Source organism: Bidens hawaiensis, unplaced genomic scaffold, assembly GCF_021521415.1.
Source record: "Bidens hawaiensis isolate Kalapana, Puna unplaced genomic scaffold, B.hawaiensis_p1.1 tig00015244_1, whole genome shotgun sequence".
In the NCBI taxonomy this organism is placed as follows: domain Eukaryota; kingdom Viridiplantae; phylum Streptophyta; class Magnoliopsida; order Asterales; family Asteraceae; genus Bidens; species Bidens hawaiensis.
In genome coordinates, this window is record NW_027492356.1 from 190,241 (window position 1) to 251,188 (window position 60,948).

A 60,948-nucleotide genomic window follows, 5' to 3' on the forward strand; every position below is an offset into this window, starting at 1 on the left:
ATCTGGACCCCATAAAATCTGATTCACTAATTAATTAATTTTACATTAGTTTTAAATATAGTTAATTGTACTTTAAGATTTTATTTCATGAAATATATCTTAGGTTTGATTATTTCTGCCCATCATGTATCTCAGTTATTTATGTTGTAGATACACCACGTGTGTTATAAGCTGATGTGGAATTCTTAAGAAATAGTGTAATGCATTTATATTTAGACCAAGTGTTACGGAGAAAAAATGAGCGTCAAATGAGGGTTATGTATATCATATCAGTTTCAAAATAGGACGAGCTTATTGATCAGTTATTCATGTAAGTAATAAAAACATGAATAAAAATAAACATATGAACCTGTTACAGTGAAGAGTAGTAATCACAACAGGGTATGGATGTAGACGACATAGTTGTCGGCTTGATCGAGTTCCCCTTTAGAATGTATAGTTAAGGATGGTTAGAGTTCTTAAGAGAAACGCGATTTAGGAGAGAGGAGGCACACGAAATTGTTACGTGTGTGTGATTAAGTTATGATGTTAACATTTATCTCACTTTATATACACCCAAAGGGAAACCCTTTATTAGTTAATTATAGGTAATATAGCTCATCAACAATTACCAAACTAAATATATAACAAGGTATAATAAAAATATTTTAATCTATTATAATATAAATGATTATAATGGCCATATATATATATATTATTATATATTATTCTTATAGAGCTTCTTTGTGCGCCACCATAGAAACAAAGGAGGGGGGCGTCGTTGCCTGCAACCAATCCAATGCATCCATGTGAAGAACAAGGGCGTCATCTTCTTCTCTTACATTTTTTTTAATAAAAAGTCATATATTGATTCGGTTACTACTTCATACTCTACATCTCATTTGTTTCGGCCTTCATATGTTGTTAACTGTACCATTTCACATCAAAAATATTTTGTTATAAGTTATTAGTGACATTTTTTGGTTTATCAAACCAGTCAGGCAACAACCGGCCTAATAGGAAATCGCTGAATTTAAGGTCATCTGTAACGAGACTTTTAAGAGCAATAAAGCCTTGCACCACCTCCGGGTATTATAGGGGTGTGAAGAGCCGATTTATTAACGGTCATATGTATCTTGAAGTGGAAATGACTGAAGAGCATTAAGTGGCATTATCCATTTCATGTGTTTTTAACTAAAAGCAATGATGATGATGTAGCGGAAATGTCTTTTAAATAACATTAACCATTACTCATTACCTAATTATAATAAAATAGTATTTTATAATTTATAACAAAACCTTATTTATATTCTTAAGTTGGTTATTTAAGATATGTTATGCATAATGTCAAATGTAAATGTAAATAAATATTTTATTAAATAGGAAAATAAAAAAATTGACTTTAATTGTCAACGTATCTGAAAATAGCAAAACCTCAAATGTTACTCAAATTTGGTCTACACTCCAAGCGTATGTAAGTACATTTGTGTTTCCTGCCAGTTCAATTCAATAAGTAAAATGCTAATTCAGTCACAAGTCCACAACATGAGTCAAACACTCAACCATTTCAAAGTACATTTGGTGTATGTACGTATTAAGCAACATTTTATAACATTTATATATTTTTCGAAAGAGATACGTCAACTTTACAAGTTTAATTGTTTTTATAATTATTTTTTTATTACTGTAAAAAAGTTTAATGTTATTACTATTTTATGTATAATTTATAACCATTAAGCATATGGCATAACATAAATTATTACGATACATCACACAAGTTGTTACATTATGTTGCATTTTTTAGTTTTTTAAAAGAGAAAATCAATAGTTTCTTGACTTTATGGTCTTGCGTCAACTCATCATCTCGTACGCCAACCCAATTACCACATGCGCTATTATTTTTCTTCTCATGCGCATATGCGCAACACATCATCTCTTAAGTTACGTCAATACAAGTCAGCGATGAGAATCACTTGCGCCAACATTAATCTTATAAGTCATCCTCTTTTGCACCACTATTGCACTGTTTTTTTTTCCACTATTTTTCGACCCCGTGTGTCAAAAAGATTATGTGATAATCTAACAAATTTCATGGCTATTTTGGTGATTATTATTTATTTAGAGATAGAAGGCAAGTAGGCAATAAGTCGCGTCACTGTCCATTTTTTAATAGCAAAACTACGTCGTTTAAAAAATATATTCATAGATACCCGGTCATAACATTGTATTCATGGCCCATCACGCCCGTTGGACACGACTAAATAGTTACGGCCTCATGTGCAAGGAAACCAAAAATATCAAACGCAAAACGTATAAACACACATATTTTCTCGTATTTAGCTACTTTACATGAAACAGCTTTTAGCACAGGCTGACATGCCACGAAAACACTACTCCTCCACGTCTATTTTATGATAATAGGTCTATTTTTTAATTAAAGCATGTACAAGTTAACGTGTGAATGTAAAAAGAAAGAAAGGTATTCTTTGTTGTGTTTAAAAAATAGAAAGATTTTGCATAATTACACACGTACATTTATAAAGTTATAATTAATTACTAATTTTATAAAATCCTAGTTGCAAGTTGCAAAAGGTGGTAAGGACACGTCAGTGTCACGTGGCTAGACGCACGTGGCGGTCACGAGGTGGTTGACCGGCGTCGGTAACGGATTGGCACACAGAAATCAGGTTAAAGTTAAAAATGATTTTTTTTTTTATTTTTTTTTAATATGAAGTTGTTAATTAACTTAATTCACCCTTATGTTTTATATAATTATAAACTTCTTAATAGTTCAAATAGCTTGTCTCAAAAGCTCAATTGGAAATAGTTTGATAGAAAATTCAAAATCAGCTCGGTTTGTAAGCGAGCCAAGCTTGAGCTAGCACTAGCTCGGCTTGTTACTCGTTAGCTTGTATAATTTGTTTATTTGTGGTACTTAATTAGTGTATCCTGTAATATAAGTTATATAACACAAACCTTCCCCTAGAATAATATTCATACTAAAACCGTATCTATTTTCATTATTATGGTTTTCGGTAAGAGTTAGAATCTGTATTTTTCACATACAGTTTTGAACAGGTCCCATTGCACCATGCATAATTTGTTCTGTATTCAATTTTGTTTTTATTAATATCGATTTTGGTATTTTTGATACCGGTATCGTATTCGATCTATATAATCTAAAAAACATTAGCACCGGCCACTGATATACAATTTGGTTTTCGGTCCTTTTCACTACCAGTTCCGAAACGGTATCTTACCATCATAATCAGTAAGACATTCGGTTAGTACTGTTTTTACTCATATTTCGGTTTATTGATCTCATCTCTATTTCAATGGTTGATATTCAATGATAAATCTGTGTGTGAATTTCAGTCATCTAAAACTTTTTACTATTTACATAATCCTTTATAAATTATCTTTCTGGCATGTAATGTTATATCTTTATAGTCAATTATCCGAATTATTTTTGCTTATTATATTAGACCTTGCATGACACATGAATGAAAAAATAATGTTTATGCTTTATGACTAAAAGGTAAAATATGATGCGGTGAGTAAACAAATTATGTACAAGAGTCAATGACACTTATTCCAATTAGTAGGAATTGTGTAGCATATTTATACTATTTTAAGATAAGTGAATTGCATACATTGACTATTGGTTATGAAGATAATCAACAAGGATTTGTTTGTCTTTTTTTTTTTTGTTTTAACAACGTTTAGAAGTACCAACAATACCCAAATGAATATTCCTGAGACGGAATGCTAATTGTTTATACTGATTTTGACATTTCTAGCCTAACTCATCCAAGAACATAATCAAAGAGGAAACTTATCATTGTGAAACAACTTTATTAAGTCTGGTTTCAAACATTAAACCTCAACTATCTTAAGTTTCAAAAACCCATATCTGATCATAAGTTTAAAATCATTAGACCAAATGAAAGTTATAAATAAAAAACAAAATCTAGAAATTCTCAAAGCCTTGATGGAAGCTATCTTATGAATCACCAAACTCCAAAAACAATGAATAGAACAAATTTTACTTATATTAAATAAATGATTAATTTTCTTCAAATTTAGTGGCTCAAAGACTCTAAGTAAAGCCAGCTTGGGGTTGATGAATAATTTGACTTCTACATCACAAAGTTATGCAAATTGCAAATTTTATTATATTTTGTAGAAGTTAAATAAATTTAATATATGTTGGGAAAAGACAAAGCAAAGATCAACACAACTACGTTAAACAAATAAAACTAAGGTACAAAGAGAACCTCCTTGGCATTTGTCGAATCTAGTGTACTTGTCTACTTGTCGATTGTTTTTGTTTTGTTTAACATTGATTGTTTCATGATTATGTTTTGTTCAACTTATTTAGTAACATTAATGCTTGTATGTATTTTATAAAAAAAAACATAGTTTTTAAAAAATAGTATAAATTATCATCCGTAATGTATTTGTTAGAATTATCATATAGCTCGCTAGGTTGGATACCCGCGTGCAACATAAATTAAAATAAATAGATTTTGTCATTCAGGAGGGGGGGGGCGTAACTTGTTACCCGCTTACATGTCTCTCTTCGTAATTAGATTCTTTTGTTAAGTATTAATAAAGAGAATATATTAATAAAAAAACACACACAATGTGTTGGAAGTTTATACAATCTACATAAGACACCAACATATATTCGCTTGCTACAACCAAATCACCATAATTGTTAACGGGGTCAAAATATTGCAGGATGTTTGAATCACAACTAGACTAATACTATTGGAAGGTATAATTAGACTAGGGCTCACGAACTTAGTAGATTAATTAGGGTCTCCTTGTAACATATGGAACAATACTGAATAATGATAATCAATTGAGTCGTTTACCATCTCATATACTTTACGATAAATACATCTTGTTAGGATTATTCTTCTAGCTCGTGATTGTGACGTTGCGAAATTAATCGTTTAGTAATAGTTTCATATATTTGATATTTTGTTACAAGATTCTTTAAGTATATCTTTCTTTTTATGTTTCTGTACAGATTGTGATTTTATGTAAACTGTTTCTGAACAGTTTAAGCCAGGTTGTATGTTTTATTAATAGCCGGTAAAAACTATAATGAAAGCACAATAACTATGTGCTTAAAACCATAATAACTGATTTGTCATACGTGAATAACAGCTATCAAACTATGATTTGTTGCCTATTATTGTCCTTCGAGATTAAAAACGACTTTATAACCTACTCGGCTTCATTGTCCAGCGACCATTATTCCCCTGTGGGCTGGGAAGGTGTTCTAAGAAGTAAGAGACAAAATCGAGCCTGTGTATAAAATGACATTAATTCGTCTAAATAGAAAATGATATGATATAATCCAAATTCATTAGGATACAAAACGGCTTGTGGTTGGACATTGTGAAAAATATTAACAAAAATAATAATTTTTCTGTTAGCATTAAAAAATACATTAAAATTCTTTTTTATACATGGATTCAAATTTCAATCTTTATTTTTCTTTTTCGTATTTTGATTTTCAAAACTATTTTGTCACATAATGTAAACAAACAACATAATAAGTAGATACATTTATTAGAATGTGAAGCTAGAAATACAATAACACACATAGGCAACTAATCAAAAGATATTCTCAACTCACCCTTGGGTTTTAGATATATAGCTTAAAATGAGTTAAGTTCGAGCTTAGACAAGCTCAAAGTAGTCAAGCCATTGCAATTAAGATAGTCGCAATTAATAAAAAAATCGAGTAAAAAATCTTGAATGATCACACCTAAAGAAAATATTTTCTAATAATACCACTATACGATAAACATGATCAGGCTATGTGTTATCGGCTAATTATCTAGTTAAAACGTTGCGTCACCGCCATGTGGGCAGTGGAGTTTTAAATAACTCGCCCTTTAACTTGAACGTTATGGATTAACTAGCTTTAGGTGTCATTAACTTTAAACTAAATATATTTTTTATTTAAAAAGTAATAAGTTTAAACAAAACAATGAGAAGATAGCTCACATCTCAAAAAAGAAAATGAGAGCAACCAGGCCTTAATGGGGTACCGCTCTTGCCCTTGGCGCACCCCACAATACGTACAACATGGTGTTTGATACGTTAGAAGGCTGGTGTAGCTAAATTTTAATGCCGACGCTCGGTCTTAGAATTACACTAGAAAAGTGGTCCAATACATATTGAAACGTGATTTAAATGGTGAAGTTGTGTATTATTAATAAGATAATAGAAGCTGGAAACACCAAATTAAATTGCATTAAATTTAACAAAATAATTAAAAAGGTTAAATAATTATGGTATTTTATGTTTGGGTTTTATGTTTATGGTCCATAAGCTTTAACTAGTTGCTGAAATTATTGAGGTTGCCCATTTAGTAGTTTAAACACTGTTATATATATATATATATAGGCAACATGATGTACAAAAGCGAAACATTCACATGTGAAGTGTACGAATTATTATATATATTTTTAGTTTGATAGCATATGTATTCTTTAAAATACAGGTTGCTTTAATCGCATCGTTATAAGTTTATAACTAGTTTACACCTTACAAACACCTCCGTTATAATCACATGAATCAACACTTTTTTTCACTCGTATTTTTACTTTTTATAAGTTTTGATATTATATTAACTTTAAATATTTAACTGATGTGATCAAATGTCTATTTGACGCCTATATATAGTCTCCACATTATAACAATCTATATAATATCAAAATAAGGGGTATGGGAAAACTACTAATTATATCTTTTATGAAAGCAATTTTAGTTAAAAGTTATTATTTTTAAAACAAAAAATAATAATAAATAAACATGGGAAGAGGGCATATGCAATGCATAGAAGAGTGCAAGTACCATTATAAAAGGCTCTAAAACCAATGTTGCCTCTCACAAGTCACCACGTTAAACGGGTTGAAGAAACACTAACCGGCCCCCGGGCAGATTACTGGTAACCTGGGGGTTGGATAGCTGTTTCCCACGAGGGGTTAGACCCTTGGAAGATGGTTCTTCTGATAACCTGCAAAACAGACACCGTGAGCTCGTCACTGAGAAGGGGGGGTTCCTCCTTGTGACCACCCTCCGGCGTGAGAATCAGACTAGATTGCTCTTTAAATATAAAAATATATTAAGAAATTGCTAGAGCAGATATCAGGTATAATATGATGATAATGTAAGATATGTTGTGTTTAGATGATCATACCATTTGGGGTATTTATAGCCGAAGGTAGGTTTCCAAGGAGGTATGGCCGGCTGCAACAGTGTTCCTGTTCATCAACAGTAGCCTACGCACGTGCCCTGCTGGTAGTTGGTGGGTAGGCAGCGGCTGATAGCGACCAGGCCTACTGTATACTATTCCCTTTCCACCAACTGCCGGCTACGCACGTGGTATGACAGTAGTTGGTGAGTAGGCAGCGGCTTAATAGTGATATAGTACAGGAGCATGCTGCTCGCCATACTGTATCAGCGAGCTGTCGTATCCTTGATCAGATCTTTCGCCCATACCTCGTCAGGTACAGTAAAAGGTCCTTCAGTATACAGACTGGCTTATTTGGGCGGGAGTATTCCCCCTCCCGCCTCTGTGCGGGATTGCTCCCGGCTTTGCTCATTCCTTCAGGTGACACTGAATGATCGAGAGCTAAGTACCTAGTGCGTGTAGCCATGCTGCGCGGGTGGCCTTCCCTCATGGCTTGTATCCGAGGCTGCGGGAACAGGCGGAGTCCACCATGGGAGGCATTTCCTGCGGGACCAGCTTGCATACTGCGCGTAAGGACGTCACGTCTCTGAGCATGGTTGGTCCTGCGGATCCAGTTGGTCTCTGCGCAGACGTCCCTGTTTAAGGTGAGTCTTGCGGGTCCAACTGGGCTCTGCTGGGACCTACCTCTTCAAGTCCCCCCAGTCCAATGTTCTTCTCATGCGTGTTTAATAAAGTGAGGTGAACTTTTGGACTTAAGCAAAGGGTTTTGAAAAGGGTTTTGTAAGGTTTTCCATGGGAAGTCCTTGTCACTTGCAGAAATGCCCGAGTTTCCTGCTTGGTCTTTGGGTATGATGCGGGTAGGTCTGTAACCTCCTCGCAAGTCAGGAGCATTGAGTCCCAGTTGTGTGGATTCTCCGTGAGGTTTTGGTAGTTTTGAACATAGTGATCAATTATGTTAAAACCACCAATTCCATCCTGGAGCTTCAAACAACGTAGTTCTCAACGTTCCCGCTATGCGGGGATGTTATTTCCGTTTCCGCAAGCATTGCCCAGAAGATCCTTCCTGGTTTCAATTCCCAGCGGAGCGCTAGGTATGTGAAGGGTTTTGCCTTAACACTGTACCAGCGCTCGTCTTACGGTTACTTTACTTCCAAGGTATTCCTAGCGTCAATTCCCTGCAGGTGCTAGGTACGTGAAGGGTTTTGCCTTTACACTGTACCCGCGCCTGTCTTATAGTTACTTGGTTGCCGAGGAATATTTGGCTTCAATTCCCTGCGGGTGCTAGGTATGTGAAGGGTTTTGCCTTTACACTGTACCCGCATCCGTCTAACGGTTACTTGTTCGCCAAGGTTTACTTGGCTTCAATTCCCTGCGGGTGCTAGGTATGTGAAGGGTTTTGCCTTTACACTGTACCCGCATCCGTCTAACGGTTACTTGTTCGCCAAGGTTTACTTGGCTTCAATTCCCTGCGGGTGCTAGGTATGTGAAGGGTTTTGCCTTTACACTGTACCCGCATCCGTCTAACGGTTACTTGTTCGCCAAGGTTTACTTGGCTTCAATTCCCTGCGGGTGCTAGGTATGTGAAGGGTTTTGCCTTTACACTGTACCCGCATCCGTCTGACGGTTACTTGTTTGCCAAGGGGTAAGGGGTATTTTCCCGCTTACTTTTTAATATTTTTGAATTTTAAATTTTGAAATTCGAAGAGTTGGTGGAAAGATAAGAACAGTCCAAACCTCTGAAACGTCGTGCGACGGTTTCTTCTGACTGTGTCAGGACGTGCAGGAAGTTATGGTGACGTGACAGAACATGGTCATTCCAGACGCTTTTCGTGGCGCGTGGGCACGATTTTTCGGGCGCGTGGCCGCGAAATTACTGGCACGCGTCCTGTCAACAGCTGTTGCCAGCCTGCTTTTTGCCACGTGTCATAGTTTCATTGCACCTTCGATTTCTCTCTCCTCCGCATTAAATTCACCGCATTAATTGCGATTAGTATATAAAGGGGGAGAGGCCCCTTTGTAATCCACACTTTCACCTCTTCTTCTTCTTCTTAGTGATTTCCGGCAAATACTCCCCTTTTTCAGGCAAGCATTTTCCCGAAATCACTCTTCTTTCTGCAAAAATGTCTTCTCATGATGCTGAAGCTGTAGCCGACGATAGGAGTACTGCTGGCGAGTGCCAGTGTGCTCTACCTCTCGATCAGTACCAGTACATAGTCAGGAAGTTCATGCTCGAGTCTCTCGAGCCTGAGTTTCCTGAATCCCACCAGACTGTGTACGATGCCCCCAGTGGCAAGATCGGGGTATATGCTGCATTCTTTGTTTATGGGAACCTTAGGTTTCCATTGACAAAGTTTATGTATCGTGTCCTGGAGAGGCACGGTGTGCACCTGACCGAGGTGCATCCGATGGCGATTGCCAAGGTCCGGCACTTCGAGTGGGTGTGCCGGATTCTGGGTATTGAGCCCTACGTGGACCGCCTGATGACCTTCTATACTTGGAGGTGCGTCCAAGGGTGGTACACCCTGACAACCCGTATAAAGGGTTTAAAGATCTGCGTGACCGAGCGCAGTCTCCGATCGTGGAAGCGGGAGTTCTTCTACATCTCTGGCCGCGCCATCCCCATTGCTATGAAGTTCAAGAAGGGTCAAGCGCTTCCGAGCCTTCACGCTTCCAGCTACCAGGAGGCGGAATGGTTCGCGAAGATATCCCGGGTCCAATCTCCGGTTTACCGGTTTGCGGAGTCCGGGATGGTGCTGCTGGGGATGAGCCGGGTATGGAAGGATGCGTCCCGGTTTCCCATCCTTCTTGAATATGGTTTGAACTCTATTCCTTATGGTATGTCTTGTCTTTCTTGCTGATATTTGTTAATTTTCTAACTGTTTCTTTTTCTTTCAGAGGGGAATAATTTGGAGTCGCTCCTGTTCCCGCGGGAAGCTGACAGTCCTGTGCGGGTGGGCACTCGTGCTCTGGATGACAATGAGTTGCCCATCCTGGAGCAAACGGCGGATAGGTTTGTGGAGGTCTATCCGCCGGGCCAAGAGATCCTGAGCCACCGGCGGCCAGGTAAGGAGATATTCTATCCTGAACCCCTCAATGCTGTACCCGTTGCTGAAAATCCTTACATCCTGTCTTCTGAGGAATCCGCAGATGGTCCTCCCCTTGTGCGGAAGAAGAAGACTGCTGCCGGCTTGAAGGGGAAGGAGAAGGCCACAGCTGATCCAGTGGTTCTATCTGACACGGAGTCAGATAGTGAATAGGTGGCGGGGAAGCCCGGTGGTGAGAAGACCACTGCTCCGGAGGCTACGACCGTTACCTCCGGAGAACCAACGAAGACGACGGTGACCGGTACCAAGAGGCCGGCTCCATCGGGTTCCTCCCCGCCCGTCCGTACGTTCAGGGTCAAGAAAACCCGTAAGTATAATCATAATGCCTTTGTAGATTTGTCACTTCATAATTTTCTTTTAACACTTTCTTCTTTGTGCAGGCGTGGATGTTGACGCAATCCTGGGTGAAACGCAGGGGAGTACCTCCTCGCCAATGACGGTAGGCTCGGTCAGCCTTCCTGAGGCGTCGACCCAGTCGCCTGCGCCTGCATCCGCTGGTCCAGTTGCTCGTTCCGTCGAGCCAACTGTTCCGGCCGAGATGACGTCACCGCCGGCCGTGAGTGCGATTTTTACAGCATCCTTCACGGAACCGGCGGTTACTGCTGCTTTTAAGGAGGCGGCGACCGCGGCGGAGACCACGACGGCGACCACGGCGGCTGCCACCATGCCCGCGCCACCGGCACCGATGGCCGGACCATCAGGTACGCGCAGGGCTTCACGCCGATCTTTGCCACCTTCCCGTCTGCCTGACCTGTTGGATGGATTTCCTTTAGGTTCAGGTGATGGGTTTGGCGGCTATCGGCCTGTCATTGACCCTACAGGTGCGTAGGGTTCCTTTCTTTTTCCCTTATGTTTTTCATCATCTTTTCCTTACTGCTTTTGTTTCTTTTGCAGTGTCGGATTCCAATGAAGTGTATGTTCCTCGATGGAACATACGCCGAGGAACAACCCTTCGCACACCCGTGGAGTGCGTGGACTGGGCTCGCCACGCTGCTCCTCCGGGCGCGTTGGGGGAAGCCATGGTTAGCTACCAGGAGGGTAGGCTAACTAATGAGCTTCGGGTTCTCCAGGCCCGGATGCAGCCGCGCGTCGAGCTGCTTTGTCGTGAAAACGACAAGTTGAAAGCAGCTCACGCCAAGGACATATCTGAGGCGCGTGCTCTTCGGGAGGAGAACCAACAGCTGGCGGCAGCTGCCGCCGACAAGGAGAAGGCCTTCAAGGCCCTCGAGGTTGAAGTTCAGGCGCGACTCGAGGCCCGCTCCAAGGCTGCCCAAGCTGTGAATGAACAGCTTCGGCTGGCCAGGGAGACTGCGCGAAACGCAACCGAGAGGGCTGCCAAGGCTGAAGCCGTTGCTGAGCCTTTGCGTGTGGAGAATGAGGAGCTCAAGGCCAAATTAGAGGCTCTCCAACGCGCTCATGATGCCTTGGCAATGGAAGATGCCAAGAAACTCCAGGAAATCCTGGACCAAAGGGGGGTGCTTGACCAGACCCAGCGGAAGCTTAAGGGCGTCGAAGAGGCTGCCGCTAAGGAAGTTTTACTTGCCAACCTTAACAAGAGCGAAGCCGAACGCGCCCATACCGAAGCTCAAGCTGCCCTCCGATGGCTTCTTCGAGAAGCGTTGCCTCAGGTATGTTTAGATTTATCTTCACGCATTTCTTTTGTAAGAAAAGGTTCTAATACTTGTGTTTTCTTTGTAGGTTGTGCGTCGGGTCTTTTCAGAGACCTCTTACGATGATGCTATGACCGCAGCCCTCAACGCTTCTCATGATGATGGGGAAAAGGCCGGCTTCATGCTTGGTCTAGGGTTTGTTGAGAAAGGCGTCCCGCCTTCCAACTTCCCTTTGTTCAATGTGGATACTGAAGCCATTTATGACCAAGCATTGAACCAATACGCCGCCTTCCCGCATCTAGTGGTGGAGAAGGTGAAGTAGCTGCTGCTGATGATGGGTTAGCTGTCCTCAAAGCGTTCCTCGAACCACCCCGTTCTTCTGACGGAGCGGGTCCAAGTGGAAGCGGCCCTGAGGCTTGATCCTGAAGATCCCTTCCCATTGCTAAGACTTGTATAGTTTTTTATTTTTTCTTTTAGGCGGGTAGTTACCCGGCCATTCTTGTAATATATTCTTGAAATATTAATCTTTTTGCGTATAAGATTGTTATTTCCTTCTTTGGGTTCCTTGCTTTATAAACTTATGACTTGCATACTTAGTTTAAATTAGCAATTTTCCAAGTGTTTAGAATAAGAACCTTTGAACGTGGTTGATAATAGGTGTGAAGTTTTGCTTCCTCTTTCGTGATTGTGCGGGTAGAACCGTCACTTGCACTTAGTAGGATGGCAAAACTTTACCCATACCTGACCTGCGTGTAGGTTTTTCTTACCTTTTGAGGATAAGTTAACCTTTGAACGTGGTTGATAATAGGTGTGAAGTTTTGCTTCCTCTTTCGTGATTGTGCGGGTAGAACCGTCACTTGCACTTAGTAGGATGGCAAAACTTTACCCATACCTGACCTGCGTGTAGGTTTTTCTTACCTTTTGAGGATAAGTTAACCTTTGAACGTGGTTGATAATAGGTGTGAAGTTTTGCTTCCTCTTTCGTGATTGTGCGGGTAGAACCGTCACTTGCACTTAGTAGGATGGCAAAACTTTACCCATACCTGACCTGCGTGTAGGTTTTTCTTACCTTTTGAGGATAAGTTAACCTTTGAACGTGGTTGATAATAGGTGTGAAGTTTTGCTTCCTCTTTCGTGATTGTGCGGGTAGAACCGTCACTTGCACTTAGTAGGATGGCAAAACTTTACCCATACCTGACCTGCGTGTAGGCTGCGTGTAGGTTTTTCTTACCTTTTGAGGATAAGTTAACCTTTGAACGTGGTTGATAATAGGTGTGAAGTTTTGCTTCCTCTTTCGTGATTGTGCGGGTAGAACCGTCACTTGCACTTAGTAGGATGGCAAAACTTTACCCATACCTGACCTGCGTGTAGGTTTTTCTTACCTTTTGAGGATAAGTTAACCTTTGAACGTGGTTGATAATAGGTGTGAAGTTTTGCTTCCTCTTTCGTGATTGTGCGGGTAGAACCGTCACTTGCACTTAGTAGGATGGCAAAACTTTACCCATACCTGACCTGCGTGTAGGTTTTTCTTACCTTTTTAAGAATTTTGTTTTGAACCGTTCGACGCGCGGTTGTCGATAGGTTAGTGTTCATTTTCCTTTCATGATTCATGCGGATAGACCGGCACTTTCATTTAATGGAATAATTGAACTCCTTCAACTGACCTGCGTGAAGGTTTGCCACGTTATTGGGTTCGTGCGGGTAAGACCGCCTTCCTACGCAACGACTTCACGTAATGTGAATGCCGTCACCATTGTTGGATAGTTTTAACCGTTCGACGCGCGGTTGTTGATAGGTTATTATTCAGTTTCGTTAATGATTCATGCGGATAGACCGGCACTTTCATTTTTGGGTGCTGAACTTTTTCCCCTTCAACTGACCTGCGTGAAGGTTTGTCACGTTATTGGGTTCGTGCGGGTAGGACCGCTTTCCCATGCAATGACTTCACGTAATTATGCGGTGAAAACCGGCATATTAGTGTCCAAAAAAGTATTAAATGTAAAATCATCAGCTTCGATATTCTTAAAAGAGAATCATTTCCATTAGAAGTGGCTCTTGGCCTTTTCTTTACAAATTGGAATTGATTTACATGCAAACTGTGTAAATGAGCTCCCTTCCTTGTTGGGATGGGAGTGCCATCGAGCCGATACGCACCTGGTTCGGGATCTCGTTCTTTACGCAGCATGTAGTCTCGATTTTGAAGCTGGAATTGATTCGTGTTTTCCCCAGCTGGGGTTCTATACGCACCCGCCTGCTCAGCCTTTATTACGCCACGAGGTGCGCGAGCGTCCCATCTCTGACAAATGCTTCGACCATATCTTTTACATCTATGCATTCTTCAGTGTTGTGGCCCTTTGTCTTGTGAAAGTCGCAGTATTTGCTCCGATCTGCATCATGACGATGTCGGATTATTGGCGGTTTTGGCCATGGGAGCCCTTCAGTGGCGAATATCTCAGTGACGCTTTTGGTGAGTGGCGTCCATCTGGAGTTCCGGTGCGACTGTACATTATCCCTTCCGCCCAACCGATTTTGCAAGCCGGATGAGGTGTCAAAGTTTACCCTTGACTGCCAGATGCCTAGCTTTCGTTTTTTATTTAATCGGGCGGTGAGGACGTTGTCTTCTCTCGTCCTCTGGGTGTAGAGGTTTGTGCTCTGTGGGAGATCTCTACCCAGTTGTTTCTCTGTTTCCGCATAGCGTTTTGCTGCTGTCATGATGCCATCCCATGTGGATGGCATGCCATCTTTACCCGTTAGGGTGCGGATGAGCTCTGGGTCATGTGCGCCCTGGATGAAGGCAGCGCGAACAAGATCTTCACTGATATTGCCCAAACTTAGCTTCTTTGAGTTGAAGCGAGTGATGAAGTTTGGCAGAGATTCGTCTTCCTCTCGTATGCATTTGAGGATTGTCCATTGCTCCTCGGTATACTTCCGTTGCTGGCTGAAGTGTTGGCTAAACTTTTGTTGGAAGTCTGCCCAGTCGTAGATGTGGTTGACCGGTAGACGATCGAACCATGCTCTAGCAGCCCCAACCAGCGTCATTTGGAACATGTAACACCACGTGGGTTCCGTCCAATTGCTGACGGTTGCCCCTGCTATGAACCTGTTCAAATGATCGTCTGGATCAGATATACCGTCATATGTGCCTATGTTGGGCATTTGTTTGGCACTCTTTGGGGCGATTGCTTCAGCAATGTCCCTTGCAAATTTGGACGTTCCTGCATTTGCAACGTTTGGTCTGAACGTTTTAGAGAAGTCTCGTGGACTTCCACCTGTGCTTTTTGGTTTGAAGGCTTGTCCAAAATGCCTTTTCGGTTGGGATTCCGTTTCCTTATGCTTCCCTTTTGCCCTATGGCGAGGGTTCGCGTCGGAGTCGGATTCCTCCGAGTCATCCTCCCAGTATTCGAATTCGTCGGCCTGTTGCACGGAACGCAAGCGTTCGTCCAACTCAGCCTGGAATTCCTTTTGTCGTGCCTCCGCCCATGCCTTAACTTCATCGAGAGTTTGGCGGGGGAGTCTTCGTTTCTCAACCTGGGTATCAGTGGATCCCAGTAGGCGATCATTTACTGCACTTGCCCCAGCTTTGGTAAGTGGGGTAGTGTTCGTAAAATTTACTTCACTTGCCCCGGCTTCGGTAGCCGGGGTAGTGTTCGTAAAAACTGTGTTGCCGGTATTCCCCCTAGTAGCAGGGGTTATGGTTACCGGAATTTCTCTAACCATCTTTGTAGAAGTTTGAAAAAACTGGAGAAAAATAAAGTTCTAGCTTTATGCACGGATGGCGCCAATGAAGAAACACTAACCGGCCCCCGGGCAGATTACTGGTAACCTGGGGGTTGGATAGCTGTTTCCCACGAGGGGTTAGACCCTTGGAAGATGGTTCTTCTGATAACCTGCAAAACAGACACCGTGAGCTCGTCACTGAGAAGGGGGGGGGGGTTCCTCCTTGTGACCACCCTCCGGCGTGAGAATCAGACTAGATTGCTCTTTAAATATAAAAATATATTAAGAGATTGCTAGAGCAGATATCAGGTATAATATGATGATAATGTAAGATATGTTGTGTTTAGATGATCATACCATTTGGGGTATTTATAGCCGAAGGTAGGTTTCCAAGGAGGTATGGCCGGCTGCAACAGTGTTCCTGTTCATCAACAGTAGCCTACGCACGTGCCCTGCTGGTAGTTGGTGGGTAGGCAGCGGCTGATAGCGACCAGGCCTGCTGTATACTATTCCCTTTCCACCAACTGCCGGCTACGCACGTGGTATGACAGTAGTTGGTGAGTAGGCAGCGGCTTAATAGTGATATAGTACAGGAGCATGCTGCTCGCCATACTGTATCAGCGAGCTGTCGTATCCTTGATCAGATCTTTCGCCCATACCTCGTCAGGTACAGTAAAAGGTCCTTCAGTATACAGACTGGCTTATTTGGGCGGGAGTATTCCCCCTCCCGCCTCTGTGCGGGATTGCTCCCGGCTTTGCTCATTCCTTCAGGTGACACTGAATGATCGAGAGCTAAGTACCTAGTGCGTGTAGCCATGCTGCGCGGGTGGCCTTCCCTCATGGCTTGTATCCGAGGCTGCGGGAACAGGCGGAGTCCACCATGGGAGGCATTTCCTGCGGGACCAGCTTGCATACTGCGCGTAAGGACGTCACGTCTCTGAGCATGGTTGGTCCTGCGGATCCAGTTGGTCTCTGCGCAGACGTCCCTGTTTAAGGTGAGTCTTGCGGGTCCAACTGGGCTCTGCTGGGACCTACCTCTTCACGGGTTAAAAGTTAAAACTTAAAACTTATAAAGTTAATAATTTCAAAGTTAGATTCATCTTACGCACAAAGACCTCTTGTTTAGTATAGTTTATTTAAAATAATAAGGAGCCCATGATTTAAAACCAGACCGGTTGAATCAACAAGCACCCAACATAACCGGACCGGAGACGTAATCCAATCTTTCAAATCAGTAACGGTAAATTAATCGATCCAACAATTGGTTCAATTATAGAACATTGCCTTGAGATGTTTATAAAAACAAAAATATTTCAAGATAAAGAGATGAAAGTACTAAGACATATTTGATTTTTGTTTTTGTGTTTAAATAATCTCTGATTGTTGCTAGCCAATCCAAAATCAAATTTGGCACGTGTGCACGAGTAATATATCTTATATGAAAGGCTAGCTACTGTTGTTGACCAACCTAAGGCTGAGGGGTGTGGAGCGCGAGAAAGGGCGCAAGAGGCCAGCCGCTCGCGCCCCGGGGCGCGAGCACCACACCACCGAGGCGCGAGAGGGGCGCGAGAGGGGCGCGAGCGCGGAAAAAGAGGCAGGCGCGGATGGGCTAGCGGCTGGGAATGGCGTGAAGGAGGCTTGGGATGCGTGAATAGAGCCGTTGGGCTCGTTTTTTATTAAAAAAAAAAATTTATTCTTTAGAAGAAGAAATTAATTCTTTAGAAGAAGAAAGTAATTAACATAAAACCTAACCTCAAAGTGGATATATTCAGAATCTTGGTGTTTGGAAGCCATTGTAAACCTGTTAACTATAAAACAAAACAGGAGTAGTTAATTAAATAAGTAAAATTACAATAACAAAACATACAAAAAAAATAAAAAAATTGTTTTGAGATCAGATTACATACCTAAAGAAGGGTTTTTGAGGAGACAAATGGAAGTGAAGAACAAAACCAAGAACAGTAGTGTTGATAGAGTTTTTTTGAGAGTAGACATGAGTTTAAAACTTTGAATATCAAACCCCACTTGTGTTTTTGTTGTCTTTATAAAGAGAGAATATCTGTAAAGAAGCTTATGATCAGAGAATAATGGGTATAGAATTTTAGAGAGAGAAGATAAGATGAATGTTAATGTGTTTTTGTATCCAATGTCAATTTTTTAGATATGTGTTTTTGTATCCAATGTCAATTTTTTAGACATGTGTTTTTGTATCCAATGTCAATTTTTTTTTTAGATATTAATGTGTTTTTTAATTAATGTGTGTTTTTTTAAATAATTTATGAGTTTTTTTAATAATACGTTTTTTTAATACATTTATAAAAAAATAAAAAAAAAACCGCTCGCGCCCCCTCTCGCGCCCCTCCACACCATGTCCCGGGGCGCGAGCACCACTACCAACACCCATCTTATCAAGTTTCTCTCTCTGCCACACGTCACAATATTATTGGCTGGCGCCCCCACTCGCGCCCCCTCTCGCGCCCCCCACACCCCTCAGCCTAATAACAAACTTTGCTAGGCAGGAAAGTCTAATCAATTATATGTTTTTTTTAAGTTTTCACTAAACATCTTGAGCTTGTTACGAAAGGGGAGTAGGGGTCTTCTCATAACCACCCTCCGACGTGAGAATCGGTACGATAAGTAATGAATATATTGAGAATTGAGAGAATATGGAATCATTTTTACCGTAAAACCTGGTTCTGTATTTATAGTCGAAGGGAGGGAGAAGGGTTTGGCCAGCTATCCCATTCAATTTCACTAAATACCGTGAGCTCGTTACGAAAGGGGAATAGGGGGTCTTCTCGTAACCACCCATCCGGCGTGAGAATCAGTACGATAAGTAATGAATATATTGAGAATTGAGAGAATATGGAATCTTTTTTACCGTTAGATCTGGTTCTGTATTTATAGTTGAAGGGAGGGAGAAGGGTTTGGCCATCTATCCCATTCAATGGAACATTTTACTCTCATGGCTGAGCATGATACCCATTCATGATTGATTGGACAGTCTGGCGTACTGGGTTCTTTCTTTCTGTGCAAGTACTGCGTTGGCTCATTCTTATTGTCCATCGTGCACTTGTACTATTTCCAGGGTTATTGAGCAGTGGCTCGCTGCCACGTAGGTGTCCGTGATGAAACTTCCGATGTGCTTTATTTCACATTATTACGAGTGTTTCCTCCACGGTGGATTTGTGTTGTCTTGCGGAGGATACTCTTTCTGCGGGTTTATCTTTTTGCCTTTTATATGATTTCTTATTTGTATGGTATGTCTGGTATCTACCTTCACAGATTTGAAGATGCATTAATTAATGGGACATATATATATATATATATATATATATATATATATATATATATATATTATTTTAATTCCAATTCTCACTTGATAATCGAATTTGAAAATTTTCAATTATCAAGCTTAAAAACTTATGTTCACACATTACAAGTTGACTTCAGTTCTCTTTATAGTCTATTATTTTCATTAAACACAATCATGAAACAATCATTAGTAAATGAACAAACTTTATACGAAACTCATACGAACAAAGCCAAGCTATACACCCGATCAAATATCCACAACGATAACATTATAGACTCATCTAAATCATACAAATGTTAAACATGATTAAATGCTATAAGCTTTTATCGTTGTAATTTGGCACCCATAGGCCATAACGATAGGTATAGATGACAATTATGACCATTGGTCAACGATTGGCTTGGTTTAGACAAAAATACAGGGAAATTTTCAAAATAGACGAATGGATCCAAAATAAGCATCTGGTGTGTAGACAACAATAGTATATGTTTGGGCCGGCTCCAAAGAAGCCTATTTCTTGCGTTTAGGCAGTAAATCGGTCTTTCCTCACAACATGTAGGCACTATATTGACCATATCATTCTATTTAAGCTTCTTAGGAGCCTATGCGTGACACATTTAAATGAACGATTATTCATTAGATTCAATGTTAGGCTTAACCAATACATAATGAAGCCTTAAGAGGGGTACGCGTCACTTTCCCATTGGACGTGTCTAGTTTTGAAATCTAATATTTAGATGCATGTTTTAGAGTTTTCACTAGTCAACTTGCCTTTGTTGGTAATTTTCTAACGATAAGTTGTATGCGGTTTATTTGGGTCACATCCAAATTAAGATTCCGTTTAGAAATACTCAAATCAGTCACCATAACTATTAGTCCATTGTACTTGTGTGCTAGTTGTGTTAGCATTGTAATATGATTTGTACACACATTATTAGTTGTGCCTCAATACCATATGAAGTGAGTACAACAATCTGAAAGTTATTTCAGAATTGTGCTATGCACGTTTTCGTAGTGCATGAAAAATTAGGAAAAAGCGTAGTGGGCGACAAGTTGGAGGGTTTTTGAGTGACAAGGGCTACAACACCCCTACCTCTTGGACGACATTCGAAGTGATATAGAGGGGGGGGGGGGGTAGGTATAGATTAGTCGCCGGTTAAGGTTAAAAAATATTATTTTATTCAATGGGGATGACTTTTAGCTTGAACACCACTAAAATTAAAATAGTTTCTCTACTGGCGTGACCTCATGTGTGTTAAAAATACCTCCTATAATATAACATGGGATGTGTTATTCATACACTATTTATAGGGTGTATATAGAGATAATATGTGTGTTAAGAGAGTGTGTGAATATCCAAAAATGGTGTGTGAATAACCATTGCCTATAACATTTCACTAGACATTGGACATAGCCTTATAGTTGAAGCAAACTAGATACACTATGCTTAGTTATAGGCTATAGTACGTCTAAGGCCAGACTTTTTAGATCTTGTACATTGATCCAGATACTTTTTTGTTGTACAAGGCACGTGGTTCAAAGTATGCCTACTCTAGTCATATTATAACAGGTATTTAAGGCTATCATCTTGATAACTATATTGAAGGTTAAATTAAAATTGAAGACCACAGGGTAGAGGTACAAAAACCGGTTATTTACCTTAAAACTGGTTTGGGTTAAAACTGAATTGGTTCTATGTCAAAACTGGTTTCTGACAAACTAGTTAGAGGTAGTGAAAAATTGGACCCGATGAAACTGACTATGGTCGGTTTGAAACCAGTTTCAGCAAACGCGGTTCCATAACGGAACCCACCCCAACTAATCTAAAAAGTAAGACTAAGACGAAGACGACAAACTGTCCCAACTAATCAAAGATAACTAGTTTGAAGGTTAAAATTAGAATTAAAGAATGAAAAGTAATATTGACAAGTGAACCGATTAGTTACACAAGTTTTCCTGGAATCAAGTAAAAGTTCAAAACCCAATCACCATCGGTACGAAAATATCACAAAAAGCCATCGGTACAAATGTACAATTAAGTCATTAACATGTTTAATAACTTAGTAACACATTGTGTTTACAAAAACAATGAGTGTACATGTAAATTGTAGGGGTTTAAACGAGCCTGAGCTTACCTCGTGATTTGCTTTTTCAATATTACTTTTATAATTTATACACGTTTTAAATATTATTTTTATACTTGTATGTTTTAAGGAAGGCCTTAAACGATCCTAATGTCACTATCCAAATATTTAATGGGTGGATTGCTTATTTGTGCTTGAACGCTTGGTTTGATGGCTAGTTTGTCTAGACTTCATTAGACACGGCATCGACATGATAAAGACACATACATGCCTAGTTGTCTTTCCACAATGAATGCATCGTTGGTTGTAAGTTGTTGTTGCTCGCCTGATAAGTCCAAGGCATGACGAACCCAATAGACCTTGATCATAAGTGGGAGAGAAAATAACTTTGTGACATTAAGCTCGACTCGAGCTTGTGTAGCACCTTAAACAAGCCAAAGCTCGACTCTACAACATAAAGTTTCACATAAATGTTCAAAGGAGATAACATTTAAAAATATTTAAGACTCGACAAGCCTAAAGTCTAAAGTCTAAACAATGTTCTCATACAAGACTCGATCTCAGTCTCAATAACTAAACAAGCTTCCTTCCCAAACTAAAAAAACTCGACTCGTTCCAAATTTCTAGCTCGAGTAACTCGTGAACAACTCAACTCCACTCATCAATACCTAGAACTTTTTTTTTTAAACGACCAACTAAGTAAAGCCGGGTATTCCGTACGCGGCCCCATTAGCTAAAGGTAGCCCGAGGCATCAACGAGTCCGGACGGACCGAGCTCCTAGCGGTCCACCTATTGAAAGATTCCCCGGATAAAACCCGACCCCCACGCCCGTCAAAAGGCACGAAAGCTAGAAGCCAGTAAAACCGGGTGAGATCGAAACCTTTGCAATGCTTTATATGGTACAACAAACTAAACAAAAAGTAAATTCAGAATTTCAAAAAATACCTCTCAAAAATATCTATCTCAACATATTCACAAACTAAAAAAATATTTAAAAAACTTTGGATATGTAACAGTAACACAGTATCAGTCTCCTATAAAAAACCAACACCAGTATCCCATTTCACTCTTCAATTTCCATCATCATCATCTTCATCTTCCCCATAAACTCTCTCTAAAACCATCTGCTACTCTACTGTAGTACCATCTTTACTCACAGTCAAACATCAAACAACCACAATCTCTCTTTCGCTATAGCTATATTTTTATTATTATTATTATTATTATTATTATTATTATTATTATTATTATTATTATTCCTTGATACCTTCAAAAAGAAGTTTCAGCTTCCTTTATCTATCTCTCTTCTTTTTCTGCAACTTTAACATTTTACCATACACCCACCTTTAATCTTCTCTCTCGCACGAGCATTCTATACACTCTTTTTATTATTATTATTATTATTATTATTATTATTATTATTATTATTATTATTATTATCGAATCTACACTTTTATTACAATATATATACATATATATACACATAAGTTATAACCTTACCCAACAACCTTCTACTCTATCTATACACTCTCAGTTTCTTTCAAACAGTATCTGTTGTTACAATATAACAGCAAAGGGCATTCTCGTCATTTTACCTTTCAGTTCTTCTGTTGCAATGCTAGTTTAAACAGAAAAGGGCATTTTCGTCAATTAAGTTTGTTTTCAGTTCTTAACAGAATCTGTTAACACGAAGGGCATTTTCGTCAATCAGTTTCTGTTGCAATGCTAGTTTAAACAACCAACAGAATCCGTTACAAATACAAGAAAATGAAAAACAAAAGGGCAGTTTCGTCAATTAAGTTTACAGAGCACAAAACGCATGTTACAATATCCGCCAGAGATAAGTTTTCCGGTGCCGGAAAAGTTGTTAGGATAACGGTTACCGACGCGTACGCGACGGATAGCTCCGGCGACGAGTCGGAAGCGTTTTCCAGCCGTCGGAGAGTGAAGAAGTTTGTTAGTGAGGTTAGAATAAACCCTAGCTCCGGCAACGATGACGTCACCGGTGGTAATGTTAATCGGAGGAAGAAAGGTGACGTGGCGGTGAAGAAACGGTTGAAGGTTAGCTCAGGGAAGAAGTTTCGCGGCGTCCGGCAACGGCCGTGGGGGAAATGGGCAGCGGAGATAAGAGATCCGCGGCGGCGCGTGAGGTTATGGCTTGGGACTTATGATACTGCTGAAGAGGCTGCCATGGTGTATGACCACGCAGCTATTCAGTTGCGTGGACCTCACGCTCAAACTAATTTTACCATTCCGTTACCGGAGGATAACGGTTACAACTCCGGCGAGAACTCGGGCGTAGTTTCGCCAAAGTCGGTTTTACTATACTCGTCAGCTGAGTCGACTCAAAACAGCCCGGTTAGTAAACCGTGTGAGTCGACTCAGCATTTAGAGTTGACTAAGTCTGAATCGACTCAGACTCTAGACCTGACAGAGGCTCAGTCGACTCAGCAAAGTCTTTTCTCGGTTTTTCGTCCGTTCAGAGACGATTTTTCAACCTCGGGCTTATTTGACTTTCTGGATTTTGTTCCGGATATTTATGACCCCACGGGTATTGTTTTCCAAGGATCCGACCCGTCTGAGATGTTCCTGGGATATGGGAACGACTTCGGGTTCGGATCCTCGTGTTGGCCCGTTGACGATATGTTAGACTTCGGTGATATATTCGGGTCGGATCCACTCGTCGCGTTATAAAAGATTAAAAATTTACAAAATGAGTCGGTTCGGATCAGGTCGGGTAATCGGGTATAAGTTATTTCAAGTGGAGATGTTAAAAAGTATTTGGAAATTTTTGTACGGAAATAGTATTTAATTTAATTATAGTTTAAATTTGTTTGTATAAATAGAGTTAATAGCCATTTTCGTCCCTGTGGTTTGCTACTTTCGCCACTTCAGTCCAAAATTTGTATTTTTGTCAATTTAGTCCTCATAGTTTTAAATATTAGCCAATTACGTCCTATCCGTCTAACGGCATCCAGCTATGCCGTTAGTTCAAGGGTATTTTTGTCTTTCTCCTTTTTATTTTGAGTTATTGGTCATTTTCGTCCATATGGTTTGATACTTTTGCCAATTCAGTCCAAACTTTGAAATTTTGTCAATTTAAGTCAGTTTTTTTTCTATAACCCTAGAGAGCATTATCCAAGCCCAAAACAAGTCTGCATTTACTCTGTCGACAACAGTAATCATACCCCCTCCTTTCGTATTTAGTTTCTAGACGGTTCCTAAACTCTCCCCCATGGTGGAATTCAATGGTAAAGTGGTCAAAGCAATTCTGTGAAACCGAATTGTACGGAAAAAACTAAAAATCGTTTCTTTGATGAATGCATAATATTTAGGGTTTAGAGATTAACATATCATAACGAAAATCTGGGTCGTAATCAACTATTATACATTAATCAACAAAACAATTTTTAGTTTTTTCTGTATAATTCGGTTTCAGGGAATTACCTTGACCACTTTACCATTGAATTCCACTATTGAGAAGATTTTAGGAAATGTCTAGAAACTAAATATAAGGGGGGGGTATGATTACTGTTGTTAACAAAGTAAATGCATACCATTATTTGAGGTTGCTTGATGGTTTTGGGCTTGAATTATGCTCTTCAGGGTTATAAACAAAAAACATAAAAAATAAAAAAAACTGAATTAAACTGAACATTAAATTGACAAATTTTTAAACTTTGGACTGAATTGGCAAAGATATCAAACCACATGGACTAAAATGACCATTAACTCAAAATTAAAAGGAGAAAGACAAAAATACCCTTAAACTAACGGCATAGCTGGATGCCGTTAGACGGATGGGACGTAATTTGCTAATATTTAAAACTATGAGGACTAAATTGACAAAATTAAAAATTTTGGACTGAATAGTAAACCACAGGGACGAAAATGGTCATTAACTCGTATAAATATTTTAGGTGTGTATTACTCCGTTATGTTTAACGGTAACGGACGAGTGAAGAGTGTGATGTAAAATATTAATATGTAATGCATGGCACGTGTTAGAACACGTGACCGGCAAATGTTAACTACTATGAATCAAATTAGGTGAAGAAATGAGTCGGAATGAATGCTACATGTTTTATCATGCATCCTTTTTGCTACATCTATTTAATGCTTAGAATTTTGTAACACATTTATTGCATGTTGACATGTTGTACCTTTCTTTTAATGACATTTTAATTACTCTTTAATTTCGAGACCAATAATATTATGCCACTCGTCAATGTTTAACATGTACGGCTAAACGTATTTCTTTGTATGAAGCAGATGTAAGTAGATTTCAACTTTCTATATAATCTACACTGTGTGTAGACTGTGACGGAGCTTGCGTCTACTTAAGTCTCGTGTACATATATACGAGCTTAGTTTGGAAGAAATCTTCGTCTACTAGATTGGAATGATTGGTGTACGGTAATATGTGATTTTAGCTTTTAACTTTAGTATTTGGTTCTAACTTTTAGCTAGTTTTTATACGATATCGATTTGTTGTTCAAAATATCTACATATCACATACGAAACTGTTTTTTTATATAATTAGTAATTTTTTAAGGGTGTATTGTGGATAACAATTTCTCATATTTTGTGACATAGAAAATGTTAATAATGTCAAGGAAATCACTAGACAAACGTGCAACGAAATACGTTGGTGACATGAAGAGTGAGGGTATCTTGCCCCTTAACTTTTAATCTTACGTGTATAGTTATCAGTGTCTAAATCTTAGCTACTAGTTTACTTAGATCAACACTTCAAAACTATTTACACACTTCTCATGATATATCCATATACTTTGTATTTGATTTGAACTCTAAATATTCAATACACGACCACGTGTATTTTATGACGAGTACATATGTGTATGTTTAATTATAAGTGGTTTTATACACACTGTTATAGTCGAGTAACTAATATACACTCGTGAAAGTAAATTTAGAGGCGTCGTTAATTAATACTCAAATTAAATATACTGAAAAACTTAATTTTATGTTATGTCTTTTATATAAGTTCAAAACATTTGTAAAATGTCTAGAAAACACTTGATAAGTTTGTCACACAAACCTCACCACTATTTTCCAAATTACATATATTACATATGTGTGTGTTTATAGTTATAAGTTTGTTTTATTTTGAATTTTTTTTTTTTTTTTTGAATGTTTAAGCTTGCCTCCTACTATTTACAATAAACCGCCATTGCCAGGGATCGAACCCTGGACCTCTCACCCAAAGGCCTAAGCCTTTACCATCCCACCAAAGTGGAGATGGCTGTTTTATTTTGAATTGACCAAGGTACATAATACATGGCGTGCCCATATTTCGAGAGAATTCACAAGACAAGAGTGGTCCTGTCTGTGGCATTGTTTGTTTGGTTGATTTCATAAGCACAGCAGCAGCAACACCAGACAAACATATATCTCTATCTACTTTCATTTATCAAAATATACCCCTACACTATTCATTGCTTACATGTTTTGTATCTATGTTAAAAACTTAAAATCTACTTTTGTCTTCACCAATTTCCTTCAAGTAAGTAACCACCAACCAAAATAAATAAAACATAAAAAGTTTATTGCTCTAGATGAAACCAATTCGGTTGGCTTTAAATTTGTTAGCTATTGCATTTCAAGTTTATTAATATTCCTTAATACTTAGTCAGTTATATTCACTACAAAAAAATTGGTCTAAGCCAACCTTTATTTCACAAAAAAAAACTGCATTAGGTGAAGTTGCATTAGACCTAATGCAACCTTTTTGTTAGATAACGCAACTGTTCCGTTCAAATGCAACGCTTTAAAAGCGTTGCATTTGAAAGAAACAGTTGTCTTATCTAACAAAAATGTTGCACTAGATCTAATGCAGCTTCACCTAACGCAGTTTTTTTTTTTTGAAATAAAGGTTGCCTTAGGCCAAATTCTTTGTAGTGATTGTCGACGTAAAACATTTATACTTTAGTAAAACTTCGATCTTCTTTAACAAATAAACAAAAAAACTTGGACGCAATAGTTAGGCTGCTTATTGTGGAAAGACGACCAAGGCGTTTTCATGTCATGTTGGCATGTTAATGCTTGAAACAGCACCCTGCTCCAAGTAAAGGTGGTGTTTAAGGGTAAGTTACAGACATGTTAATGCTCGTAACTTTTTGCTTAACATGAACTTGTTAGCTTCTAGTCATCATTGGAGTGTATGTATGCTTGTGTGACGCATTCGCAATAAGACTTTGGAAGAGTGAGTGCCTTGATTTTGGTAGTCTTACTTAATTTAAATGTCATCTTGATGCTTGTGTCCTCCAAAGTTAGTTTAAGTTGTAACATTGCTTAAGACTTTGTTTGTATTAAGCCAGAGTCTTTAGTCTTTGAGTTGAATCAAGTCAAATATGGACTTTAGTCTTTCTTAGTAAAATGGCTCAAGATTGGGTTTACTTGTACTCCAAGTACTTAAAAGGCCTTTTATTATTAGTGGTCTCCAATGTAAATGACAATATCTTTGTAAAGTTACACATTTAAAAAAAAGTTACACATTAAATGGTGGTCTTAAATTGACAGTAATTGTTATTTTTAATAAAAAATAGAGTATTGTCTAATTGAATCTTAACCTTAATAAAAAGTAACACCATTATTTTAAAATAAGAAGTCTAATTTTCTAAAAAAAAAAAAAATAAACGTCAAAACCCAAACATTTTTTTCCAGTATGGCACCAAAACACTCTTCATTAACCAATGCAATTTTTACGATTGCTTTAGTTATTGATTAATCAAGGCAGGACGTGGGTGTGAAGCTCTTGAGCGCTAAAAGCAATCTCCAATGCTTGTTTTATGTCGTAACATCATTGAGGTACGTATACGGTATACTAGAGTAAGATTTGTTAGGGGTAAACCTATGAGTCTATGAAACTCAAGTCCAGAGTTTCGAAAACATCTTTTGGAATATGATGAATTTTATCTTATTGATAGCATCATTGTACATCAGTTTAAACTTTAAACTTAGTGTGGTGACAAACATGATCAACAAAATGGGTTCAAAAGTTGTCTTGATGTAAACTTTATAAGGAAGTGCATGACTTGGTGTGGTGAGTAGATATAAATTGTTGATCAAAAGCAACTTAGGTGGGACACTTGACACCAAGTGTGATTATGTTGAACAATGCAAAAATAAATATTTTTGAATGATTTATGGATTCCAAAAACAATCTTGCATCCAAGAAAAAAGTGTATAACCATTTGTGTGCCAACCTTGGACATTTGTCATGTTAATCTTATTTGTATCATTCTAATTTTATTAAATATCTCCGAGCTAGTGCATTTTCATATATAAATATCTTTAAATATACAAGTAAAATTATTTAAAAAGTTACGTCTCATTTTGCTAAATTTTATCTTTCCTTTGTTGAAATAATCCGAAACTCGAAAACATAAACTCTCCTCAGTCCTCATCATGACTCCACACATAAAGCGAGTGCTTTCGGGCTTCTTATTTTATTTTAACTATTTTCACAAAAATGCTTCTTTAAAATTCTAATAAATAAAATTTCACACACATTTAATAAATTTGTCTAACTTTTGAAATTAATAATGCACTTTAATTATGTGATGGTAAATATTTATTTTATTTCCATCATGGTAACATCGTGGTCTTGGGACCCCATAATCATAAGAAATATATTTGGGTATCTATATATATATATATAAAATTAGAAGCCAAAATATAATCGTAAGGCTAGGGTTGTCTCAAATATATCACTCTTTGATTTTGACTACTCATATGAATAATGCATACGTGGAATTGTGGATATCTCAAATTATTCTTTTTTTTTTGGTGGTATTTATGTAAATTTCTACTGATCAGATATTTTTACTGTTATTATCGATTCATTAAATTTTTTTCATTAAATTACACATTTAAACTTAAGGAGTTTAGAAATTTAATGGTTACAATTTACAAAATTAGGGGGGGGGGGGGGGGGGGGTGTTGTCTGACTCCTTTTTGTTGGAACATTTTATAGCTGCCAGTTCGTGTCTAAACGTGTTTAACAGGTTAGAGACAACGTGATTAACACAAGTATCAAACATGAAAATGACTCGTTTAACAATTGACTTTGGTGGTTTAAGCATGACAGTTTTACGTTTTATGTACTAAGAAAGAGAAATAATCTGTGATGTCTTAATTTTAATTATTTTTAAAAAAGTACAAAATTGAATAGCGCACTTTTTTGCTAAAGAGGACTTGTCGTGTCCAAACAGGTGCCCATTATGACGGTCATAACATTTAAAAAAAAACGTTTGGAGTTACCTCTAATACTCAAATGGACTTTTTTTTAGACGAATTGTCAACGGTTCACACTGATTTGGGCACTCTAAACATGACTCACTCAGGACACCATCAAATCGAAAACACACTACTGTGGAAAAACCCTCTTGATTCATGTTTCAAACCCAAGACCTTAATATCACAAGCGCTAACCATCACCACTATGAGAAAAACCCTCTTGAGTTAGCTTTTTGAAACATCTTCTAATTCTAATATACTCCTATTAACCACTTATACATGCATATTGCAAGCTATAAAGTATAAACCTTTGATATTGTTTAAATTAAAAGTAAATCGGTCAGGTTAGCCGATTGGTTTAATAATACAACTACGTTTTGGAATTTAGAACTAGCTTCTCGGTGGCTTTTTGATTAATTTGGCTCTTGGCTTAGACCATGTGTAATGGTGGAAGAGAAAACGTTTGTCGCCCCACCACTCTTTTCTCCATTGGCTGTAAACATCCTTGGCCCCACCTTCTTCTCCTTCATACGTTTTGTACAAAACGCTCGGAGACATTTGAAGCCCGAAACACCTCGAAAGACGATATACCCGGGTGTTATGAGACTTTTTTCCACACCACAATGCCCCCATTAAGTTTGGTCTTAGAATTACAACTTTGGTAGAGAATGTTTTCAAAAATATATTTAGTTACTGACATTTGGTTTGTCCTTGTTACTGAATGCATTTACTTTTTATGGTTGTAGTCAGTTTTTTGGCCTTCCAAAAATCCTTTTGGAGATTTGCTTTGCATTCAATTTTTAACTACCACAATAGTTATCATTCAATATTCTTGATCAGTTTATTTACCACAAAGTAAACATTCCAATTAATATGTTGGTATGCCATTATTATTTGCACCAATCAAGTGGCAGATAAGTCAATACCATTGGTTTTAGAAACAATTTGAATAAAAAATTAAAATACTTGGTTAGACGTTATTAAATTAATTTTATATTAATTCATTTTTGAAAGGTGACCTTTAATTTCATTAACAATAAATCGTACTAACAAGAAGTTAAAACAACTAAAAGTAAAGAAACGCAGAAGACATGACAGAGAACCTCCTTGGCTCTAGCTTTAATTTAAACTAGGCCTAACACGTTAACCTCCTGAATGATGCTTTTGGCATCCACCTTTCTATGCTCGAAAACAAGGTTGTTCCTAGCTTTTCAAATCACCCAACTCAGCTAATTTGTTTTACCGGAATATGACTTATTTTCTTGTCTTTTGGTTACTGCACTTCGTAAACTATAGAGTCATGTTGCATCACTTTAGCCAGACTATATATGTTGTCTTAACCGGGCTCACGTAGCTTCAAAGTTTGACTTGAGCTTTCTCCTCAGAAACCATAAAGTCAATTGTCGCCTGATAGTCATTGTACCGCCACAGGAGTATAACTCTCTTACGTTACCAACGGCACTAACATTTTATAGCTTTGTTTCAAATATATTTGCATAAAATAAAATGAAATGCTAGTGAAGCAAGATACTAAAAAAGATTTGTAACTTAAGGCTGAGGGGTGTGGAGCGCGACAGGGGGCGCGTGAGCCCATCCGCTCGCGCCCCGGGGCGCGAGCACCACACCACCGAGGCGCGAGAGGGGCGCGAGCGGGAAAAAGAGGCAGGCGCAAGAGGGGTAGCGGCTGGGAATACGCGTGAAGGTGTCTTGGGCTCATAAATAGAGCCGTTGGGCTCATAATGTTTATTAAAAAAAAAAAATTTTTCTCTATAAAACCAATATCACATACCATCAACCCATTTTAACCATATCAAACACAACTTCACATACCAATATCACATACCATCAACCCATTTTTTAAAAATAATGTCGTCGTACTCGTCTGATTCCGACTCCTCCGAAGAGGATGATTTGCTTCTTCATGTAGGGGGAGTTTTGACCGCAACCGTGGTCAATCTCTTGCAAAATCAAGCCCATCAACCCCGACTCCCGAGGGTTAAAGCACCACCTCGTGATCGTGATCGATCGGGTGCTAACGATACTTTGATGAGGCATTATTTTAGCCCTCAACCGGTATACGCGGAGTCGGATTTTCGAATTCGTTTTCGAATGAGCAGGCAATTGTTCACGCGTATAGCGAGTGATTTAGAGGCACGGTATCCCTTTTTTCAACAAAGGGAGGATGCTAGGGGTCTTCCCGGTTTTACCCCTCTTCAAAAATGCACGGCTGCTATCCGTCAATTAGCGTACGGCATCTCGTCGGACACTTTGGATGAGTATTTACAGATGTCGAAAAGGGTTGCACGTGAATCCCTTCATTTTTTCTGCCAAGGTAAAAAACATTAATTTTACTTTTTATTAAATATTTATTACATTTTGTAATATATATTGTACGTAGGAGTCATATCGACTTACGCTCGGAGATATCTGCGTAAACCTACAACGTATGACATCCAACGCATATATGAGGTGCACGCAGAAAAACATGGTTTTCCTGGGATGCTAGGTAGCATCGATTGTACGCATGTTGGATGGGCTACGTGTCCAACGGCCTGGCGAGGTCAGTTCAACCGTGGTGATCATGAAGGGCCGACCCTCATACTTGAGGCGGCGGTGTCACAGGATCTTTGGTTTTGGCATGCTTTTTTTGGTGTTGCTGGGTCAAATAACGACCTTAATGTTATCGATCAGTCACATTTGATCAACGACCTTATCGACGGGGTTGAACCACCTCAATCTTTTGTTGCAAATGGAGAACTCTTCAAGTACGGGTACTATCTGGTCGATGGTATTTACAACGAATGGGCTGTGTTAGTTCAAGCTTTTACAGATCCAATCGCCGACAAACGGAAGTATTTTACGAAGAAGCAAGAGTCTGCTAGAAAAGATATTGAAAGAGCTTTTGGAGCTATAAAAAAACAATATTATGTTCTGGCGAACCCGATACGTTATTGGACTCGGGAGAGGATAATGGACGTCGTCTACACGTGTCTTATCCTACACAACATGACGTTAGAAGACGAGGGCAAAGCTATATGCCAAAACTACCAAGGTGACATTCCGCCACAACCGTCCACAATCAGTGATCAACAAAAACTTCATAACATAGCAAATATCAAGAGCCGTGAGATACACGGGGATCTTCGACATGAGTTGGTTGAACATTTGTGGGCGTCGCGACCAGATGATCTTGTATTAGATTAGTTTTATTATTAAATATTATTGTTTGTTTAATTTTTAGTATGTTTTTTTTTATTATGAATTTTCAAAAATATGTGTGTTTTTTTAAATAATTTCTTGTTTTTTTAATAATACGTTTTTTTAATACATTTATAAAAAAATAAAAAAAAACCGCTCGCGCCCCCTCTCGCGCCCCTCCACACCAGGGCCCGGGGCGCGAGCACCACAACCAACACCCATCTTATCAAGTTTCTCTCTCTGCCACACGTCACAATATTATTGGCTGGAGCCCCCACTCGCGCCCCCTCTCGCGCCCCCCATACCCCTCAGCCTAATGGTGTTGCATCATGGACACTAACCAATTACATGTTAACACGTGTCCCTGTGGTCCAGCTTAACCTACCCGGGTGAGGGTCCGGGCCTGGTGCAGCCTTTCTGATATATGGGCAGAAGCCTCTCTCTTTGGAACCATTTATGTTGTAAGCTAAAATACCCTATATGTATTGGCCTTTAGTTCAATTTTGTTATTATTGATTATTATTTGGTTGTTAAATGTTAAATAACCAAATGTTATTTTATCAATATTCATTTATTGTAGATGGCTGGTTATTAAAATATTAAAGAGGTTAAGGGATAAGATGAGAAACATGGGCTTTTCATGACTGAATTGGTTTACGGCGTGAAAAGAGAGAAAAAGTTGATGTGAGACTAATATTGATGTGGAATGGCGAGGTAATGAAAGACGACATATATTTCGATGACACATGTCGGAGCCGGATGCAGTTGAATAACCTGACCCCTCCCGCCTATAGGTAGTTTTAGACAAGTTTCTTTTGAAGTATATACCCCACATGCTGATGGGGGATACGCATACTATGTGTGATGCTTCTTAACCCAAAATGGTTGGGGAGAACAAAGGTTCCTTTTTTTAGGGTACTTCCGGGTACAGATCCAACGGAGACGTAGTGGGGCCTGTAGCTCAGAGGATTAGAGCACGTGGGTACGAACCACGGTGTCGGGGGTTCGAAATCCCTCCTCGCCCACAACCGGCAAAAAAGGGAAGAGCCTTTCCCTCTGGGGTAGGAAAATCATGATAGGGATAGCGAGCTATGGAACTTGGGTGTGGGTCTTTTGTCGAAATGGAATGGACTTTTTATTTATTATTTATCGTAAATGAGTGAAGCATTACACATAGTATGCGGAGCACTATTTTAGAAAGTGAAACACGTCCAACATCGAAACTTACCGTGAAAAGTAATTGCAGTAAATGTCATCGATAACTTTTTAGACGCTATAAATACAACCTCAACAACCAGAGCAAGAACATTCAACACACTCAGAATATATTTCTCATTTGAACCTCTTTATTTACTTTCTCTCTTTATCATGTGTCTCTCTCTTTCACCTCCGACACACAACACTTATAAGTTATAATCCATTAGACTACGATTCTCAACTTTCTTACATGTTATTTTACGTTGTCATATATATTTCCGGATACCCATTTGAGTTGTAGATGACGTGTAATGCTTGATTATGAGAAAATAAATAAAAGTTGGATCTTTTTTTTTATACCTTTTTTTAATGAAGAGTTTCGAACTACAAGATTGGATGGTTCTGTCGGCATAGATGGATATATACTAGGATACATTAAATATTTTTAAGGATAAAAAACAGTGATCTGGGGTGTCGGTGCATACATCACGAAGTTCATAATTCAAATCTATAATCTATCTATAATATATAAATGAAAACATAAAAATCCTACGTGTCGTGGTGTGGTCGCTTCCCTTCTTTTAGAGTTACTAGATTTGCTTGATTTTCAAATGGAGGTTTTCATGCATTTGACCCGAATTCACAGGTATGGGGTCTTATCAAACCCAGATATTTCTTAAATGGGTTATAACATCTCATTAAATTAAAAAATTAATCTCACCAAATATTTGATACAAAAATCCTATTAAGTATGAATATACTAAAAATTAATATCTAATTTATTTAAAAAAATATATATATATATATTATTTATAATTAAAAAACCAATTTTATAGTAAAAAAATAAACGGTTTGGATCCCATCAAACTCATATAGTTTTTAAACCGGGTTATAACATCTCATTTATTTGTGAAACAGTTTAATATCAAACCATAAGTATATTATTAACTTTCATACAATAAAAAAAATAATAATTCAAAAAATAGATAAATATTAAAAACAAATAATATAAAACAACCCCTATAATACGGGGGGGGGGGGGGGGGGTAAAAACTAGTATACAATATAGTTACATGAATATATTAATTACTAATATAGTACCATTTGCAATATTTATACTACTTTCAATTTTACAAAAGATTACACAAAATGTGTGATAATCATCAAAATACAAGATAAGATAAAATGAGTTATTATAGGCACATGACGGTCTCAGATATCCTTACTAATTTGTGTATCGTGTGTAGTAAAGGTTAGCTATAAATAATAAAAATATAAATATATGTAACATATTGGGGTGATGAGACATAAAAGATAAAACGTCATAAAGATGTTTGTGGAATAATATATGAACTAGATTTATGTTGTTTAGAAGAAACTTATACGAGTGGAGGTCTATAGTAGAAAATTAGTCCTTCAAAGATTATATATATATATATCTCCTTAGCATGCATAAATAGTCATTATTTTATTAGACTACGCATTGTGGGTTTACTAGGGGCGCCTCCCACTCGCCATAATACCTCTTTAGCACCCGAAAGGCCCAGTCAGGCTAGTGAAAGGCGGCACCAAGGCTTGGAAGGTAGCCCCTTAACGCCTTTGAGGGAATTTTGAGGTTGGGTGGTCCACCCCCGCTTCAACCAAACGCTTTCATTAAAGGATGTTTCAGTTAAAGTCTATTGGTGCATGATAGTGACGTGACGCTTTAACTAGCACATGCTAAGTAGCCCACAACACAATCTGATTTGATTCACAAATATGGTATACTTAACATGTGTTAACAGGCTTCCATTTTATTTGTTTTCGTTGTGTTGGTGATTCATGAGTGAATGATATATTTCTCTCAAATTAAAAGTTATTGATAAAGAGTGTTTAAACTGTATCTTTTAACGATGTAAATAACTCTATATCAAAACAGAGGGGTCTAGAAAAAAAAAAGAACATATAACAGTCTACCGCTTACGAAAACATGATGTTAACAAAATTAAAGTTAAGCATATGTGACCATCCTAATGTTATGTCGCTTCGTTCCTCATATAGAAACCTGTGGGGGTTCATATTCTCAATTATCTTGGATATAGAAGCGGGTTTATTAAAAACGTTGTCATTTCTAACCCTCCAAATACCCAACACGTAGTCAAGAAAAACCTATACCTATGCATTTGGTTTGAGATTTGTAGAATGTGCATGAACATTTTTAACGGTGTTTGATCATAAATTTTAAAAAACAAGTAGCCATGATGAAGTTCATGTGAAGTGACCATGGTTTTGTTGGGGCTTGGGGGACAAAGGTGGCATATTAATGTCTTTCACACATCTCATTCTCTCTTAAAGATATGATAGAAACCATAGATTTTTTTATTTTTTATTTTTGAAAAAAATACAAAATATTAATGTCTTCGGTACAGCTATTCATAAGAGATTAAGGTATGATAGAGCCTATATACATAAAAACATACTCAAAATCTGCTTGCAAAGAACTCAAAACAAGCTTGGGTTAAACACTTAAACGAGTACCCGAGCCTAATTTAAAGCCTATTTAGTAAAGAGCTTGGGCCCAAGATTCACATATCAAGCTTAACTAGACGCGTGAGGGTTGAGAGTTGAGACTACACAAGCGTCAAGCATATAAGTTATATATTAATATAATATAAATCTATGACACAATATGTCAATATACTATTATATAAAACCTTATAATGAAAATAACTAAATAATATATTATGTATTAAAAAATTTATATATATACAAACAATCCCAACCCGAACAAACTTGAACTAGCTCAACTAAGTCAAGCTTAAGATGTAAGCTCGAAACAAGGAGATATAGTACACTAAACGCGCTGAATTTGACAACACCCGTTAGCAGAACTATCTCATCATTGTCAAATTTCACTTTTTTACCAAAAATATTGTGTATATGATTTTTAAGTTTGAACGGGTTGACTTTGAAAAGTTTGGTCGAATGAGTTCACATATATACGAAGGGCATTATGATCAAATTTAGTGTATGCTTTTTATTTACTTTATGCTAGCATAAGGCGTAAATTATAAGTTGGTTTTACAAAATTTTATCGCTTCATAATGATATATATACATAAAATTAGAAGACAAAAACCTGGATATGTGCAGTTGTCAGTTGTGCACACGCCTCATCATTTGGATGATCTTTTCCAAGCCTTCAAGTCTACTGATCAAAGGCCCGCAACGTTTGATGCTTGATAAAGAAAACACTTCTAAATTGATCAATGTTTGAATATTTCTGAAAGCCGATCTTCGGGAGATAACCCTAGAGAAGAAGATAATAAAAAGATTACAGATTTTGAACTTTGGAAGAATGAATAAAAAATATCACAAGGAAGTAAAAATTCAATAGCTTACTTGCGAAAGGCGAAAAACACAAGAACCGGTAAGTAAAGAGCCAAACAATTTGGAGACCAAAATTCCAAAGAAACCTGAGCCCGTTTTGACCTATATGCGCTTCATTATGATCTTCTCCACTGAGCACATGTGCTCGTACGTACATAGTGGCCCATCTGCCATGTGGCTGAACCTGAGTAGACTTTCAGTTTGGTGATGTGGCACGCCATGTCATCATCTATTGCCAGGTCATCTGCACAACATACATAAAGCTTCTATCTAGGTCCATTCACTTCTTTTGCCTTACAAGCAATTTAATGGCACATAGTGTAGAACAAACGACACCTTAAATAACAATATGGTAAAATGAATTTATTACCCTAAAAAATGGGAACTGTACAATTCCATATTTGACAACAGCTTTTAACGATTATTGGATTCTATACTTTATATCACAATATACATAGAAACAACAATTGAGTTGAAACTCAAGATTTTGAGATGCACTAACTACCACTAGATCGAAGTCAACACCGAAACTCGAAAGAAGAAAAAAAAAAGTCAAAACCTTTGTTAGACCATCTGCAACAGTTTTAGACATCCAGTAGAATTAGCTGCAACCACCATCTCTGATTTTTGTCTCCAACAGACACTTGAAACAAAATGATTGCTTTCGTTTTCAGTCTCTTTACCCGAAACGGGATCAATAGTTCCAAACTTGTGGGAAGTTATAGGCATAGGCAATGATCTATAATAAGCAAACACCTGAAGACAAACATTGTTAATCAGAAATTAACTTGTTTTAACGGGAAGAAAGTAAATCAAGTTCTTGCTAGAAAGTTTGGATTTCAACCCGTGGTTTGAGCATTTTTATGTTAGTTTTAAAAAATATAACCAAAATACCCCTGTTTATTAAACTCTTTTGGACTGAACTAGTTAAAATGGCTTAACCACAAGGATCGTGGTTAGGTTATTTTAAGTTTTAACTAGTTCAGTCCAATATAAATTTAATACATACGGGTTTTTTTGGCCATTTCATGAAAACTAACAGAAAATATCTAACATAGTATTAAGGAAAAAAAAAAAAGTTTTAACTAGTTCAGTCCCAAAAATTTTATGAAACCATAATGACTCAAAGGGTTGAAGGTCTCAATTTTGGACTGGGCTAGTAAAAATGGTCAAACCACAGAGACGAGAACAGAACTTAATCTTGAAATTAAATAGGGCATACCTCATTAGTTTCTGAACCACATGCAATGTACCCATCAGCAACAGATAATCCAACGAAGTTCTGAAAGACACAAAATTAATAAAGAATGTAGTAAACGTAATAACAGTTAAGATGCAAAATTAAAATTGAGTAGCATACCTTCTCATTAATATGGCCTTTAAGGGTTAAGATACAACTGTTGGTTGATAAGCGACCAAAATCGGCTTTATTAAGGTCCCATAGTTTTAGCGAGTTGTCAGTTGATGCAGAAACGAGGGTCCCACAATCCAAGAATTTGACATAACTAACCGCTCTGTCATGGCCAGATAGTATACACAAGGGTGTGGACACATTTCTAAGATCATAGCAGTAAGTTCTATAATCAGCTGACCCAAAAGACAATAAATGAGTTGAGTATGGAGAAAACTGAACACAACAGACATTTGCAACGGTTTTGATGGTCGATAAGCTCTTTTTCTGCATATAAAAAAGACAACCTTAATTAATTAACTTATCTGGAAGCTTCTTGATGTTAATGAAGAAAAAGCTCACCTCATTAATGCTCCATAATTTCACAGAACAATCATCACTTCCACTGGCTATCTTTATCGGATCAACCTTAGAAAAGTCAACAGACCATGCCCTTCTTTCATGCTCAATATGATGAGAAACTGCTTCACCAGTTCCTGCATCCCATATCTGGACCATCCAAGAACGCATATAAAAATTAATATAAAACAATTGGTTAAAAGAACACGAGAGCTATATTTATAAGTCAGGCTAGTCGAGCGTTCATATTTATGCATGAGATTATTAAAGGGACTAACCTTGACCACACCATCATAGTCTGCTGACGCCAAATAATTCCTGATATAGCTATTCCAACAAATGGAACTAAGCCTTGATTTGTTTGACATCTCAACAGCTGGATAATGAATGTCAACAGAAGCATTCAATAGAGCATGAAAATCATATACTTTAATCTTTTTCGACACTCCGGCAGTTGCAAAATAATCCTCGTCTCGGTCAAAACCAAGTGAACATATAACATCTCCCATATTACTAAAATCACCATTCCTTAAAACGGCCCGTACTTCAAACTTACTATAACGAGCATATTTGCACAAACCATTAAAAAAGACCCCCAGGCGGTCTACTGGCTTTTTATCTGCTTCTGTGTTTCTTGTCACAGTATTATTTTCCCGACTTCTTAAAGCTTCACTATCTCCAGAGTCCATGTCATTTTCAGGATTCCCTATGGTAGATCTCACCGAGAAGTAAGCATGTTCAAGATTATTTATATTGTTTATTAACCGCGATCCACCTGGGCTAGGACATGAAGGAGGTTTTAGTTTATTCCCCAAAGTTTTATGTGGTTGTCTTGACTCAACCTCTAGAATGTCGGATTCTAAGCTTTTAATATCTTCAATTAGTTTTGTGGCATGTGTCTGCTTTTGTTCTTTTAAAGACGCAAGAAAATGCAACATCAAATCTGATTCAGCATCTTCTTGATCAATGGATGTTGACATCTGTTTCATCGATGTTGACATCTGTTTCATGGATGATGTTTGTATTTCATTTATAAGATCGGACTGTAGGATGGCCCTGTTAATAAAATAGTTCACGCATGTTAGGTTAAAAGTAGAACAAGGTTTTCACATCATAAAGAGAAGGTGCACTCAACACCAAATATAGTATACAAAAACTATTTCGGTAGCCTTTGATAATGCACTTAATTAGTACCAACATCATAAAAATTTTAGCATATGAGGAAGATTTCACAACAAACATAATTCAAACAATACCTGGCTGTTGGGCGTGCTGACGGCTCAGGATGAAGCAGCCAAAGACAGAATCCAGCTTCCCTGGGATTCTCCGACAGGTAACTAGGAGGAAGGATCCTCTGGCACAGATCCGTCATAGCAATAGCATGGGCACTAGCCGATTCAAATGACCCAAGTAGCTGAAAACAAAGAATTACCATATAAGTTGCAAGCAAGCATCTTTCTGTATAAGCACTATTACGGTATTACCAGAACCCAGGACGCATAATGTGTTTACATTAATAATAAAAAAGCTACAATGAAACATAGTGTGCACCTCAAATAGAAGAACGCCTAGAGAGTACACATTTGAAGCCAGTGTAGGGCACCTCCCTCCAGGATCCTCTGGGCTGGCGTACCACTGTTCTTCCAACGGGTCACCATCAACATTAGACAACATTTGTGATGTAGCAACTAACTGCTGACTATTGGACATGTTTTGGATTGAGTACGCGTTATCTCTTGTAGGGATATTTTGTTCATTAAATCCATAACCAGAATCTCTGAAACTGGAATGTACTGCAAACTGAGGCCACCTACGGAACGAGTTCGCTTGTTTTCTTCTTTTTGAGCTTTGGTTCGCACCAAAAAGATGATCATGTTCCCCTTCTCTCTTCTTATCTCCATTGTTACCCAAACTCAAGAATTCTTTGCTCTCAGTAACAGGTGAACCTGTGTACAAAACTTGGTTTTGTGGCATCAACTTGAAGCATGATGGGCGTAAGGCTTGCAAAGGTTCTCCACGGGAATGAGATGAATCCACCAGATTCAAAATCTGCTTGAATATATACATGCTTTTTGATTTATCTACCTTGTTCTGACCAGCTTTAAGCCATGCTCTCAGACTCAAACCTTCAGAAACTGCACATTCATTACTTGGATTGCTTGCTGAGCTGATATTAACCAAAGCAGCCTTTGGATGATTCTGATCACGAACTGGGCCTGGGTTTGGGCTTGGGCTCGGTCCCGGGTTATTGCATATGACACCTTTACCCTTCAATGTATTTTTCACAAAATACTGAGAAAACCCTGATTGAGAAAGAATCTTCGTTCGAATCACGTTATGAGATAAAAGTGTGTTGGATGAAGCAGGTTGCATGTCTTCACGCCGTGAATGATCCACAATATCATTTTGACTTTCAAATTGTTGTTTATCTGTATTATGCGTTTCGTCTGGGAAGAAAGCGTGCCAAAATTCATGTGGTTTATGCTTTTTCTCTTTTGTGCTCGAAGCCCCTGTATCCAAGTTCCCTCGGTCAAAATTTCTTACAGTTAACTCTTCAATCATTGTCCCCGCTTCATCCACGCCACGAGGGCTGGTGCATGCATGCTCTGATGAGTCAACCCTAGCAATATTCTTTCCCTTGAAATCATCACCAGGTATACGCATTTCCGGCATATTTGAGCTTTCATGCTCAATTAAGAACCCACTCTCTTTGGCATGAAATCTATTGTTGTCGATAACATTAACTGAAGCCGCTTCACCGTCCACTAACTCATCCATCCCCTCAAAAAGAAACCGCATTCAATAATGATGAGCTCGATATCACGAAATCTAGGTTTCAGATAAGGTAGATCTGATTCTGAAATACATGGAAAACAATGCATAAGAAATCCAAAATTCCAAATGCTTTTAATTGACTATGCTTCAATAGCTTAAACATGAATTAAGAGTTCTAACAACAATACTTCTCATATCTAGGGGTGCAAACGAGCTGAGTCACTCACTAGCTACTCATATCGGATCGATAAAAAGAGCGAAACGAGCTGAGCTTTTTCTAGCTCAAGCTAAGCTGAGCCCGAGCCTCAAACAAAGCATGTTTAGCACCTTGGCTATCGAGCCTGAGCCTCAAACAAAGCTCATTTAACTATTGAGCCCAAGCTCGAGCCATGTATAAAAAAGCTCTTCCAGACTCGTCGAACCTTAACGAACCTTGTGTATTTTTTACTTTTACCTCTTTTGGATTTCTATGTATTAATTTCACACTGCACAGCCGAGTTCGAGCCAGGCTTAAACTTGCTTAAGTTACTACACGAGCTCCAGCCAAGCTTCAGCTCAATTAAGGTTTTTTTCTCAAAACATATATAAAATGATTAAAACAATACAAAAATTAATTAATAATCAACTAGCCGAGCCCGAGTTTGATAAACAACTCACAGGCCAAGCTCGAGCTTTAGTATAAGAGCTAGAAACAAGCCGAGCTCGGGCTCGGTTACACCCCTAGGCCCTAGTCACATCATAGACTTAAAGTTTTACCTCTTTTCGACTTCCATGTATTAAATTCACACTACATAGCTGAGCTCGAGCCAAGCTTTGACTCATTTAAAGTACTACACAAGCTCCATTCGAGCTTTGGCACGTTTAAGTTTTTTCTAAAAATATATAAAATGAATTAAAACGTATAAAAATTGATTAGTTAATAATAATTGTGCCGAGCACGAGTTTGAAAAAACGAATCACAAGCCGAGCTCGAGCTTTATAGTCATGCTTGGGCTCGGTTACACCCCTAGTCACATACATAGACTTAAGATGTATCACAATTCACAATCAAATCTCAACACATCAAACCTAAAACACAATCAGCAAACAAATATAACTCAAATCTAATTAGAAGAACCAGATTCAACTTTAAACTGACCTAAAATTTAGGGCACATAATAATCAAATCCAATTCCTTACGCACACACTTGAACCGCATAAACCCTAGCTCAATTCAACACCAAATTAGCCTAAATTTGTCATCCAACAAGCAATCATAAACCCTAGCTTATATTACTGCACGAGCTCCAGCCGAGCTTAGGCTCATTTAAAGTTTTTTTACTCAAAATATAAATAAATAAATAATCAACGAGCCGAGCTCGAGCTTCAGTAAAAGAGCTTGAACCAAGCCGAGCTCGAGCTCGTGCTCGGGCTCAGTTACGCGCCTATTCACATCATAGATTTAACATGCAGCACAATTCACAATCAAATCTCAACACATCAAACCATAATTACTATCAGCAAACAAATATAACTCAATCTAATTACAAACAATCAGATTCAGCTTTAAACTGACCTAAAATTTAGGGCAAACAATAATCAAATCCAATTCCATATACACACACTCGAATCACATAAACCCTAGCTCAATTCAACATCAGATTAAGCTGAATTTGTCATCTAACAAGCAATCATAAACCGTATGAACACCAAATGTCTGTACGAATCACATAATAATAATAATAATAATAATAATAATAATAATGAAATAAATAAACGAAATTATAATACCTTCGTAAGTACAAATCGAAGAAGAAACCGTTGATTTAAAGGATATAATATTATAATTATAATTATAATATATTAATATTTATCAAAATGAGCTTTTGTGTTTACAGTATTCCTTCAAATGAGAATTTGTATGAAGAGAGAGAGATCTTTCTGTGGGAGGTTTTTATTATTAGTTGTTTATTTTATTGTTTTATTATTATTATTATTATTATTATTAATGTTGTCTTCTTTAGTATAATAATAATAATAATTGTACTTTCAATTATTTAATTTGTAAATATTATTGTATAGTATTTTATAATTTTATAATTGTAAATATGAACGCACAGATCGTGATATTACAAGTCTACGTAGTGGATAGAATACAGTAATTCTTACGTATCTTAACGTACAAAAATACTTATATTCATGAAATTAATATATGAAGTCACATCCCAACATCTCGAAATCATCAATACATACCCAATTAATTATCGATACACAAAAAAAAACATATTTGGATCGTTAATCGATATGTTTTTTACTTTTCTTCACAAAACCCCATTTTGAGCGTATTATGATTTTCTTTAACGTTTTTGTATTTCGACTTTGAGCGTTTTGTTTTTGCCTTTAGCGTGATTCGCGTACGTTAAGGTACGTTAAGGATTATTGTACGTTAACTTGACTTTATAAGTCTATTTATTTTAGTGGGCCGTTCCGAAAGCCATACGGTCTCCGATCCGTCTGGACCACATTCTTGACGGAGCGTTTAAAATTTTGAATTTTTTGATATCTTTAATACGATTATCTTTGATTTTTAAGATAAAGTTGAATATGAGGGCTTAGTTTTTATACTTGTATGAGACATTGAAATCTCGGAGACGGTATTGTTATTTTGTTAGATAAATCAAAGGGATGACGATATCGGTAAACCTCAATCATACATGAAATGGAAGTTTAAGTCAAGTCTTATCACAATAAAGATGTCACCGACACTTGTCTAAGTAGTGTGGGACGCATAAGAAACGAATTTTAAAAAGTATGAAAAATTTTGATGTTTTCATGGTTGACTATAATGCTGTAACACACAAATCCAAAGTTCTATCAAACAGGGTCGGCCAATACAAGAGGTAAGATGGGCGATCGCTCATGACCCACTGAGACATGAAGGGGTCAGAGACTCAAAAATATAAAATTTCTTTTATTACGGTATTTTATATATGTAATCTTTTGAAACAGATCATCTAATTGTATTTTAAAGTTAAAACCCAATATATTTTTAAACCCTTTAACTTATTTTCTGTAGTTTAGGCCTACAATAAAAAAAACTCAATTCTCATTTAGCATGATTAAATCCAATAATGTGTTTAACTTTTTTTAAAGACATTGGTTTTTATTCGTTCGAGGCTTCAAGTCCCAGAATTTTTTGATACTCAGACACATTCCTGATACAGTTTGAAAAGATTTAGAAAATGTAATCCATTTATTTTAATGGTTGTATAATCTAGCTACTAATTTGTTGGTCGTTCTAACAAAAATTAAAAAAAATTCTAGCTATTAGTTTATAAATAAATATACAAAAATATTATTATACTTTAATCATACAAAAAGAAAAGTATATTATATTATATTTACAATTCCGTTGGTTGTGATGTGACCAAAGATTTTATGTGGTCACTTAGCCACACACGTAGCCATAATCACTATTTAAAAACAGTACACAACACCAGGCTGGGTCTACCCTGCATCCACTTGACTGGCTGCACCCAATGATAGATCACAAACCACCCAAAAAGGGAACAAACTAAATACACCAACTTGATCTATCTATTCATTTCTATAATTAGTCATATTATTTTAAAAGTAATTTTACCATAAATTGTCACACTGTTGTAAGATCTATACATTAAAACTTTAGTTTACATGATTTGCAAGGGTACTAGGGGCGTAACCCGTGAAAACCGAGCATACCGATACCTAATTATTCATCTTCGGTTTAAGAAAGAGCCGAATGTATTAGGGGCGGAACCCGTGAAAATCGATAATCCATCTTCCTTCATTCCCTCACATACTCAATAATTAACCGATTAAGCTTTATGAAACCAGATTGCTTAATCGATATGACTCGCCTATTTCACAAGGTCACTTTTGGTGATGAAACTAGAAACCCGATGGAAACTCAAAGGATGCCCCTAATAAACGAACATATTTTTACAATATGTACAAAATGTTATCACTTTAAAAGAAATTGAATGCCGTGTATCTATGTGTGTTTCTTATATACTCATTAAAATGTTTGTTACATTTATTCGAAAGTAAATCTTGCAAAACAATTTTGAGAAAACTTTTTTTCTTTTTTATTTTGGACGTAAATGTTTATATGATTTTTATGTAATTATCATATGTGTAAATTTATTGTTTGTGATCTCGTGATAAGGGTTTTGCAAGGAGGAAAAAAAATATGAAAATAGAGCTCGGGTGAATAAGATATTGATACTCAAAGAAGACAGTATACTTGATAAACTTTCTAAATGTATTTTATGATTTTTATCCCAACACATACGCATATGGCATTCAAACTGGTTCATGTCACTACTCAGTGATATGTGGACAAGATTTCACGTCTAAATTATCGAACGTGTGTAGCCAAGTTTTGCTCAGGAAGGCTATACATAGTTACATATCGCTCGTGTTACACTGAATTATGTTAAAATAATCAATTAAATGTATACATATATGCAAATATGCAATTGCATATCGTGATTTTGTATTCGACAATATAACTACTATTACTACAAATGTTTTTCAGACATTTTATTGTACTAAATTTTTTAGTTCAACTATATGTTGTATTATTGTTTACGATGTTATCCTACCAATTACACACATCATAAAAAACAATGTTGGTCTAAAACATTGTCAAAATTCTATTGTATTTGTTTCGGGGCTTTGGGCCTTGTTTTTAGTTTTAATCCAAATTTAGTGTCCGGCCCAAACAATTAGAATGGGCCATCTTGATTCATATCTTACTAAGTAGACGTGCACAAATCGGGTACACTTGAAAAACCCGAATCGGTTTGGAACCGGTTTTTTTCTCACCGAGTAGGAAATGGCACCGGTTCCAGTCAGGAACCGGTTCGGTTCCCGACCCGAACTGATGCCCCGAAATGCCAACTTTTAGGAACCGGGTAGGGTAGGAACCGGGACCGGTTATTACGTAAAAACCGGTTCCACCGGTTTTTTTTTTAATTTCAAATACTATAGCCGTTACAAACCGGTTCCAACGGCTATATAGCCGTTTTTGACCGTTGGAACCGGTTTTTTTTTACTAAAAATAGGTTATTTACCTTTCTATAAATAGCAAGGTATGGTGTGTACTTGTTAAACCACTTCTAAAACTATAAAAACACACTTCAAAACACAATTAAGCTTAAACCGATAACAAATGCCAACTAACGACGACATTGTTATGGTGATCGAAACAACACGATGCCCCGATGTTTGGGTTCATTACGATTTGTGTCTCATGATCGACTCACAAGAGATGGCTCGTTGCAAATATTGCTCGAAGTTTCTTAAAGCAAGGTCCAACTCGACATTACGAAAACATACGAATAAGTATTGTCGAAAGAAAAGAAGTTTGGATGCTAAAAAAGCGGAAGTGGGAGAGTCGTCCAGCTCTACAACCCAAGCATCTACCGCCGGTGACAACGCTTAATCGTTGTAGAACGCCGGATTAAAACGACAGACTTTTTTTTAGTTTAAGTTGTTATGTTTAGTATCGTTTATGTTTTAATAATGTTTGTAGTAGTTATTGTTTGAATAAATAAAATGTTCGTCGTTATTAGAAAAGTAACAAAAAAATTAATCATGACTAACAAAAGTAGTTATTATTAAACAAATCATAACTAAATATTAGTTGAACTTGTTACAAATAATTTTACTAAAACAAATACCAAACACAAATTACTACTCTTCTTCGTCTTCACCCTCGTCTTCATTCTCGTCTTCACCCTCGTCTTCGTTATCGGAAGAAAGGTCGTCCTCCGCCTCCTCATCATGAATAGGACGTTCTATTGGTATTTCGTCTTCAAAGTTCGCCTTGTGTTGTACCCGATCTACCGCATCCAAATGGTCCTTTAGGCAAATGCAAACCTCTAAAGACTCGGGAGTTAATTTTGTTCTTCGCATTGATAATACTCTCCCACTAAGAGAAAAAACCGATTCGGAAGCAACCGTTGAGGCTTGTACGGCAAGCAAATCACGAGCCATGGCGGATAGAATAGGAAATTCGTTTTGTTTTCCTTTCCACCAAGCCAACAAATCAATATTGCGAACATCGTCGACCGCTGGACCCTCAACATAGTTTGCTCCACTATATCGACCAAGTTCGCTAGTTGGTGTGTTTCCTCTTTGCCTCTTAGATGCCGATTCACGAATCTCATTCATCAATTTTATAAGTAGGTCCTTGCTCGGCCTACTAGTCGTTGTTTTTTTTAATAAAAGACGATCTCGTGCTTGGACCATATAGTTGAAAATAATGGTCATAAAGGTCTTGAAGGTTTTTGTTAAACTTTTCACACGCTTCCGTCGACAACTTCGGGTCGATCTCGTGCATACCCATGTTGTCGAATATTTCTTCGATCGTTCTCTCAACCCCATTAACATTCCAATATGGGTTTAAAGCGGCGGCACAAGTGAAGACCGGCGGTATGTTTTCAAAATATTTTAAGAACTTTTCCTTCATACCCCCAACAATATTCTTGAATAGTGTGTTCTTCTCCTCAACTCTTTAAAAGTACAAGACATGTAGTATAATTCTTGCAAAACCCAACAACTAGTAGGGTAATAGACTCCCGATAACTTTGTTGTTGAGTTTTTGAACACGTCAAGATACCCCAACAAATAACCGACATTGACCCAAACACTTTCTGGAAGCATATTCGGCCTCTCGTACGTCAACAAAATTGTTATGAAAACTTTGTAGAGTTTGCCGTTGGGCGAAAGCACACTTGAGCATATGACAAGTTGAGTTCCAACGGGTTGGAACATCCCAATTCGACCCCAAATATTTTCTTTCAACCGACTTGCAATAATTCTTATATTCAAGATGTCTTCTTTTACCACTTTTGAAGACATCTTGTAACATAAGTCTAAAAAATTTTAAATCGTCACAAATGTTTTCATTTTCGAGACCTTTTTGAACAACCAAGTTGATGATATGTGCAACACATCGAACATGAAAAAAACCCCGAAACAAGGTGGTGAATATTTAATGATAAATTTTTCGGCCGCCTTAGTATTGTTTGATGCGTTGTCAAACGAAATCGAAAATATCTTATTTCTCAAATTGCAAGTCGCTATAACTTCATCAAGCAAGTCAAACAATTTTTCGGCAGTATGTGGGTACGGGAAGTTTTCAAAAGCTATTGGTCGTTTCATCAATTGCCATGTCACTGGATCAACCCAATGAGCGGTGACACATATGTATGATTCGGGCAACCCGTGTGGTGCCGACCAAACATCGGTAGTTAAACTAACCATCGCTAGTAAAGAATGAAAAAACTCGATTAACTCTTTTTTAGCACACTCCCACAACTTGATACAATGACGTCTTAAGGTAGTACGACTTACATGTGTGTATCGCGGTTGTTGAGTTTCTCGAATCAACGACGTCAAATCCGGGTCATCAAAGTGGTTAAACGGCAAACCTCGTTAAATAACGAACTTTGCCATTCTATCTTGAACATGAGTCGTGTTGTAACGAAATAGCGTACCATCTTTACCCAAGTCAACTTGATCGGTCGCGCCAATCCCTTTCAAGGCCGGGCAATATGAATTCTAGATGTGCTTTCTCAAAGTCGAGTTGGAATCGTGTTTTAATTGTTTTCCACATAGTTTGCAACGAGCCTTTTGATCACCTTCGGCATTGACAACCAAATCCCAATTCTTCCATACGTCTTGGTTTCGGGTATGGGTGACGACCGCAAGAACACATTTGGGTCCTCCATAGCACGAACGGGTTCAATAAAAACATTCTTCTTAGCCTTCTTGTTAGTTTTTTTGATGGGTGCCATAATAATATTTAGTTGGATGGTCGGGTTTGCTAAAGGAGAAGTTTTTTTGTTTGTTTTTGAGTTTGGTGGTGAAACAAGTAATGGAAAACAACTTATATATAGGTTTTGGGCTACAAGAACCGGTTCCAACGGCTATATTACCGTTGGAACCGGTTACAACGGTTCTTTTGTTTCTTAAAAACCGGTTCCAACGGCTATATTACCGTTGGAACCGGTTCCAACGGCTCTTTTGTTTCTCAAAAACCGGTTCCAACGGCTATATTACCGTTGGAACCGGTTACAACGGCTCTTTTGTTTCTCAAAAACCGGTTCCAACGGCTATATTACCGTTGGAACCGGTTACAACGGCTCTTTTGTTTCTCAAAAACCGGTTCCAACGGCTATATTACCGTTGGAACCGATTCCAACAGCTAGTTTGACCAGTGTTTGACCTTTTTAAGAAAAACCCGCAGGAACTGGGTATTTCGGGTAGGAATCGGACCGGGTACACTTAGGAACCGGATTGGAACCGACTGCGAAATACAAATAGGGGAACCGGGTATGATATTCGGGTACAATAATACCCAAACCGGGTATTTGCTCCATTGGGTAGGAACTGGAACCGGTTCCGGGCCAGTTCTACCGGTTCGGTTCCGGAACCGGTTTTTTTGTGCACGTCTATTACTAAGCAATTGATCAATAACTATTCAAAAGTTTGGGCCTAAGGTAGAAGTTTTTAAAAAAAAAAACATATCCGGAACCGGACCTGAAAAAAAACGGAACCGGTTTTATTTATACCCGGGTTTTTATACCCAAACCCGTACCCGACCCTACCCATAGGGTACATATATGATTTGAATTTTAGTACCAAAACCCGTACCCGATTTGTACCCGGTAATACCCGAAAACCCGAACCAGTTTCATACCCGGAAACGAGTTTTTCAGTACCCGAAACCGAGTTTTTCAAATACCCGATATGTACTCGAAATTACCCGAAAAATAACAGAAAAATACCCGAAAAATACCCCTAAAAAGTGCAACTCTTGAAAAATTCCAATCTATACCCCAAAATAGCAGGAAAAAACTTGAAAATATGGTTTTTTAAATACCCAGAAATAGGGTATTCAAATACCCGGTTTTAGAATACCCGGTTCTATACCCGACTCGAACCCGATACATAGGGTATGGTTTTTAGAGGCAATACCCGGACCCGAACCCGACATGTGTATTGCTAATACCCAATTATCCAATACCCGATCATACCCGAACCCAGGTTTTTCTAATGCCCGATTTGCGCACCTCTAGCCTAAGAGAGAAGAAATATAAAAGCAAAATTTATTAATACAAACGATTATACATTAGTTATTTGATAATAATTGGTTAATATGGTGACCATGACTGATAACTGTCTCAAGTTGATGGCTTATAAGCTTTGAGATAACATGAGAAAAGTAACGAACCCAGTACTAACACGAAGATGACCTATGAACAACAACCATGTCGTGTTAAGAAGTTCGGTTACAGGCTTGAAATCACTTAACCCGTACCTAATTCGTATATTTAATCATGTCATGATATCAACCTAATTCGAATACACTTAAATACATATAACCCGACCACGATCTATGTAACCATGTTTATTCAAATTGATCAAACGGTTGGCTAGTCAAAAACGGGTTGCTAACAGTTGGAGTAGAGCTATGAAAGGATTAAGCATGTCGTAAATAGGTTGATGGGTTATAAAAGAGTTGTAATAAAGTTGTAAATTAGTTAAATAAGTTGACAATCTGAACTTACTTTAAAATTTATGCAACGGGCATATCAAAACATTTATTTTAAGTAAAACTTAAGCATGATCTATTTTCTCAAAATGGATTAGACTAAAAGTCCTCTGAACACTCGTTACTTTTTTGCTCGATTTGTATCATGTAGTTGGTGATCAATGCATTGACTCGATGCCCATTTTGCTCGATATATGTTGGGCCTACAATAGATTATAAAATCGATGCCCTTTTTGAGGTCTTTTTATAATTGTCAGAAAGGGTCTGACTTGGTCTTTTTATAATTTTACATGTTATCATGTCGGGTTAGAAATCGATTTATCGGGTCGATACCTGTTTTTATACAAATAGATCTGGGTCAGTTTAAAACCAATTTGTTATTACAAGCTAACAATTTGTTGAATTTAAACCGGTCTAAAGAGATTCGCGTCGGGTTGCGAACCAATTTAAGCCACGGGTGTTTGGAAACCGCTATCCAAACCACTCGTTAGTAGAGGTGCACAAAAATCCCAAACCCGGACAAAACCCAAACCCGTTCTCATAAGCGAACCCGATTTGTACCCGGTATCACCTGAAAACCGGAACCGGTTCTATACTTAGAACATAGTTTTTATAACACCCGATCATACCCGGAACCAGGTAGGAATGTATTAATTAGAAAAACCCAATTTATGCACCTCTACCTGTTACCAGTGGCGAAGCTTGGACTAAGATACCGGGGGGGACTCAAAATTTATACAAAATTTCACAAAGGGGGCTAGGCTTAAATTTTGGCCGAAAACGACTAAATTTACACTACGTATAAAAATTTTCGGACGAAAATGACTAAATTTTACACTACATATAAAGATAAAAGATTTCGACTGAAAACGGCTAAAGTTTACACTACGTATAAAAGATTTCAGCCGAAAACAGCTAAATTTAAACTACGTATAAAAAACTTAGAACGAAAACAGGTAAATTTACACTACTGCGTAAAAAACAGTGGGGGTCGGGGCCACCCCCGGGCCATAAGCAACCTTCGCCGTGCCCGTTACTATCGGGTTAAAATCAGTTTTTGTATGTTACCAGGTCAGGTTAGAAACCGGTTTACTGGTCCGTTATTTATTTATTTATTTTATTTTCCCATCTCTAGTTTGGGCTATACATTGGCAATGTCGTCATATATCAGACAATAATTACACAAAATCATTTCTATAAATAATATTATTTATTATTATTATTATTATTATTATTATTACTCAACCGTCGTCCGCCTGACGACGTCAAATCCTAATTATTCATTTCCGGTAGGGTTCCGTTAATGGCGTCAGAGGATGTTGTGGTAGGTAAGACCACAGCTACCATCGCTAATCTCGCCGGAGAAGCTAAGATCGCTAGTGCCGGTGTCACGGCGCCTAGCCGTCACGCTTTGCTCAGCATCTGCAAGTCTCTAGTCGCGGGTGGTGTTGCCGGTGGAGTGTTAGTACTCTGATCTAGTTTATTAATTTAATTAAATGATTATTGATTTAATTTAATATCTGTTAGACTAAGGGGTGTGGGGGCTTTAGTGGGGGCAAGAACCAATAATATTATGACGTGTGGCAGAGAGAGAAACTGGATAAGGGGGGTGTTGGAGCCCCTGCTGTGGAGGGGCTCCAGGGAAATTTTTTTTTATTTTTTTATAAATATATTCAAACAACGTATTATTAAAAAAACTCATAAATTATTAAAAAAAAACACACATTAATAAAAAAACACATTAATATCTAAAAATAAAATAAAAATTCAAGTACTAAAAAGAAACATTCTTCTTATTCTTCGGCTTAGTCTTCTTCGATCAACCTCTTTCGGATACGTTCCTTTTGCTTTTCCATTAGCATTTGATCGACCGGATTTAGGTTACTGAAATCTCTAGTAAGAAAGTCCAAATCTCTCATTCGAGTTTTTTCCTTTTTGTCATAAGAGACCACCTCCATGGTTTTGTTGAATTTATTGAGAGATTCAACAAGATTGGCGATGTTTACGGCTTCCCCCTCAGCCGGTTTTTTCCCCTTGGCGTCCCTTCCCAATGGCCGCCTCCTCGGTGGTGAAGACGTTTCCTCCTCCGCAATGTTTAGGTCGAATCCAACGCGGCAATCCGACCCGGTTGAAGTGCGATACGCTCCAGACGAACTAGTTTTAGTCCGTTTCGGCCCTACTTCCGCATCTACGTCCGGCGCCACCAGCTCAACCCACTTGGAACACCTTTTCAACCTGTCCCACAACTTTAAATCGTCCCACGTCTTCACCATCCCATACCTCCGCAAACACTCCTGCTTCCACTCTTCGACCGTGAAATTGTAAACCGCCAAATCATCACTGCCCCTTGGTCTCATACGACCGCTGTTCCTGTTGAAAATATTAGTAAACAAGCCGACAAATTTTCTGATTTCGGACCACCGACCCGAAATCATATCGGCGTTCCGCTCTGTACTCCCAACGAGCATGTAGAACGTCCCCCTAACCTTTGTCCAAAAAATCTTTCTCTGTTGGTAGTCGGCTGCAAAATGAATAAATAAATTAGATTTCCATTTAACCTTTTTATTTAACTTTTTTATTAAAAATCTTTTTTAAGAACGTTAAAACAATTACCGCAACGCCGATCCTCAGAAATGACTATCCAAGCCCGACACAAGGCTTCCTTCTCATCCGATGACCACGGAGTGGTTTTCCGTTTCGTCCTCGGAGTCGAAGCCGGTCCCGACCCGTCCGTTGTAACTGGTTTTTTCCGGTGGACGCGTCTTTTTTGTCCCGTAGCTTTACCGTGTGATTCTTGTGTCTCCGGAACAACAAAGTTAGGAGACGGTTGTGTGTTGGATGGTTGAAAGCCGGATGATTCTTGCGGCTCCGAATAAAACATCGGTTGGTGCGGTGACGACCATAAATCGTCGTCAAGATAATCTGAATCAAGGTTTGGGAACCAATTTCCAGCCATTTTTTTAAAAAAAAGTTGAGAAGATGAATTGATTTTGGGTGAAGGTTTGAAGTTTTGGTATAAAAATGGGTGAAATGGAGTATAATTATATAGAAAATATATTTTTTTTTGTTTTTTTTCGGCTCCCCAACGGTCCAAAAAACATCAAAAGGTGTGCTCCTCTCTCTCTTCTCCCGCTAACCGGCTCACGCCTGCCTTTTTTTTCCCGCTAGCGCCCCTGGTGGTGTGGTGTTAGCGCCTGGGGGCGCGAGCGGAGGGGCTCTAGCGCCCCCGTTGAAGCCCCACACCCCTCAGTCTTACTGATTTTGTTTTAATTTGTACTTTTACACTGTTAGATAAATGATGCCGTACGAATAATTGTGCAGTACGTACGGTTTGATAGATCTGTATGACTGTTTTACTTTTTTTACTTATTATTATTATTATTATTAACTGCTCGAATGATTGAAATTATCATCGATAGGATTCATCTTTGATTACATTAGTAACTAGCTATGCAGTATCGGTTAACTCGGTGAGATATTGGTAATTTTAGTATCATGCAGAATTTATATATAGAGCAATTTAACACTACTCTCGTACAATTAACAAAGTAACGTTTTGCAACTTACAAAACACTAACAAATTAACCTTGTGGAATTTAATATCTGATGCTGATATTTTTAATTCGTACTTTTACACTGTTAGATTAATTTATGCCGTACGAATAATTGTGCAGTACGTACGGTTTGAAAGATCTGTGACTGTTTTACTTTTTTAACTTAATACTTTTTTTTATTGTATGAATATTTATTGTCTGGTTAAATTATGGATTATGGAACTGATTAATATGCATAAACAACAAATATTTTAGAGCTAAAATGACCTAAATTGTTAGGATTTGTTCATCTTTGATTAATGATTGTGTTAGTTACTAGTCACTTTTATACTGAAAATATTCATGAAATGATTGGTTTTAGTGCTTGAAATCCGGTCATCTATCAGTAGGGGTGCAAATGAGCCGAGCCTCGGCTCATTTAACTTACACAAAGCTCAAGCTCAAGCTTGGCTCATTTCGTAGTTTTTCAAGCTCGAGCTCGGCTCGTTTACTATTTATTAATTAATTTACATATTTCAATTATAATTTTATATATAACTTAATATTTGTTATTTAGTTATTTTTTCATAACATTATATATATTAATTAATAATTATTGTATATATTTATTATAAAAATTATATAAATGGCAGGCTTGTTTAGGCTCGCGAGCTGGCTCGGGCTCGTTTATTAAAGAAGCTTACTTTTAGGCTCGAGCTCGGGCTCGTTTAAGCTCTCACCTCGATTGAGTATTTTTAGGAGCTGATCTCGAGTAGCTCGTGAGCGGCTCGGTTTGTTCGCACCCCTAATTATCAATCAATAGTTTGTTTTTTGTATCTGAAGTAAGATTATCTATTTTAACATGCTATTATTATATAGATGTGTGCATTTATTTTATCTATGATCTAACAGTCTTGCCTAAACTCCTAAAGTAATCCCACACAGTCGATATTTAATGCCGTATGAATGATTGCGTAGTATGTACAGTTGAAACATCCATGACTGTTTACTTCTTTTACCTGGTTGAATGACTGGAATTGTTAATCTGCATAAACGAAAAATATATATTTTTTTAAACGATTAGTGGCATGATGTTGAAAGTTAGAGCTAAAATGACCTAAATCAGTAGACGTATATCTTTGATAACTAGTCACTTTGATTTTCTAGAGATTGGTCATGTTAGGTCTGGAGATTAGATTTACTTAGACGAAACCCAATAATGAAATGATTGGTTGTGCTGTTTATATTTGAGGTAAGATTATTCAGTTTAACCTGCGTCTATGAATGAAATGTATTTGTAAAGAAGTTATTATTGTACAGATGTGTCGTGTGTATTTCTTGTATCTATGATCTAAGTTCTAACAGTCTGTTATATCTATACAAAAGCATCCTTGCGATTAATGTTACTAGAAGAGTCAGGTAGAACATGCCAGAAGGAAACATGAGCATGTGGTTATGATGGTTTTAGCATAAGTCGTTTTCTAAGCTCATTTTCAGGTTTCCATACCTAATCTAACTGGTCCCAGCCATAAGAAATAACCATGAAAAAGTTATAATTTTTGATAGATCATATTAGCTAAACTGTAGGGTGCAAAAAACCAATTATAAGCATTAAGCTGTAGAAACTAGCCTTTAATTTATCTATACCGTTGACCTAAACAACTATGTTGTACCATTTGGTCTTTATTTTTTTAATTAACTGTTTGTTTATTTGGTTATGTTATATTGCAGATCAAGAACTGCTGTTGCGCCCTTAGAACGACTTAAAATTTTGCTCCAGGTGAATCATCTATCTAATTGTTTTATTTTTGTTTCCATGGACGATTAAACTCATTTATTGTCTTTTTATCTCACAAAATATTTAAAATATGAGCTTACGTGATTTGCGGTTTTTTGCAGGTGCAAAATCCTCATTCAATCAAATACAATGGCACTATCCAGGGGCTGAAATACATATGGAGAACAGAGGGTTTTCGTGGACTGTTTAAAGGAAATGGCACTAATTGTGCTCGTATTGTTCCAAACTCTGCTGTCAAGTTCTTTAGCTATGAGGAAGCATCAAAGTACGTGACTCCGCTACCATTTTAGTTTTTTTTTGTGTCATTAACTATATACATTATTACATGATCCATCTGTTTAGATTGTCATGCTGTTTTAGAACCAGTTAATTGCATTGGTAGCAGTGATAATATAAGTTCACATTGTATCATTGTGTTTGAACAGGGGGATTTTGTGGCTCTACCGACAACAACCTGGAAATGGTACTTCAATTTAGTCCTTTTTTTTTCCTAACATCAGTACATCACTAGATAATGGAGATAACAAATATTCGTTCACACATGAAACCAGAAGCTGATGATTTCTTATATTTTGTTTCTCAGAGGATCCTGAACTTACCCCTGTTTTACGTCTTGGAGCTGGTGCATGTGCTGGAATAATTGCCATGTCAGCTACATACCCGATGGACTTGGTTCGAGGTCGACTTACCGTGCAGGTATGATTCAATATTTCTAGACATTGTTATATGTTGTACTATTGTTAGTAGTGTGACACATACTCACATATCATAAATGTTTTAATGTATACAGACTGATAAGTCTCCTAGCCAATACCGAGGAATTGCGCATGCTCTTAGAACCGTCCTACGTGAAGAAGGTCCACGTGCATTATATAAAGGGTGGCTTCCTTCCGTCATTGGCGTTGTAAGTAATAAAGTCAAATATATTGGCAATGACGTCTGATTTTAGTTACTCATGTTATTCACTTGTCCCAAAATAAATGCAACGTTTGACTTGGCAAAGTTCAGTAGAGGTGTTCAACTAATCAACAACTTGTCAAATGCCTAAAACATCCCACCAATGACACGATATGGCAGTCATTTGGACCAATATTAATGATAATATTATTTAGTGACGTTTGGTAACTTGTGTTGACTAGTTACCAAAAGGGGATGTGTCGTATGCAGTTGTTGCATTTATTTTAGAATATTGAGGTAATAATTTTTCTAGTTAACTTTTTGTTATTTAAAGAAGAAACACGTGTGCATTTTTCTTTAACTTAGAGCCTATAGGAGACTGTTTGGACCTATTTTTAAATGGGTTGATTGGCGTTATGTTTTATCTCTAACGGGTCAAAGTCAAGACATTTAATTTAAAAAAAGCTGGCTAAAAACTAAACTGGTTGAAGTTTGAATGTATTGGTAACTCTTAACAAGTTCTCATATTTTTGTGGTGTATATAGGTACCCTATGTGGGTCTAAATTTTGCGGTGTATGAATCTTTAAAAGATTGGTTGGTTAAATCAAGACCATTTGGCCTAGCCGAGGACGGTGAGTTGAGTGTCACCACAAAGCTTGCGTGTGGGGCTGCAGCTGGAACCGTGGGTCAGACCGTTGCTTACCCTCTCGATGTCATTCGCCGAAGAATGCAAATGGTTGGTTGGAAGCATGCAGCTTCAGTTGTGACCGCAGATGGCAAGTCAGCACTTGAGTACACTGGCATGGTTGATGCTTTCAGGAAAACCGTTCGTTATGAAGGTTTTGGCGCGTTGTACAAGGGCTTGGTTCCCAACTCGGTTAAGGTATATATCAGAGTTTTTATTTTATTATTTCTTATTAATTTTCTTCTTTAAAATTGTAATGAAAGTTTGGTGTGTGATAATAGGTGGTTCCTTCGATAGCGCTCGCGTTTGTGTCGTACGAGGTGGTTAAGGATCTACTTGGGGTGGAGATGAGGATATCTGACTGAGAAACATCCTAGGTTTAACAATAATGTTGTTGAATGAATGTTGTTTTTGTGCGCAAAAGAGAGTAAGATTCGTTTCGTTCTCTTTTAATTTATTGCTCACTGAGAGATATAGAAGTTGTTAGTGTTGATATAGTTGACCCGGGTTCGTACCCGGCACTTTCTCTTTCTGCTGCGGTTTTTGGTGCTTGTCGTTTGTGCCGCACCAACGCTATCCAATAAGGTTATTTCGTAGAGCTGGTTAGTTGTTTGCACATTTTATGATTTTGATTATGGTAATTAAACAGTTTTGTGGTGTTGGTTTTGGTTTAGTAGTCTTTGCTTTTATTTGTTGACTTTATTTAAGTCTTGTTTTAGAGTTTGACTTTCAAACAGTAGGTATCCTTTCGACTAGTCGTCGATTAATCGTTATTTGGTCAAAATTGAGAAAATTGTATATAAAATTTGGCGTGTCTATGTATGTATTTGAAAATTTACGTGTAAGTTTTAATCCGATTAATCGCTAATTTTCTACCTCACTGCTTGTCTAATGCCTAGCGTGATTCTACAACTCTTAATACACTTAATATAATACATTTAATATGCTTTATGTGGTTTTCAAATTGGTTCTATTTAAACACACTTATATATTTCTCTTAAGAAAGTGTTGCAATTTACAAAAGAACTTTAGACTAATATTTAGTTTCTAACAAGAAGCTAAGGTTCAGTTCGGGTCACGTCCGACTGAACCCAAAACTCAAAACGCTAACACGCCCTTTGACATCTAGCGGCGAGCTCAAAAAACGCCTTCTTAAGAAAATCAGACAGACCACGGTGATGATCAATCCACACGCATAATTGTCGAATCGCTTCTCGTTTCTCTTCTTTCAAAACAATCATTGCCTCATCATTCTCCTTCACAATCTTCTCCAAATCCCTTAACTTATTCTCTAATCTCAATGCTTTTTGCCTTGACCAAAGTATCTCCTCTTCTTTACCATCCATTTGCACCACAAGTGCATCAAAATCCTCCTTAACTTGTATCAACTCACCATTCTTTCTCTTCACCCAATCCTTCACAAAGTTCATCTCACAGCTCACTTTCGACACGCGGTTCGTGAACTCTTCACAACATTCCACAAACCGAAGCCCAAACGTCTCAGACACACTTAACGTTTCACTCACCACTGGCATAATAATCTTGATATTATGAATCGCTAAATCGCTATCTTTTTTGTCTTGCTCGTGTTTTTCCAAGGTGTTTTTGTACCAATTCCGGGTTTCATTGTTTAACTGTTCCGACACACAAACTCTTCGGTTCAAAATCCGATAACTATCCTCAGTTTTTTTCCTAAATTCATCCACCATGTCTCCCATTTTCTTAATCGTGGTTTGAAGGCTGGATTTCGGCTCGAGGCTTAACCGGTTCACTAGCGTGTCCCCGTCATTTTTTCCTTCAAGTTCCCTTTTATCGACCTCTAAAGATTCAAACTTTTGTTGAAGGGATTTCATTTTATTCGACAAATCTTTGACGGGTGCAGGACGAGTATCGTTACTTAACGTCTCGATCTTGATCTCCAAATCCTTAACATGTTCTTTCAAAATATTTCGTTCTTCAACCAAACCCTCCTCGTTCGACGCCTTCTCCTTCAGTTTCTCGGTCAACGTTTCTTGAATATTAACAACTTCTTTCGCCTTCTTCTCGAGCTTAATCTCCTTTTCTTGATTCTCAATCCTTAACGTCTCGAGTTCCTTCTCTTTCCCATGCAAAAACTGCTTCAAATCTTGCACGCGGTCTATCGATTCTTCGATCTTATCATCAACTTTCTTCAACTCATTGTCATTATATGCATTTTCAACCTCAGTTTCTAAATTATCTTTTATTCTTTTATGCATATTATTATCACTCATTTGACAGTTTATACTCTCAATCTCAACCTTTAAAACACTTACTTTGTCTTCTAACAACTTCACTGGATTCTCAACTGTTGTTGATGAACTTAACATACTTAACTCGTCTATCGAATAACTCGAACCCTCGGATTTCATACTATTTGTTGTTGATGCAACTTTAGTTTGATAATAATTTGGTAGTTTTGAGCCACTTCCAGGTGAATAATATCCTGCTGATTCCATACTTAATGAGTTTGATGATGAACTTGACTCATTATCTTCCTCTTTATCCTCTTCATTATTATTATTATTATTATTATTATTATTATTAATATTACATTTTCTTTTTACTCCTTCCTTTAAATCTTCATACAAACCACACATGAATTGGTATTGTTTATGAAGATTTTCTGTCAAGTTAACTATTTCTGATCTTTTTCTTTGTTTTTCTTCTTTGTTACCGGAATTTGCGCTTTTAACGAGCTTTATGATCCTCTCCACCTTAGCATCCGTCTCTGCGCATAGAAATCGTAAAACTTAAGCCTTTAAACGAACCGAACGTTCAACAAACCGTTCGTGAACAGTTCGGTAGGAAATTTGTTTATGTTTGTTTATTTAATAAACGAACGAACAT

The 60,948-nt window shown here is 37.7% G+C and overlaps 4 protein-coding genes across 4 annotated transcripts; 2 read left to right on the forward strand and 2 right to left on the reverse strand.

The window, feature by feature from the left end:
* Positions 1-22,795: 22,795 nt before the first annotated feature.
* LOC143548723 (ethylene-responsive transcription factor CRF2-like) lies at positions 22,796-23,724 on the forward strand. Its single transcript, XM_077039812.1, has 2 exons — positions 22,796-23,388; positions 23,449-23,724. The coding sequence occupies exons 1-2, from the start codon at positions 22,798-22,800 to the stop codon at positions 23,722-23,724; spliced, it is 867 nt and encodes a 288-aa protein (XP_076895927.1). The 5' UTR covers positions 22,796-22,797.
* Positions 23,725-37,055: 13,331 nt separating this feature from the next.
* On the reverse strand, positions 37,056-41,717 carry LOC143548736 (protein SPA1-RELATED 2-like). The gene is made up of 7 exons (XM_077039828.1): positions 40,357-41,717; positions 40,062-40,219; positions 39,084-39,861; positions 38,809-38,955; positions 38,416-38,733; positions 38,278-38,337; positions 37,056-37,811 (listed from the first exon to the last, which is right to left on the reverse strand). The coding sequence occupies exons 1-7, from the start codon at positions 41,602-41,604 to the stop codon at positions 37,620-37,622; spliced, it is 2,901 nt and encodes a 966-aa protein (XP_076895943.1). The 5' UTR covers positions 41,605-41,717; the 3' UTR covers positions 37,056-37,619.
* A 10,733-nt stretch (positions 41,718-52,450) lies between these two features.
* On the forward strand, positions 52,451-58,762 carry LOC143548724 (mitochondrial adenine nucleotide transporter ADNT1-like). Its single transcript, XM_077039813.1, has 8 exons — positions 52,451-52,627; positions 56,431-56,479; positions 56,599-56,762; positions 56,923-56,960; positions 57,081-57,193; positions 57,288-57,401; positions 57,940-58,278; positions 58,362-58,762. The coding sequence occupies exons 1-8, from the start codon at positions 52,470-52,472 to the stop codon at positions 58,443-58,445; spliced, it is 1,059 nt and encodes a 352-aa protein (XP_076895928.1). The 5' UTR covers positions 52,451-52,469; the 3' UTR covers positions 58,446-58,762.
* A 424-nt stretch (positions 58,763-59,186) lies between these two features.
* LOC143548734 (uncharacterized) lies at positions 59,187-60,332 on the reverse strand. The gene has a single exon (XM_077039825.1). The coding sequence runs from the start codon at positions 60,330-60,332 to the stop codon at positions 59,187-59,189; it is 1,146 nt and encodes a 381-aa protein (XP_076895940.1).
* Positions 60,333-60,948: the final 616 nt, after the last annotated feature.

Coding starts and splice junctions, on each gene's coding strand:
- LOC143548723 (XM_077039812.1), top strand. CDS start 22,798: ATGAAAAACAAAAGGGCAGTTTCGTCAATTAAGTTTACAGAGCACAAA. Junction 23,389..23,448: donor AGTCGACTCAAAACAGCCCG/GTTAGTAAACCG, acceptor GAATCGACTCAG/ACTCTAGACCTGACAGAGGC.
- LOC143548736 (XM_077039828.1), bottom strand. CDS start 41,604: ATGCGGTTTCTTTTTGAGGGGATGGATGAGTTAGTGGACGGTGAAGCG. Junction 40,220..40,356: donor TAGGCGTTCTTCTATTTGAG/GTGCACACTATG, acceptor CTTTGTTTTCAG/CTACTTGGGTCATTTGAATC. Junction 38,956..39,083: donor ACTATGATGGTGTGGTCAAG/GTTAGTCCCTTT, acceptor TGGATGGTCCAG/ATATGGGATGCAGGAACTGG.
- LOC143548724 (XM_077039813.1), top strand. CDS start 52,470: ATGGCGTCAGAGGATGTTGTGGTAGGTAAGACCACAGCTACCATCGCT. Junction 57,194..57,287: donor GAGGTCGACTTACCGTGCAG/GTATGATTCAAT, acceptor TAATGTATACAG/ACTGATAAGTCTCCTAGCCA. Junction 57,402..57,939: donor TTCCTTCCGTCATTGGCGTT/GTAAGTAATAAA, acceptor TGGTGTATATAG/GTACCCTATGTGGGTCTAAA.
- LOC143548734 (XM_077039825.1), bottom strand. CDS start 60,332: ATGAGTGATAATAATATGCATAAAAGAATAAAAGATAATTTAGAAACT.